Below are 72,089 nucleotides of genomic sequence, written 5' to 3' on the forward strand. Positions count from 1 at the left end.
GATGCAAGAAGTTTTTAAGTTGAGAAATGAAGAAAAAAGGCAAGTAAGTAGCCATTTCGGCTCAAAATGGCTTTTTTTTATGAATTTGACCCAAAAACTTAGAACTTGGCGATTTTTATGTAATTTGAAATGACAAACACTTATAAATATGTGATTATGAGTTGTTTTGAGATGCAAGGAGTTTATAAGTTGAGAAATGAAGAAAATAGGCAAGTGAGTAGCCATTTCGGCTCAAAATGGCTTTTTTTTATGAATTTGACCCAAAAACTTAGAACTTGGTGATTTTTATGTAATTTCAAATGACAAACACTTATAAATATGTGATTATGAGTTGTTTTGAGATGCAAGAAGTTTTTAAGTTGAGAAATGAAGAAAAAAGGCAAGTAAGTAGCCATTTCGGCTCAAAATGGCTACTTTTTGATGAAATGATGAAAATTGCTTAAATATTTTTTTTTTTTAAAAATGCAACGGCAGCCGCACCGGGAAACCCGAGGGAGGCGCCCCCGCTGTCGGAACAGCGAAGGCAGCCCGTGCCGAGGCCACAGCAGCCCCGACAGGTGGCTGCCAAGGCTGTAGCAGCCACGGCAGGTGGCTGCCAGTCTGCTGCAGCCTTGGCAGCAGCCTGCCTGGGCTGCTGCTGCCTCGACAGGCGGCTGCCATGGCTGTAGCAGCACCTGTCGAGGCTGCAGCAGCCATGGCAGCCGCCTGTCGAGGCTGCAGCAGTCTGGCAGCCACCTGCCGTGGCTGCTACAGCCTTGGCAGCCACCTGTCGGGGCTGCTGTGGCCTCGTTGGGGCTGCCTTTGCTGTTCCGGCAGCGGGGGCGGCTCCCTTGGGTCTCCCGGTGCGGCGGAAGTTGCTTATTTTTTTTTAAAAAAAAAAATGAAAAACTAGGCGATTTTTATGTAATTTGAAATGACAAACACTTATAAATATGTGATTATGAGTTGTTTTGAGATGCAAGGAGTTTATAAGTTGAGAAATGAAGAACAAAGGCAAGTAAGTAGCCATTTCGGCTCAAAATGGCTTTTTTTTATGAATTTGACCCAAAAACTTAGAACTTGGTGATTTTTATGTAATTTGAAATGACAAACACTTATAAATATGTGATTATGAGTTGTTTTGAGATGCAAGGAGTTTATAAGTTGAGAAATGAAGAAAATAGGCAAGTGAGTAGCCATTTCGGCTCAAAATGGCTTTTTTTTATGAATTTGACCCAAAAACTTAGAACTTGGTGATTTTTATGTAATTTCAAATGACAAACACTTATAAATATGTGATTATGAGTTGTTTTGAGATGCAAGGAGTTTATAAGTTGAGAAATGAAGAAAATAGGCAAGTGAGTAGCCATTTCGGCTCAAAATGGCTTTTTTTTATGAATTTGACCCAAAAACTTAGAACTTGGTGATTTTTATGTAATTTGAAATGACAAACACTTATAAATATGTGATTATGAGTTGTTTTGAGATGCAAGAAGTTTTTAAGTTGAGAAATGAAGAAAAAAGGCAAGTAAGTAGCCATTTCGGCTCAAAATGTCTACTTTTTGATGAAATGATGAAATAGTCAAGTGAGTAGCTAATTTACCTCCTTATTAATCAACTTCACCCATGCACGTGGCCAATCAACGAAGCTACCTACAGCTTGCCAAAGTGCTGTTATCTCAACCTCCTCTATCGGTACGGGTAGTGGGATGTCTTCGAACCCCGCAACCACTGAATCGATCCCAACAGAGTAATGATGTGGCCCCGCCGTAGCACCCGTCGTCGGTTGGGCACTACCATACGCCACCAAACTCAACACGGTACTATTTGCATGCCCCGGGGCTAGAAGTGCACACCGGGTGTCTTCCTACACAAGTAAATATATAAAAAGAAGATAGTTAAGTAGGACTTTTACAACAACATAGATATAACAAAATTCATTAAGGTAGAGGGTTACAAATTACCTGTAACTCTGGAAATTCATGCGGTGTTGGATTTTCAAGCTCCCTCGAGTCCGCATGTGTAGGAGTAGGAACCTACAACAGTACATCAATCATTGCACCTAAAATCTCAATTAACTCGGTATTTTAAAACTTTTAATAACCCAGTTGATTTTACCTGAGGTGACACATCTTCACCACGTATCTCATCTCCTCCATGTCTATCACCTTCTCCTTGTCCTTTTGGTTCAGAACATGAGTCAACCGGGGTACTCGTGAGGAACGGCAAAGTCGGTAAGTTCATCAGCTTCGCCCAAGCATTAAATTCACCAACTAACTCGTTGCGTACTTGTTCCTTAATTGATGCCACCTTGGCATCCAATTCCCCCGGTGAGTTAACACTGGCTCGAGATGTACCCGATTTTGTGTATTCGGGACCCATCACCTTATTCCATCCAAGCAACGACCCTCCCGAACCTACTACTCGTCCTGGATGGTATGGCCTTCCCAAAGCCATGGTGAAAGGGTCATTCTCAATACTTGGTTCAAATTTGCCCTCCACCATCTCTTGAGTGTGCTCAAGCTATAGCATAAGGAAAAATGAGGTCAGTAAAACAATTAATGGTTAGATGCAAAAGTGACTTAATTTCAACAATTCATAGGTAACTTACTAGCTTATCCGCCAGTTTTTTAGCTTCCGGACCCTTGATGAACCATTTTCCGGTTTTCTTATCAAACGAATGGAGAGAACAAAAGAAATCACCGGCACGACTCACCAAGGTAGTGATCGTGGAACTAGAGGGTTCCTTCGATGCCACTAGAAGCGCTTTAGGGTATAAACCCGAAGCGGCCCACTCAGGTCTCTTTTCAGCAAAAGTCTTAGGACCCATACGATGGACGTATTCCTTCTTTTCTGCATTCGCTTGATTTTGCTCTCGAAGTTCCTACAAAACAAAAAATGTTAGTCTCATTAATACAAAAAGTGTCAAGCTATTATTCAATTGACATCAGATTTACACAAACTTACAATGGCTTTCTTTTGACTCTTCATTCTAACGAACTCTTCCCAATCATCTTTTGACACGGTCGGCCATATTTGCCACGGGAGACGGTTATCCTCTTTGGCATTCTTCTTCTTTGTTTGCACCTTCTTCTTCTTATGGATCCACCGATTAGTCAACTTGGTCTTAAAGCCTCTGAATCTTTCCGCTAATAAAGAGACAAACACCTTTTTCTTCTCGGGATCATTAGGAATAGAAAACTGCCTCTGCAAGCACAAATTAAAACCGATTATTGGTTTCTATTTAAAAACAATCATAAGGTTAAGGTATCTTAAATTGTCTAAATGTGCCAAAAACACACTTACCCTTGTATCATCCCAAAATGCTTGAATCAAACCCGGAGGTACTTGCCGCATTACAAGTGTAATGGGGATTTTCCGCGAACATAAGCCAACTTGATTAGCATATTGTCGACGCCATTTGGGCCCGGGTTGGCCTTTGTTGTCATACTCCAAGACCATGGGACCGTCCGGTTTCTTAAAGCTTCTCGTCGGACCCCTTGTTTTTCTTTCAGCCGGTGCCTTTTCCCCCCCTCCACCACCTATGTTGTTTTCATCTTGTCCTTGGCCTTGACTTTCAGGAGTCGGGTTCTCACCAACAATCTCACGTGCTGTATTTTCAATGGCCGGTGCACGTTCAGCTAACTTTTCAAAATCGTCAAGCCTACGCTCGAACTCCTCTTGAGCCTGATCCTCTGGCTCACCCAAGTCATCCTCCTTATTCACATCATAAGGAGCATCACTATCATCGGAGTCGTCATCCTCGTACTCGTCCTCATACTCATCATCGTCAATGTCCTCTACCAAACGAGGATCATGATCGTCCGCCATGAGATATAAGCACCTGTCAAAGCAATCATAAAACAATATTAGTGTATAGTAAAGTATATGCATGATAGTTATTATGGTTATGTAGAAGCTATTTTATCCATTTTCACCTACTTATTACGGTCCTATAACCTTGTATATGCATGATAATGAGTACAAAATGCCAATTTCAATCTACATATGGAAAATAGGTTGTTAGAATGAATAAATGTTAGTTCATACACAAAACAAAGGAGTTGGGTTAAGTAGAAGCTATTTATGCCAGTTTCACCTACTTAGGGTCCTATAACCTTGTATATGCATGATAATGAGTACACTTAGGCAATTTCAAACTACAAATATATCATTTTCGCTTACTTATGCTCCTATATACATGATAACTAAACTATATTTACAATGAAACCATTACTAACTTTTAATCAAACTACCTCATTCTGAAATTCCTTCGTTGTGGTCTGATCGCATATAACCTGCTTCGTTGTCTATGTCATTTAGTACTCCAGGTCTAGGAACAGTGAAAGGTGCTGAATCATCAAACGCATCATATTCTTCCTCATCCTCAACATCTCCAATGCCTAGGATTCTTCTTTTGCCAGCTAGCACTATAGACCATTTTGAATCCATTGGGTCAGTTACGTAGAACACTTGCTTAGCTTGAGATGCAAGGATAAATGGTTCCGCACTATCATTCAAGTGGCCAAGATCTACAAGAGTAAAGTCCTCATGTTTGACGTTTCGCCTGATATTATCAACCCACTTACACTTGAAAAGAGCAACCGTGAAGTCACAATAATCAAGCTCCCATATTTCTTGAATTCGACCATAGTATGACAACTCTGCATCGACAGGTGATTTATCCTTAGAACTTGCAAACTCCCTTGACGACGCCACAAGAGTTACACCACTGTTTTGGGTGGAGGAAGATTTCAAATCACGAGCCTCGGTCCAAAAAGTGTACCCATTGATGTCATATCCCTCAAATGAACGGACATTATCCCTAGGACCGTACGCAAGCCACCGTACTGTATCGGTCACATTAGTATCATTCAATCCACTCATTACTCGTTCACGAAACCAATCAACAAATTTCTTATTATGCAACTGCATAAGTGCCCTTTCACCTTTGGATGGAAATTCGGCACGCAAACAAGCCATGTGCTCGTCTAAATATGGGTGCACATCTGAAACATGGTGCAACACATAAAGGTGTGCTTGTAAGAACTGATCTCGGTCTGGTGACATTTGTTTCGACCCAATTGTGCCATGACCATCAAGTCTACCTTCATGTCGAGAAGTAGAAAGACCAATAGGTTGAGCAAGGGCTATGTAGTCCGCCACAAAGTTACCTATCTCCTCACCCACTGTCCCTTGCATTATACTTCCTTCAGGGTGAGCTCGGTTCCGTACTTTATCTTGTAATGTACCCATGTGTCTTTCAAAAGGGTAGCACCACCTCATGAACACTGGACCGCACAACTTAATCTCACGCACCAAATGAAGAACCATATGAACCATTATGTCAAAAAATGAGGGTGGGAAATACATCTCAAATTTGCACAAAGTCACAACCACATCAGCTTGCAAAGCATCTAGTGTACAAGGATCAAGAACTTTGCTACAAATTGTATTGAAAAACGAACAAAGGCTTGTAATCGCTTCCCTCACGTGTTTCGGTAGAATTCCACGGATTGCAATCGGTAGGAATACTTGCATCATAATGTGACAATCATGGGATTTCATACTTGTCAGCTTCAATTCTCCATTTAAGGTTACAAATCTTTTCATGTTAGATGAGTACCCTGATGGAACCTTAATGCCGTACAAACATGCACAAAACATACGTTTCTCTACCCTTGACAATGTATAGCAAGCCGGGGGTAAATAATTCTTTTCATCCTTCCCTTTACCCTTATCTTTCTTCTTTGACGCATCTTTGGCCTTTCTCTTTCCCTTGTTCTTCTCCTTCCCTTTTTTCGAAACACTTTCATCTTCTATTCTCGGCTCCTTTCCCTTTCTGACCTTGAGGCCACAATTCTGGACGAATCCCCATCTCTTGCAAATCTAACCGAGCACCCTTTCCGTCCTTTGTTTTGCCTGGGATATTCATAAGCGTCCCCAAAAGAGCATCACACACATTCTTCTCTATATGCATCACATCAAGACAATGCCTAACGTCATGTTCTCTCCAGTACGGCAGCTTCCAAAAGATTGATTCTTTCTTAAACAGAGCAGCTGAGACCATAGTTTTTTCTGATTTTCCAAACACCGTTTGTATCCCTTTCACCCGAGCATTAATCTCAGCACCAGTCAATGGTCTAGGCGCAGTATCCTCTTCCACGGTTCCATCGAAAGCCTTTTTCTGCCTACGGTACGGATGATCACGCCTAAGGAACCTTCGAGTCCGTAGGTACACATCTTTGTGAGAATGAGTCAGGTATACGCTTGATGTGTCATCAATACATATGGGGCATGCTTTTTTCCCTTTGACCTTGTACCCACACAAGTTGCCATATGCAGGGAAGTCATTCATGGTCCACATAAGGGCTGCACGCAATGTGAACATCTCGTTCTGATGAGCATCGAAAACGGAAACCTCTTTGTCCCACATCTTTCTCAAGTCGTCAATAAGCGGCGCAAGGTAAACATCTATGTCGTTTCCAGGTTGCTTAGGACCAGTTATTAGCAATGAAAGCATTACATACTTACGTTTCATGCACAGCCAAGGAGGCAAATTATAAATCACTAAAAGTACCGGCCATGTGCTGTGTTGGGTACTAAGAGTGCCAAATGGATTCATCCCGTCCGTGCACAACCCAAGCCTTAAATTTCTGACTTCATTACAAAAATTCCTCAAACTTCAAATCAATGTTCTTCCACTGTGGAGAGTCAGCTGGATGCTTCAGCATTCTGTTTTTCTTTCTTCCCTCTGCATGCCACCTCAAGTTTTTAGCGTCTTTTGGTATTGAGAACAGACGCTTAAACCTTGGAATAATGGGAAGATACCACAACACCTTAGCAGGAGGTCCCTCCGTGCCAGGATTGCAACTCATGCGCTTGTACCGCGACCGCTTGCATCGTGGACACTCCTGCAGTTTTTCATACTCATTTCGATACAAAATACAGTCATTAGGACATGCATGTATCTTCTTATACTCCAAACCAAAGGGACACATGAGCTTCTTTGCGTAATAATAAGACTTAGGAATTTCATTCCCATCAGGCAACATATCACTTAATGCGGTCAACAAAGAAGTAAAACTGATGTCCGTCCACCCATGCTTCGACTTAATGTTGAAAAGTGTTAGCACGGCCGATAGTTTGGAGTATTTTTTGCACCCGGGATACAAAGGCTTTTTGGAAGCCTCCGATAATAATTCAAACACTTCACCTTCAACACCTTGCAACATCTCATCCACTTGTTCATCCTCGACCTCATCCGCCTGATCTTCATCGGCTCCATCCTCACCATTATCAACAATATACTCATCATTCTCGTATTCCTCGTCCACATGAATCTCAGTGCTTCTAACACGCACATCATTCCGATCAAGATCCCCACTGTACTCTCCACTTTCTCCGTGCCAAATCCACACATGGTAAAATTGCCTAAACCCACGACATAATACATGATCTCTAATGATTTCAACACTATCGACCACATTCACACAATTACAATCAACACAAGGACAATAAAGGCCTTTGCCTCCCAGTGTGCGTTGATAAGCTAAAGCCCTCTCGCAAAACTCTTGAACCCCATTCCAAAATTCCAATGTATCGCGTCTACCATACATCCAACCACGATCCTTCTCCATTTAGTAAATTGTCTCTAAACATATATATAGCACCATATAATTATAATGTGTAAGTGCTACATATTTTATGTAAATCAAATTCAAGTACAAAACGTGAATTTGCCATTCATATAGTGAAAAAATGCATGTTTCCAAAGGGTCCTTATCACTCCAACCTAACCCATCCTTGAATGTCTACTCTCACTAGTGAATGTATGTCAACTTTCCAATTTTAAGGAAAATCCGGCAGCATTTCCCCCTAGTTCTCCAAGTACACGATGTAGATAATTAATTACCCACATATGTACCCAGAGAACATAGTGAGGAAATGGTAAGCCGAGATGTTCCTTAAAATCGAAAAGAAAACATACATTCACCACCTAAGTGAGAGTACACATTCAAGAACAGTCCCAACCGGGGACTATTCAAGACTTTCTCCTAATGAGAAAGCCTTGAACGGGTATCTAGGCATATGATGATGCAATTCAAGTATTCTATATATTGTTGTATTTATTTGCAATTAAACAATACACAAGTTGCAATTTCATGAATAAACTTTTATTAAATGGATGAATAGAAAGAAATATAGCTAAGTAAAGTTTAGTAGTCATACCAATATAGCAAATACCCACTTGAGCTCAATATATATGTACGTAGTCCTCAAGCTAATTAAACTCTTGCTTCAATTCACATATGAATCTATATATTAAAAAAAACAAAAATTAGCAACGTCACTAATTCTCTAATATATTCACAAATCTCTAATGTATTCACAATTCTCTAATTTATTCACAACTAATTAAGTGGCAATATCACTATTTCTCTAATTTATGCACAATTCTCTAATTTAATCACAACTAATTAGAAGCAAGGTCACTAATATACACATTAAAACATACAAATTATCAATTATCAATCGAGGATCAATTATCAAAAACCAAACTGATGAACTTAAACTGATTCAGTAATAAATCCTTAAACTGATTCAATTATCAAAAACCAAACTCCCCAAAACAAGGCATCATAAACAAATTTCACAGCCAACAATGTAGCACAAACATACAACTTTTAATCCCAACAATGTAGCACAATTTTAATCTAAAATAAGATGAACCCATTAATTTTCTTTGCATTTCATATACAATCTAAGCACAATTTTAATCTAAAATAAGATGAACCCATTAACTTGAAAAGATGAACTTACCGTAAATTAGTTAGTTGGAGGTGGAAGAAGCTAAGGGGATGAGAGAATGAAAAGACCCTCGCTGGTGGAGGATGCGGTGCGCGCTGGTGGAGGTGGAGGCGGTGCGCGCTGGTGGAGGTGGAGGCGGTGCACGCTAGTGGAGGTGGAGGCGGTGCGCGCTGGTGGAGGTGGAGGCGGTGCGCGCTGGTGGAGGTGGAGGCGGTGCGCGCTGCAGCTGTACTGTTGTTGTTTGTTTCGCACAGAGAAAGGCGGTGGAGGGCAGGGCAGGGCAGGGAGATTCACGGTGGTGGTTTAGGCACCTGAAAGCGCCGGTGAAGGTGGCGGCTGTGGTGGAGGGAAAAGGTGGAGGCACGACTACTCTGAGTGAGAACGAAAGAAGGGATGAACGAATGAAGGGAAGGAAAGAGAAAGAGAGGAAGAAAAGAGGAAAAGACGCGGTTTTTTTTTTGTTTTGAATTTGGCACCGGTTCGAATGGCACCGGTTCAAACCGGTGCCTTTTTTATATTTGGCACCGGTTCAGGCTGAACCGGTGCCTTTTCTCTTTTGGTAAAAAACCGCCCAATTCTAGACCGGTTTTGGGCACCGGTTTAGGCTGAACCGGTGCCATATGGGGGGTGCCTAATGCTTTTTTTCTACTAGTGGATCTATCCAAGAAAACTTGTCATCTCATGTTTTGTCTAAAGAAGTAGAACTTATTGAGTTTTATCAACCATACTTTTGATGTATTTCCGACATTGGACGTCATTTTCATCAAATCAAGACCTTTTGTTTTGATGTCTTGAACATATTTATGGAATGACACTTTCACGTGTTTTTTTTTAGACAAATATTTGATACCAATACAAAGAAATCTAAGACTACAGAGTCTAGTCAAACTTACTTGTGGAATTGTCGCCTTGGCCACATTAACATCAAACGCATCAAGAAACTTCTACAAAAGGGTATTCTTGACTCATTTGATTTAGAATCCTTTGAGAATTGCGAAGGATGTTTATTAGGCAAGATGATAAAGCAACCATTCTCCAAGATAGGAGAAAGGGCCAGTGACTTATTGGGACTAATACACTCCGATGTATGTGGACCAATGAGTACACCCGCAAGGAGTGGTTATCGGTATTTCATAACTTTCACGGACGACTTTAGTAGATATGGTTATGTCTATCTAATGTCGCACAAATCTGAATCGTTTGATAAATTCAAAGAATTTCAGAAAGAAGTTGAAAACCAACTCGGCAAGAAAATCAAAGCACTTCGATCGGATCGAGGTGGCGAATATTTGAGCCAAGAGTTCGATGACCATCTGAAAGAATGCCACTTCAAGCTTATGTAATTAACATGACAAGGTTATTCAACCATCTGGAGCTAATTGGCAAACCAGTGGAAGACGAGCAAGCGGCTCACATGCTTCTTAGCTCTCTTCACTCGGGGTATGTGGGGCTTAAGATGCGTCTCACCGCCAATAGGGATACACTGTCCTTAAGGGAAGTCATCCAAGAACTCCAAAAGACCTATTCTTGCAAGAAGGCTAACTCTTCCCTTAGACCAAGGAAGAAGGAGTTCAAATACAAGAGGAAGATGCGCTGCTTCTATTGTGGTAATCCCGGACACTACAAAAGAGAATGCGGCATGTATCTGGATGATGAGGCGAAAGGAAAAGTAACCTCAACCTCAGGTATCATCTTATACACTTGAATATAAGCAATTTTATAAGGTATTAGATACCGGAAAATTGACTCACAACACTCCTTTTTCAGGAACTAAGTGAGTCGTGTTTTTTCAAGAGGAAATCGAGTTCACAAGTAGGATGGAAGTGATCTATCCAAGAAAACTTTTCATCTCATGTTTTGTCTAAAGAAGTAGAACTTATTGAGTTTTATCAACCATACTTTTGATGTATTTCCGACGTTGGACGTCATTTTCATCAAATCAAGACTTTTTGTTTTGATGTCTTGAACATATTTATGGAATGACACTTTCACGTGTTTTTTTTAGACAAATATTTTATACCAATACAAAGAAAGCTAAGACTACAGAATCTAGTCAAACTTACTTGTGGCATTGTCGCCTTGGCCACATTAACATCAAACGCATCAAGAAACTTCTACAAAAGGGTATTCTTGACTCATTTGATTTAGAATCCTTTGAGAATTGCGAAGGATGTTTATTAGGAAAGATGATAAAGAAACCATTCTCCAAGATAGGAGAAAGGGCCAGTGACTTATTGGGACTAATACACTCCGATGTATGTGGACCAATGAGTACACCCGCAAGGAGTGGTTATCGGTATTTCATAACTTTCACGGACGACTTTAGTAGATATGGTTATGTCTATCTAATGTCGCACAAATCTGAATCGTTTGATAAATTCAAAGAATTTCAGAAAGAAGTTGAAAACCAACTCGGCAAGAAAATCAAAGCACTTTGATCGGATCGAGGTGGCGAATATTTGAGCCAAGAGTTCGATGACCATCTGAAAGAACATGGAATACTTTCAGAATTGACGCCTCCGGGAACTCCTCAATGGAATGGAGTATCTGAAAGGAGGAATCGAACCTTGTTAGACATGGTCCGATCTACTATGGGTCTTAGTGAACTTCCAATCTCTTTCTAGGGACATGCACTTTTAACTACGACACTCACTCTAAATCGTGCTCCGTCAAAAGCAGTGGAAAAGACTCCATATGAATTATGGACAAGCAAACCACCAAGGTTGTCTTTTCTCAAGATTTGGGGATGCGAAGCATATGTCAAGAAACTCATTTCTGACAAACTTCATCCAAAATCTGACAAGGTTTACTTTGTGGGTTATCCAAAAGAAACCAAAGGGTATTACTTCTACAGCAAATCCGAGAACAAAGTGTTTGTTGCTCGTGATGGTGTCTTCTTGGAGAAGGAGCATCTCTCCAAAATGACAAGTGGGAGGAAAATCAAACTCGACGAAGTTCGAGAGGACGAGCAACAAGGAAAAGTTGACAATCAAAGTGCTTACCAAGCAGATGTTGACATTGGTCAAAGTCAAAATATGCAAAGTCAACCCGACAATGCAAATGCTCAGTCCATTACCCTACGTAGGTCGACTCGGCCAAGATCTCAACCTGACAGATATCTCGTTGTTGTATTAACCGAAGATCTGGACATCCTAGTAGTGGATGGAGATGAGCCGGCAACCTACAAGCAAGCTATGACGAGCCCGACTCTGCAAAATGGCAAGAGGCCATGATATACGAAATGGACTCCATGTTTGAAAATCAAGTATGGGACTTGGTTGATTTACCCGCAGGTTATACACCTATCGGATGTAAATGGATTTTCAAGATGAAAACCGACAAAGATGGAAATGTATTCATTTACAAAGCAAGGCTGGTAGCAAAAGGTTACAGGCAAATTCACGGCGTTGATTATGATGAAACCTTTTCTCCAGTAGCTATGCTTAAGTCCGTTCGAATTCTTCTGGCGATTGCTGCATATTACAATTATGAAGTATGGCAGATGGACGTCAAAACTGCCTTCCTCAATGGGATTTTGGAAGAAACTGTGTATATGACACAGCCTGAAGGTTTTGTCAACCAGAATAATTCTAAGAAGGTATGCAAGCTTAAGAAGTCCATTTATGGATTAAAGCAAGCAAGCAGAAGTTGGAATCTGCGATTTGATGAAGCCATCAGTGAGTTTGGCTTTATCAAGAATCCAGATGAGTCTTGTGTCTACAAGAAGGTCAGTGGGAGTGACATCACCTTCCTAGTCTTATATGTCGATGACATTTTGCTCATTGGAAATAGCATTCCATTGCTAGAGTCTGTAAAGACTTGGCTCGGGAAATGTTTTTCAATGAAAGACTTGGGAGAGGCTCAGTACATATTAGGCATCAAGATCTATAGGGATAGATAAAAAAGGATGATTGGAATGAGTCAGAGTACTTACATCGATAAGGTACTGGCTCGATTCCAAATGGAAGGAGCCAAGACAGGGCACCTACCCATGTCACATGGCATAACCTTAAGCAAGAAGTAGTGTCCAAAGACACCTGATAGAGAGAGAAAGGATGAGTCGAATTCCATATGCTTTGCTTATTGGATCGATCATGTATGCCATGATATGTACTAGGCCTGATGTATCGTATGCCTTAAGTGCTACGAGCCGATACCAATCAGATCCAGGAGAGGCGCATTGGACTGCGGCCAAGAATATTCTAAAGTACCTGAAAAGGAACAAAGATAAATTCCTGGTTTATGGTGGTAAAGATGAATTGGTTGTTGAGGGATATACCGACGCAAGCTTCCAAACAGACAGAGACGACTTTAAGTCACAATCAGGATACATATTCTGTCTCAATGGAGGAGCGTTTAGTTGGAAGAGTGCAAAGCAAAGCACAACTGCTGATTCTTCAACTGAAGCCGAATACTTGGCAGCATCTGAGGCAGCCAAGGAGGCAGTTTGGATTCGCAAGTTCATTGATGAACTTGGTGTTGTACCCTCCATCAAGGGTCTAATAGACTTCTATTGTGACAACAATGGAGCTATTGCTCAGGCTAGAGAGCCACGAGAACATCAGAAGGTCAAACATGTCCAGAGGCGATTTCACATGATTCGAGAATGGAAGTCAGAAGGTGAAATCAGAATTTGCAAAGTTGGAACGGATGACAATGTAGCCGATCCACTTACTAAACCTTTGCCTCAAGTGAAGCACAACAAACACATTGAGGCAATGGGAATCAAGCATGTCATGAACTGGCTTTGAATTCCATTTCATAGTGTTTTAATCAAATTTTGAACAATGTTGATGTAAAGCACTATGATGAACCATTCAGTTTTGGAGTAATTAAAATTTTTCATGCAATTTAAATCACTCCGTCTCTATTTAATTGTGGTTTAGAATTAAATAATGAGTCCATTCGATTTTAATAAATATTCAAAATAGGGTATCAAGTCAATGGCTTGGATAAAGAAACACCTATTAAAGTGAACATTGAATATTTTAATCGAAAATTATCCCTAATCAAGGTCATATTTTGTGGACGATTGATGACCATCAGAGATTAGTGTGTAGTATGATTTATAGCACCGTTTCTTGTGCTATGAGGATATAAATCATTGGCACAGGTATTGGTTTAGAACCATACTGGATCGACCTATGAGGATACTTTAAGAGATTTAAAATCGTCATAAGTATTTTCTCATTATTACTATTGGAACTCTTTTCCTTTGACCATGAGTAGTGGGAGATCTCTTGTTTGAGTACTGATCCGCTTTGGTATCCGCCAAACGTTCGCCGTAACTGGGGATTATAAAGACAGATATTGGGCGGGTGAGTCCTCTTAGTAAGAGAAGCTACATTACAAGACTGGAAATGTCCCCATACTAACAATAGGGAACATATCTTGTTGTTTACAAGGCCTCTCAAAGAGCGAGACTGTGAAAAATGCATGGCCGTGCTCAGATAGATTTTAGAAATCATCTGCTTATTGACAGTCAAACTCGGATTTCGAGAAACACTTCTGGACGTAACAGAGATGACTAGTAATCTTACTCTGTAGTTCATGAAGAGACATGAAGAGACATAGGATAAGGGCTATACACTAAATGCACACTTGTCCGGAAGGACAAGTGGGAGATTGAAAGGCATAGTGTCCTTCGAACAAGTGTATTATTCTGATAGCGGGTTCAGAATTATTAGAAAGCTAATATATTCAGTAAGGTCAAGTGATCGGAATGCCTGGGTGGAGGCCGCTTCCGATCAGTAATATTAATATAATTAATATTACAGCTTAATCTTGACTGAACCCTTCGGGTCACACCCAAGCAAATATATGCGAACCAACTCGACGAATTAATTCGGAAGAAATTAATTCGTCGCCCGAGTGTTAAATAATTAGACGTCGGTAATTCGAGCTTAGAGCGTCGAAACCGATCGTCGGAAGTCGAGTCTAAATAACAAAAGACGAGACGCGCAAAATAATAATAAATCAACAATATTCCCGAAAATACCCCTAGCATCGGAGTGCCCCGAGCATCCGAATGCTAGGGGCGAGACGAGCCGGGGCACCGTGCTGCAGCCACGGCTAGCCTCGGCTAGGCACAGCAGCAGCCGCGCCGCGCCACGGCAGCAGCAGGTGCGGGCTGGGCTCGGGCCAGGTGCGGGCTGGGTGCGGGCCAGGTGCGGGCTGGCTGCGGGCTGGGTGCGGGCCAGGCTCGAGCCGGGCTCGGGCTTGACTCGTGGCTTGGCTCGGGCCATAGGGCCGTGTATAAGGGGTAGGTTGGGAGCAAGTTGGTTGCCATGTGGCACAAGGTGAGGGAGAGAGTGGGGAGCAAGTTTGGTCCCCATCTCCAAGTGGTCCTCACCTACTCTCTCATGTATGCTTGACACTTGTTGATTTATTACTAGTTTGCTTAATAATTTTATTTTAGCTTTAAAATAAAATGAGAAAATATCATTGTCCCACATTGATGGGAGAGATTTTCATACTCCATCATTCCCTATAAATACCCAACTTTGGGCATAGGAAATGATGCTTGAGTGGGAGTTAAAAAGAGCATTCCATAATATTGGAAAAACTCTTAAACTCATATAACACTCGGGTATTGGTCGGACCTCGCTAACCCCTAGGTAGTAGACGTTAAAGTTGTGTTCGCCCTTTTGTGGGTGGATACCGTTGGAGGCGCGGCGCTTAACGTGCTCGTAGCTTTCAAGTAAGAGCCCCGGTTTTGGGCGAAGCTCGCTTCGAGGGTAAGATTCGTTATCTTTTCTTAGTAATTATTTATTTATGCTTTATGATTTTAATTATTGCGAGTGGTTCCTTGGGTCGGGGTTTGTTTCCGCGGTGAGTCGGACTCACCAAACCCCAACAACTATCACACACTGCACAGATACATGACCAAATATACTTTAGGAACCCTTTGTCATGAAATCTTAATACAACGCTGAAGCATGCCTTGTCATATCAAAATCGCTCATCAATCGTAATCATCATTGCATCACGAAGTATGAAGTGCTTAGCCTCCGTGCCTAAGTTACCCAAATACTTTCATCATGGAGTCAACAGTTGAGATAGCCTAGGATGAATTCATCCTTGAACCTTGAGAGATAGTATCAAACAACATTTGACTAAGCTCATTTAACATGCATCTTCAAACTTTTGATTTTCTTTTTCACGTCTTTCTTTTTCGAGAGAAAGTCGGTACCCTCCACAAAAATGACGGAAAATTTTTGCTTTTTTTCATTTTCAAGTCGCATAATCAACACTATGAATACACGGGTCATGAGTCTAACACATGTGCCATTTCACTTTGAGTCGAGTCAACCTCGAGTCAGTCATATCGAGTCAAGTTTATACCTTGAGTCGTGCCAAGTCGATGAGTCAAGCAACATTAAACCTTAGGTCAACCCTAAGATAATATAAAGCCTTAGGTCCACCCTAAGATAGTTAAAGAAATTGGAAAAGTTCTATAGTAAAAAATAAATACAGCTGCAGCAGAATAGGGAGGACCCTACTCCAATTCCTAGCGCCAAAGATATCTCAGCAACGACAGAGCTTGAAGCCTCTTAGAAAGGTGATTTCGACCTCATACAACAATTTCGGGTTCCTTGGTACGCTAGTTAGCCACTATAAGCAATTTGACATGATTAAGTAGTCAGTTTGATTACAATTGCAATAAGTGATCGACCTGATGAAAGATCGTCTCACTTAGCTTAAAGCGCCTAATCACGGAGACACCGACATACTGGTTTTAGCGAAAGCAAAGTTCAGGCGAGCTTTAGAGATCGACAAACGTTGGTCTTCGGAAATTTTTCTTCAGAACATTATCGCAACAAACATTCAAGCACCGAAGCTCTTTTGTTCAGAGACGCGTGAACATCTCCATCAAAGCTCTTTTGCTCCAGAGACGCGTGGGCATATCATCAAAGCTCTTTTGTTCAAAGACACGTGGACATTTCATTCAAGCTCTTTTGTACAGAGACGCGTGGACATTTCCTATTTTCAAGCTCTTTTGTTCAGAGACGCGCGGACATTCCCTATTTTCAAACTCTTTTGTTCAGAGACGCGTGGACATTCCCTATTTTCAAGCTCTTTTGTTCAAAGACGCGTGGACATTTCCTATTTTCAAGATCTTTTGCTCAGAGACGCGTGGGCATCCTATTATCAAGCTCTTCGTTCAGAGACGCGTGGACACATCATTCAGAAGATCATGTCAAAAATAAGCTCTTTGTTCAGAGACGAGTGAACATCGAAACAGCAAGGTGGCGTTCCCTAGATTGTGGAGAGTTATCACAAACAACTGAGGATTGTTTCTAGAGAAGCAATCTTCAATAGTATTCCCTTGGATGTGGAATATTATCAATGCAGAGGAGGATCGTTTCAGGCGAAGCAATCTTCTAATTTGGAAGTAGTTACGGGCGTAGCGGTTTTCAAGCGGGATGACATTCTCTAGCTTGTAGGAGGTCATCAAAACAGCAGCAGCAGCAAATCGGTTACTTTCAGAGACGTGTGCTCGACGGTGCAAGATACGCGTTTCTTAACTCTTTTATCTGTTTAACTAATGCTAGTTTTGCAGGTATCGGCGTTACAAGATTGATTTAGGATCGCAGAACGTTCTTAATCATTCTCCGTCCCTATCGATACTTTGGCTTTCGTTTTCGAAACTTGCGTTTCTCCAAACTCAATCAAAGTGGGGGCTTCTGTAGACACCCATTTGTGTCTCCCCAAAACTAAACCCGGTGATGAGTGCCTTTCACGTCGAATCATAATCGAATGAAACGAAAGTGTGGAAAGGTCTAGTGTTGCGGAAAGTTTTATTTCTTTTCTCTTCTCCCTGTTTTTGAAAACTTTATTTTAAGAAAACAGCCAATCCAGTTTGGTTGGTCCATGATATGGGTCCAGTAGTGGTGTAGTTGGATGGGGCTTGCAAAGACCTTTCCAACGATATATTATAAGCCTAATTCCGATGAATATTGAGGAAGTTATGGCCAATTTACTAAACTGGGCCCGGTTTGAGCTTTAAGTACGGCCTAATGATCTAGAGGAGGGCCTAATATAATTTATCATTCCTAATGTAATTAGGAATGGTTTTAGTCTTCTATAACATTCTAGAAGGTTCTTTTCATTCCTAATTCAATTAGGACTCTTCAGAGTTTTAATCGAGATCAAATAGCTTTTTCGATGGAATTATATTATTTTATCTTCCAGTACAGGAAATTTATCAGATTTTCGAAAACGCGTTGAAAACCACTTTGGCGTCAAACCCCAGGCCTTGGGGCCTGGAACCAGGATTGGCGCCTTGCGCTAGCCACTGGTGCTGGCGCCAACTAGCCAGAGCTGGCGCCAATATGGATTTTCGATCTTCAGACTCTATTTTGTTAAATTATCTTTTTTGGATGATTTTCTCTATAAATATCGTATTAAAAACTCCGTTTTCATTCACCAATTCTCTTTATTCTTAAGTTTTAATCAACTCTCTTTTCATCATCATTCATCATCTACATCTATTAATCATCAACTCTTTTCTTTCACCAACTCTCATCAAGATTTTCTTGATTATTCTCTCTCTCTCTTTTTCTAAACTAGCCTTTTCTCAAATACAAAATTCCGCATTCGCAAGAACTAGAAACACCTAGCCATATTCGAAGTTGCCTTCGCCCTAGACGTGAAAGGTTTTAATTTCTGAGGGTTTGGTCCCAAATCTCTATTTCAATTATTTAATTTAATTGTTTTGTTTATTATTTTCCTAGAAGTTACTAACGTGTGTATTTTGTTATTAGAAAGAGGTATGAGGCATCCAAGTAAGTACTTTAATTGATTAATTGATTTATGATGTAGAAATCATGTTTACATTGTTGTTATGATATTCCTAGTATCATGTCTAGGGTAACTTTAATATTAAATATGATTGCTATGATGCCTTTCATTCTCTTCCTAATATTTATGATTGTTAGTATCATGTTAGTGCTAAAACTTTGATTTTTAATGCTTAGTGACATGCTAGGGTTTGTTATTAATCTTGTTAGTATCATGCCTAGGATCTTGTTATTTTTATTATGCTTTAACATGATTATAAATATTATTATTGTTATTATGATTATTATTTTAATTATGACTTATGATTGTCATGATTATTTTATTTATGATTATTATTTTTATTCATGATTATTATTTATTATGTTGCTTGATATACATTATTTTTATTCTTTATTGCTTGATCACCTTTATTGCATGTTTAAAGGGAATTGGTATTTGCAATCACGCTTAATAAGATAATTAATAATCTTGTTAGGGTTAATTGTGATTATATTTCAAGTGATCGCAAATAATAGTTTATTTGTGCATAATATTCAACCAACATAGATTAAACAGGTTTAGGGTTAATTCTATTGATTGCATGTTAATCAGAAAGCGCACATGAATACGATCAGAATAAAGTAGACGCCTATTATTAGGGCAGGTTCAATCTCTTTTAGGTTGGATTTGTACCTTCATCCCCGAACCCTTATTTGGTTCACGACCTTATGGAGTTGACGATCTCTTGGATCGTTAAGGGGTTTAACCTTCACCTCGTGAACGGTTTACAAGTTCCTTAAAAACTTGTTGGCGACTCTTTTGCTCTATCTTCTTCCCTTTTTAACGCCACCGTACTTTAGTGTATGATCACAGTGGGGTTCAAGCTAGTGGGATTTTAAGGCTTGAAATTATTCCCTACATTTTTTGGCGACTCCACTGGGGAGGATTTCTATTTTAATTCCTGAATTTGTTTCGGCAATGATTTAGAAAAGTTCTAAGTATTTCATGTGCGTAATTTTGATTAACATTATTGTCATATGCATAAAAAGGTTATCATTGGAAAGACCATCCGTAATGAGTCAAAAACATAGGATTTTACACATAGGAAATTTGAGAAATGTCTTCCACAACTAGGACTGAAATAACACCGCGCGAAACTGGATGATTTTATTGAGCACGAAAAGCTGCTGAGGCATGTGGGAAGTAGCGTCAGGGGCCAGAGCTTGGCGCCAAACTTTTAGTCGTAGCGCCAGACGCCAGTATTGGCGCCAGGCGCTACAGTTAAAAGTTAGCGCCAGTCTCTGTTTGCTGGCGCCAATTTCCCCCAATACCGAGCCAGAAATATGCGTTCTAATTTCGACCGGTTTTTCGTATTGTTTGCTTGATCCTACTTCCTGATTGAATTTTTTCTCACTTTTCGGAAACCCATATGTGTTCTACATATGGACATAACCCTCTGGGAATTCATGCTCTATCTACCCGATTGAACGCTCTTGGCAACAAAGGGTACATCTGAGAGGTTGAATTCACCAAACCATGGAAGTGAGTTTTTCCTAAAAAACTCGCGGTGTCCCATCAACACGCGTTAACCCTTCACGATTAGGCTTCTACGCGGTGTATCCGGACAATTAACCATGGACCCTATTGACTAAACCATATCCCGAACTTTAGAGAACTAGAGCCATGGTTAGGTTGCGAACTCATTGCATCATATTGTGCCTACTTGACTAATTGTGCATTATTTGTTGTGCATATATATTCTATGTTTCTCTTAACCGTTAGTTGATATGTGTTGAGATTAAAATTAATGAGTTAAAGAACTTTTCCTAATTAATTAATTAATTAATTCGAGTCAATAAAGTCTTTTTTTTTAATTGAAATTGACCTAGTACGGCTTTAGGCATACCCCAGTTGACTAATAATACCGAAAACAGTCCCGGACCAAAGCTCCAATACTGGTGCCAAAGTCTGAGCTGTAGCGCCACAATGTAGTGTGTAGCGCCTGACATTTTCTAAATTGTATGGCGCCAACCACCATAGTGTGACGCCAGTCCTGTCGCTTGGCCGACGGTTCGGGTTATTTGTCGAGAGTCTAATTAACCAATTTGCTAATTAATTTGGTTAATTTCCGCTGTCAATAACACCTTGTCGAGTCATTAATCGAGTCTTGGTCACATAGTCTAGCCACATGGTCGTGACACGAGTCTTAACATATCACCTACACTCACTAGTCTTAGCACACACTTTGAGTATACATCACCATGGCCATGTCTTAGGTTCATGCATTAGTCGGTCTTTTCCGTCGTTTAAGTTGGGGGTACATTTTATTCCTAGTTCTTCATATCCCTCCATCTAAATCTTTCTTCACATTCTTCCATCTTTCTTCACCTCCTCCATCCATTGCATGTTGAATAAAGTTTTAGTCAAATAATAAACAATAAATATCCCCAATTTCCTTTTCCACAGTACTTGGTCGAGGAGAGAAGGGCGATTAATCAAGGACAACCTCTTTATTCAGGTCTAGCTTTTTGATAAACGGATTCGTCAAAAGAGGAAGGCTAAAAATATAATGGCAACTCAAGAAGAAGTCAATGAGCTTAGGAACCAATTGGTTACCATGACTGAAACACTGAAGCTACTCGCCCTCAAGGTTGATGATCCCGTGAAGCAACAACAAATGAACCTCATGCAAGAGAGTCTGAGCAAGTTATCTAGTGACTATAAATTTCAGGGCATGAGCTCACAAGGGGTCTCGCTGGACAAAGAACTTCTTCCGCATAAGTTCAACGCCACTAACATCCCTAAATTCAAGGCAACAGATAACCCTTACTTCCATCTAAGAGCTTTTGAAACTATAATGAGCATTAAGGGTATCGATAAGAAGATTTTCCCCTCTCTGTTCCCACTATCTCTCGAAACCGTTTGTCAACAATGGATCTTTTCCCTCGAGAAAGAAAAAACCTCTTCTTGGGAGTCGATAACAAACGCTTTCATAGATAGATATAAGTACAACATCCAAGACGAGACAGACCAAAGACAACTTGAGATGTTAAAACAAAAGGAAAACGAAGGTTTCACTTCTTTCTTCAATAAATGGAGGGAAACTTCTGCTAATATGGTCAAGGCTCCTACCGAAAAAGAATCTGTGAGGATGTTCATCAAGAATCTCCAAGGGAAGTATTCAAAGCACTTAAAGTACCAACACAACTTGAATACTTTCAAAGCTGTCTATAATATAGGCATTGACATTGAAGATGACCTTTTGAAAGATAATAGTGCTAGAGGAAAGAAAAGCGACCATCCTTCTTCTTTCTCTAATGAGGTACATACTACAAACAACTCTAAACCACGAATCCAAAGATCAAAAAGGGTGTTCACTCCACTTGGTATAAGTTATGAAACGGCTTTCGAGAAGCTACATCACAAAGGACTAGTCATGCCCATAGGGCCCATCAAAGATCCGGTTCCAGAAGCTAGACCACCTAAGTGGGATCCTAATAAGCATTGCAAATATCATAAAGGAAAGGGTCACGACACTGAAGAGTGTTGGAAACTCAAAGAAGCTATTCAAGATCTGATCGATAACAATGAAACTTCCGAGATTCTAGCCATCGAAGATGACCAAGCATCCTTTGATCCATCACTTCTTATCACACCTGTAGGAGAGCCTATGATCGAGACAACTTATATGACATCTTTCGATGAAGTGGCCATAATTGAGGAGGATGAAAGTCTTTTCTTATAAGACTCGTCAAGTCAAAAAGAGGAAATTCAAAAACTGCAAGACGTCATTGCCATGCTTTTGAATGTGGTAGAATGATTAGCAAATCGGGTGATGGCCATTGAACAAAATTCTCGCCAAGGGTTTAATGAAGAACTCAATGCTCCTAAGCCACAAGCAAACGGACCATTGAAGAATACACACCAATAGGAATGACTTACAATGAAGCTTTTGACTGTCTTCACGATCAAGGTCTTATTCACTCCATTGGTCCCAGTCAAGACCCTCCATCTAAAAAACGTTCTCCTAATTGGGATCCAAATTCCTATTGTCGATACCATAAAGGTTGCGGTCACACTACTGAAAAGTGTCTCGCCCTCAAGGATCGTGTTCAAGACTTCATTGATTCAAATCTCCTTCATGTTCCTCCGCGCGACAAGAAGGCCAAGATCAGTAACAATGGAAACAGTGGCTGTAAAGGGAAGAAGAACGATTATCCTTCTTCTTCCGAAAACACCTACTCTAGCAATAGTGTTGGTACTTTCGACCTTAGTGAGATCCTAGCCATGGGTAGTCGAAAGCAACCGAAAAGGGAATTTACCCCTATTGGAATTAGCTACGATGATGCTTTCGATTGACTCCATGCCAAGGGAATCATTACTCCCATTGGACCTACTAAAGATCCCCCACTTAAGAAAAGATCGCCTAGTTGGAATCCAGACGAACACTGCAAGTACCACCAAGGTAGGGGTCATACTACTGAGAGCTGTTGGAAGCTAAAGGAGGCCATCTAGCATTTGATTGATAACAACAAGCTTCCCATACCTCCAGTTAACAAAGCGAGTAATGATAAGGGAAACAACACAAGAGAAGAGGCGAGCTTCAACGACAAGATTTCATGACCTCTTTTTCTATTTCTTTTTCATTTTTTCCTTTCCCCAATAAGTCTAGCATAGGCACCTTTCTTTTCCCTTAGATTAATTTTTGTAGATTCTTTATTTATTTTCTTTTAATAAAAATGAGCATTTATTTCCTTGCATATGATCATCACACTGCATTGCAAAAAAAAAAAAAAAAAAAAAAAAAATCATGACGAATTAAGCACAAGGCATACCAATGATTTGAGGCACCCCTTGTAGCCACATCATATCTCATTTCACCCTTAAATTACACATCCTTTCTTCATAAATCAATTTGAGCCTCGTCTAACGACAGAACCTTCTTTTTTCAACCTACATCTACCTAACCTTAAGATGGGATGGCGTGCAACTTATGCAATTCTAAAGAAAGCTTGAGCAAATTCAAAAGAAAGCAATAGCAAAAAATAAGCAATAATAAAAAAAAATACGAAAACAAGTGTACAAAAGGGTAAGTGTTCCAATGTCTTTGATATGAAAGTATCTTCGATAAGGACACGTCTCAGATTGCGTCTCTTATCGAGTGCTCGGTACCGTGCCTGAGAAACATGAATTCCAAGTGAGTGATAGACCGCATGATCGGGATTGTCCACACTTATAAAAATAAAATAAATGCTAAAGCAAAAAAGGCTAAAAAAAAGATTAAAAATTCAAGCATAAAAATATAAAGATTCAAAAGCGAGGTTCCACACCTTGGGGGCTTATCTAGGGTCTTGAGCCTTTATCCCCTTCTTCTATAACCTTTAGCCTAACCGCGTTACAACCCTTAAAAAGACCTTTTTGAGGTATACACACTTGTGCGAGGTTTGGCTAGAGCTACGTTCCGCCTGATTCCTAACGGATACGTAGGCAACCTCACATCGAGGTGCGGTCGTAATAAACATGCATTCATATTCACATTCACACACTTACACCGTGATCATATCAAGGGATCTCCAATGCTCATCCCTATTCACTTAGAGCTAGACTTGGGGGCTTGATCCCTACATCATTATCTTACCTAGCCTAAGATATATTTTCCCACACACTTAGCTCTTGCGGCATAACTTTAGTGTCACTATCACACACTGCACAGATACATGACCAAATATACTTCCCTTAGGAACCCTTTGTCATGAAATCTTAATACAACGCTGAAGCATGCCTTGTCATATCAAAATCGCTCATCAATCGTAATCATCATTGCATCACGAAGTATGAAGTGCTTAGCCTCCGTGCCTAAGTTACCCAAATACTTTCATCATGTAGTCAACAGTTGAGATAGACTAGGATGAATTAATCCTTGAACCTTGAGAGATAGTATCAAACAACATTTGACTAAGCTCATTCAACATGCATCTTCAAACTCTTGATTTTCTTTTTCACGTCTTTCTTTTTCGGGAGAAAGTCTGTACCCTCCACAAAAATGACGGAAAATTTTTGCTTTTTTTCATTTTCAAGTCGCATAATCAACACTATGCACACACGGGTCATGAGTCTAACACATGTGTCATTTCACTTTGAGTCGAGTCAACCCCGAGTCAGTCATATCGAGTCAAGTTTATACCTTGAGTCGTGCCAAGTCGATGAGTCAAGACACATTAAACCTTAAGTCAACCCTAAGATAATATTAAGCCTTAGGTCAACCCTAAGATGGTTAAAGAAATTGGAAAAGTTCTATAGTAAAAAATAAATACAGCTGCAGCAGAATAGGGAGGACCCTACTCCAATTCCTAGCGCCAAAGATATCTCAGCAACGATAGAGCTTGAAGCCTCTCAGAAAGGTGATTTCGACCTCATACAACAATTTCGGGTTCCTTGGTACGCCAGTTAGCCCCTATAAGCAATTTGACATGATTAAGTGGTCAGTTTGATTACAATTGCAATATGTGATCGACCTGATGAAAGATCGTCTCACTTAGCTTAAAGCGCCTAATCACGGAGACACCGACATACTGGTTTTAGCGAAAGCAAAGTTCAGGCGAGCTTTAGAGATCGACAAACGTTGGTCTTCGAAAATTTTTCTTCAGAACATTATGGCAACAAACATTCAAGCACCGAAGCTCTTTTGTTCAGAGACGCGTGAACATCTCCATCAAAGCTCTTTTGCTCCAGAGACGCGTGGACATATCATCAAAGCTCTTTTGTTCAGAGACGCGTGGACATTTCATTCAAGCTCTTTTGTTTAGAGACGCGTGGACATTTCCTATTTTCAAGCTCTTTTGTTCAGAGACGCGTGGACATTCCCTATTTTCAAGCTCTTTTGTTCAGAGACGCGTGGACATTCCCTATTTTCAAGCTCTTTTGTTCAGAGACGCGTGGACATTTCCTATTTTCAAGATCTTTTGCTCAGAGACGCGTGGGCATCCTATTATCAAGCTCTTCGTTCAGAAACGCGTGGACACATCATTTAGAAGATCATGTCAAAAAGAAGCTCTTTGTTCAGAGGCGAGTGAACATCGAAACAGCAAGGTGGCGTTCCCTAGATTGTGGAGAGTTGTCACAAACAACTGAGGATTGTTTCAAGAGAAGCAATCTTCGATAGTATTCCCTTGGACGTGGAATATTATCAATGCGGAGGAGATTCGTTTTAGGCAAAGCAATCTTCTAATTTGGAAGTAGTTACGGGCGTAGCGGTTTTCAAGCGGGATGACATTCTCTAGCTTGTAGGAGGACATCAAAACAGCAGCAGCAGCAAATCGGTTACTTTCAGAGACGTGTGCTCGACGGTGCAAGATACGCGTTTCTTTACTCTTTTATCTGTTTAACTAATGCTAGTTTTGCAGGTATCGGCGTTACAAGATTGATTTAGGATCGCAGAACGTTCTTAATCATTCTCCGTCCCTATCGATACTTTGGCTTTCGTTTTCGAAACTTGCGTTTCTCCAAACTCAATCAAAGTGGGGGCTTCTGTAGACACCCATTTGTGTCTCCCCAAAACTAAACCCGGTGATGAGTGCCTTTCACGTCGAATCATAATCGAATGAAACGAAAGTATGGAAAGGTCTAGTGTTGCGGAAAGTTTTATTTCTTTTCTCTTCTCCCTGTTTTTGAAAACTTTATTTTAAGAAAACAGCCAATCCAGTTTGGTTGGTCCATGATATGGGTCCAGTAGTGGTTTAGTTGGATGGGGCTTGCAAAGACCTTTCCAACGATATATTATAAGCCTAATTCCGATGAATATTGAGGAAGTTATGGCCAATTTACTAAACTGGACCCGGTTTGAGCTTTAAGTACGGCCTAATGATCTAGGGGAGGGCCTAATATAATTTATCATTCCTAATGTAATTAGGAATGGTTTTAGTCTTCTATAACATTCTAGAAGGTTCTTTTCATTCCTAATTCAATTAGGACTCTTCAGAGTTTTAATCGAGATCAAATAGCATTTTCGATGGAATTATATTATTTTATCTTCCAGTACAAGAAATTTATCAGATTTTTGAAAACGCGTTGAAAACCACTTTGGCGTCCAACCCCAGGCCTTGGCGACTGGAACCAGGATTGGCGTCAGGCGCTAGCCATTGGCGTCAGGCGCTAGCCATTGGCGCCTGGCGCTAGCCACTGGTGCTGGCGCCAACTAGCCAGGGTTGGCGCCAATATGGATTTTCGATCTTCGAACTCTGTTTTGTTAAATTATCTTTTTTGGATGATTTTCTCTATAAATATCGTATTAAAAACTCCATTTTCATTCACCAATTCTCTTTATTCTTAAGTTTTAATCAACTCTCTTTTCATCGTCATTCATCATCTACATCTATTAATCATCAACTCTTTTCGTTCACCAACTCTCATCAAGATTTTCTTGATTATTCTCTCTCTCTCTTTTTCTAAACTAGCCTTTTCTCAAATACAAAATTCCGCATTCGCAAGATCTAGAAACACCTAGCCATATTCGAAGTTGCCTTCGCCCTAGACGTGAAAGGTTTTAATTTCTGAGGGTTTGGTCCCAAATCTCTATTTCAATTATTTAATTTAATTGTTTTGTTTATTATTTTCCTTGAAGTTACTAACGTGTGTATTTTGTTATTAGAAAGAGGTACGAGGCATCCAAGTAAGTACTTTAATTGATTAATTGATTTATGATGTAGAAATCATGTTTACATTGTTGTTATGATATTCCTAGTATCATGTCTAGGGTAACTTTAATATTAAATATGATTGCTATGATGCCTTTCATTCTCTTCCTAATATTTATGATTGTTAGTATCATGTTAGGGCTAAAGCTTTGATTTTTAATGCTTAGTGACATGCTAGGGTTTGTTATTAATCTTGTTAGTATCATGCCTAGGATCTGGCTATTTTTATTATGCTTTAACATGATTATAAATATTATTATTGTTATTATGATTATTATTTTAATTATGACTTATGATTGTCATGATTATTTTATTTATGATTATTATTTTTATTCATGATTATTATTTATTATGTTGCTTGATATACATTATTTTTATTCTTTATTGCTTGATCACCTTTATTGCATGATTAAAGGGAATTGGTATTTGCAATCACGCTTAATAAGATAATTAATAATCTTGTTAGGGTTAATTGTGATTATAATTCAAGTGATCGTTAATAATATTTTATTTGTGCATAATATTCAACCAACATAGATTAAACAGGTTTAGGGTTAATTCTATTGATTGCATGTTAATCAGAAAGCGCACATGAATACGATCAGAATAAAGTAGAGGCCTATTATTAGGGCAGGTTTAATCTCTTTTAGGTTGGATTTGTACCTTCATCCCCGAACCCTTATTTGGTTCATGACCTTATGGAGTTGACGATCTCTTAGATCGTTAAGGGGTGTAACCTTCACCTCGTGAACGGTTAACAAGTTCCTTTAAAACTTGTTGGCGACTCTTTTGCTCTATCTTCTTCCCTTTTGGACGCCCCCGTACTTTAGTGTATGATCATAGTGGGGTTCAAGCTAGTGCGATTTTAAGGCTTGAAATTATTCCCTACAGTTTTTGGCGACTCCACTGGGGAGGATTTCTATTTTAATTCCTGAATTTGTTTCGGCAATGATTTAGAATGAGTGGATGAGACTCGAAAAGTTCTAAGTATTTCATGTGCGTAATTTTGATTAACATTATTGTCATATGCATAAAAAGGTTCTCATTGGAAAGACCATCCGTAATGAGTCAAAAACATAGGATTTTACACGTAGCAAATTTGAGAATTGTCTTCCACAACTAGGACTGACATAACACCGCGCGAAACTGGATGATTTTATTGAGCACGGAAAGCTGCTGAGGCATGTGGGAAGTAGCGTCAGGGGCCAGAGCTTGGCGCCAAAATTTTAGCCGTACCGCCAGACGCCAGTATTGGCGCCAGGCGCTACAGTTAAAAGTTAGCGCCAGTCTCTGTTTGCTGGCGCCAATTTCCCCCAATACCGAGCCAGAAATATGCGTTCTAATTTCGACCGGTTTTTCGTATTGTTTGCTCGATCCTACTTCCTGATTGAATTTTTTCTCACTTTTCTGAAACCCATATGTGTTCTACATATGGACATTACCCTCTGGGAATTCATGCTCTATCTACCCGATTGAACGCTGCTGGCAACAAAGGGTACATGTGAGAGGTTGAATTCACCAAACCATGGAAGTGAGTTTTTCCTAAAAAACTCGCGGTGTCCCATCCACACGCGTTAACCCTTCACGGTTAGGCTTCTACGCGGTGCATCCGGACAATTAACCATGGACCCTATTGACTAAACCATATCCCGAACTTTAGAGAACTAGAGCCATGGTTAGGTTGCGAACTCATTGCATCATATTGTGCCTACATGACTAATTGTGCATTATTTGTTGTGCATATATATTCTATGTTTCTCTTAACCGTTTGTTGATTTGTGTTGAGATTAAAATTAATGAATTAAAGAACTTTGCCTAATTACTTAATTAATTAATTCGAGTCAATAAAGTCTTTTTTTTTTAATCGGAATTGACCTAGTACGGCTTTAGGCATACCCCAGTTGACTAATAATACCGAAAACAGTCCCGGACCGAAGCTCCAATACTGGTGCCAAAGTCTGAGCTGTAGCGCCACAATGTAGTGTGTAGCGCCAGACATTTTCTAAATTGTCTGGCGCCAACCACCATAGTGTGACGCCAGTCATGTCGCTTGCCCGACAGTTCGGGTTCTTTGTCGAGAGTCTAATTAACCAGTTTGCTAATTAATTCGGTTAATTTCCGCTGTCAATAACACCTTGTCGAGTCATTAATCGAGTCTTGGTCACATAGTCTAGCCACATGGTCGTGACACGAGTCTTAACATATCACCTACACTCACTAGTCTTAGCATACACTTTGAGTATACATCACCATGGCCATGTCTTAGGTTCATGCATTAGTCGGTCTTTTCCGTCGTTTAAGTTGGGGGTACATTTTATTCCTAGTTCTTCATATCCCTCCATCTAAATCTTTCTTCACATTCTTCCATCTTTCTTCACCTCCTCCATCCATTGCATGTTGAATAAAGTTTGAGTCAAATAATTAACAATAAATATCCCCAATTTCCTTTTCCACAGTACTTGGTCGAGGAGAGAAGGGCGATTAATCAAGGACAACCTCTTTATTCAGGTCTAGCTTTTTGACAAACGGATTCGTCAAAAGAGGAAGGCTAAAAAGATAATGGCAACTCAAGAAGAAGTCAATGAGCTTAGGAACCAATTGGTTACCATGACTGAAACACTGAAGCTACTCACCCTCAAGGTTGATGATCCCGTGAAGCAACAACAAATGAACCTCATGCAAGAGAGTCTGAGCAAGTTATCTAGTGATTATAAATTTCAGGGCATGAGCTCGCAAGGGGTCTCGCTAGACAAAGAACTTCTTCCGCATAAGTTCAACGCCACTGACATCCCTAAATTCAAGGTAACAGATAATCCTTACTTCCATCTAAGAGCTTTTGAAACTATAATGAGCATTAAGGGTATCGATAAGAAGATTTTCCCCTCTCTGTTCCCACTATCTCTCGAAACCGTTTGTCAACAATGGATCTTTTCCCTCGAGAAAGAAAAAACCTCTTCTTGGGAGTCGATAACAAACGCTTTCATAGATAGATATAAGTACAACATCCAAGACGAGACAGACCAAAGACAACTTGAGATGTTAAAACAAAAGGAAAACGAAGGTTTCACTTCTTTCTTCAATAAATGGAGGGAAACTTCTGCTAATATGGTCAAGGCTCCTACCGAAAAAGAATCTGTGAGGATGTTCATCAAGAATCTCCAAGGGAAGTATTCAAAGCACTTAAAGTACCAACACAACTTGAATACTTTCAAAGCTGTCTATAATATAGGCATTGACATTGAAGATGACCTTTTGAAAGATAATAGTGCTAGAGGAAAGAAAAGCGACCATCCTTCTTCTTTCTCTAATGAGGTACATACTACAAACAACTCTAAACCACGAATCCAAAGATCAAAAAGGGTGTTCACTCCACTTGGTATAAGTTATGAAACGGCTTTCGAGAAGCTACATCACAAAGGACTAGTCATGCCCATAGGGCCCATCAAAGATCCGGTTCCAGAAGCTAGACCACCTAAGTGGGATCCTAATAAGCATTGCAAATATCATCAAGGAAAGGGTCACGACACTGAAGAGTGTTGGAAACTCAAAGAAGCTATTCAAGATCTGATCGATAACAATGAAACTTCCGAGATTCTAGCCATTGAAGATGACCAAGCATCCTTTGATCCATCACTTCTTATCACACCTGTAGGAGAGCCTATGATCGAGACAGCTTATATGACCTCTCTCGATAAAGTGGCCATAAATGAGGAGGATGAAAGTCTTTTCTTAGAAGACTTGTCAAGTCTAAAAGAGGAAATTCGAAAACTGCAAGACGTCATTGCCATGCTTTTTAATGTGGTAGAAGGATTAGCAAATCGGGTGATGGCCATTGAACAAAATTCTCGCCAAGGGTTTAATGAAGAACTCAATGCTCCTAAGCAACAAGCAAAACGGACCATTGAAGAATACACACCAATAGGAATGACTTACAATGAAGCTTTTGACTGTCTTCACGATCAAGGTCTTATTCACTCCATTGGTCCCAGTCAAGGCCCTCCATCTGAAAAACGTTCTCCTAATTGGGATCCAAATTCCTATTGTCGATACCATAAAGGTCGCGGTCACACTACTGAAAAGTGTCTCGCCCTCAAGGATCGTGTTCAAGACTTCATTGATTCAAATCTCCTTCATGTTCCTCCGCGCGACAAGAAGGCCAAGATCAGTAACAATGGAAACAGTGGCTGTAAAGGGAAGAAGAACGGCTATCCTTCTTCTTCAGAAAACACCTACTCTAGCAATAGTGTTGGTACTTTCGACCTTAGTGAGATCCTAGCCATGGGTAGTCGAAAGAAATCGAAAAGGGAATTTACCCCTATTGGAATTAGCTACGATGATGCTTTCGATCGACTCCATGCCAAGGGAATCATTACTCCCATTGGACCTACTAAAGATCCCCCACTTAAGAAAATATCGCTTAGTTGGAATCCAGACAAACACTGCAAGTACCACCAAGGTAGGGGTCATACTACTGAGAGCTGTTGGAAGCTAAAGGAGGCCATCCAGCATTTGATTGATAACAACAAGCTTCCCATACCTCCAGTTAACAAAGCGAGTAATGATAAGGGAAACAACACAAGAGAAGAGGCGAGCTTCAACGACAAGATTTCATGACCTCTTTTTCTATTTCTTTTTCATTTTTTCCTTTCCCCAATAAGTCTAGCATAGGCACCTTTCTTTTCCCTTAGATTAATTTTTGTAGATTCTTTATTTATTTTCTTTTAATAAAAATGAGCATTTATTTCCTTGCATATGATCATCACATTACATTGCAAAAAAAAAAAATAAAAAAAAAAAAATCATGACGAATTAAGCACAAGGCATACCAATGATTTGAGGCACCCCTTGTAGCCACATCATATCTCATTTCACCCTTCAATTACACATCCTTTCTTCATAAACCAATTTGAGCCTCGTCTAACGACAGACCCTTCTTTTTTCAACCTACATCTACCTAACCTTAAGATGGGATGGCGTGCAACTTATGCAATTCTAAAGAAAGCTTGAGAAAATAAAAAAGAAAGCAATAGCAAAAAATAAGCAATAATAAAAAAAAAACGAAAACAAGTGTACAAAAGGGTAAGTGTTCCAATGTCTTTGATATGAAAGTATCTTCGATAAGAACACGTCTCAGATTGCGTCTCTTATCGAGTGCTCGGTACCGTGCCTGAGAAACATGAATGCCAAGTAAGTGATAGATTGCATGATCGGGATTGTCCACACTTATAAAAATAAAATAAATGCTAAAGCAAAAAAGGCTAAAAACAAGAATAGAAATTCAAGCATAAAAATATAAAGATTCAAAAGCGAGGTTGCACACCTTGGGGGCTTATCTAGGGTCTTGAGCCTTTATCCCCTTCTTCTATAACCTTTAGCCTAACCGTGTTACAACCCTTAAAAAGACCTTTTTGAGGTATACACACTTGTGCGAGGTTTGGCTAGAGCTACGTTCGGCCTGATTCCTAACGGATACGTAGGCAACCTCACATCGAGGTGCGGCCGTAATAAACATGCATTCATATTCACATTCACACACTTACACCGTGATCATATCAAGGGATCTCCAATGCTCATCCCTATTCACTTAGAGCTAGACTTGGGGGCTTGATCCCTACATCATTATCTTACCTAGCCTAAGATATATTTTCCCACACACTTAGCTCTTGCGGCATAACTTTAGTGTCACTATCACACACTGCACAGATACATGACCAAATATACTTCCCTTAGGAACCCTTTGTCATGAAATCTTAATACAACGCTGAAGCATGCCTTGTCATATCAAAATCGCTCATCAATCGTAATCATCATTGCATCACGAAGTATGAAGTGCTTAGCCTCCGTGCCTAAGTTACCCAAATACTTTCATCATGGAGTCAACAGTTGAGATAGCCTAGGATGAATTAATCCTTGAACCTTGAGAGATAGTATCAAACAACATTTGACTAAGCTCATTCAACATGCATCTTCAAACTTTTGATTTTCTTTTTCACGTCTTTCTTTTTCGGGAGAAAGTCGGTACCCTCCACAAAAATGACGGAAAATTTTTGCTTTTTTTCATTTTCAAGTCGCATAATCAACACTATGCACACACGGGTCATGAGTCTAACACATGTGTCATTTCACTTTGAGTCGAGTCAACCTCGAGTCAGTCATATCGAGTCAAGCTTATACCTTGAGTCGTGCCAAGTCGATGAGTCAAGCAACATTAAACCTTAGGTCAACCCTAAGATAATATTAAGCCTTAGGTCAACCCTAAGATGGTTAAAGAAATTGGCAAAGTTCTATAGTCAAAAATAAATACAGCTGCAGCACTAGGGAGGACCCTACTCCAATTCCTAGCGCCAAAGATATCTCAACAACGACAGAGCTTGAAGCCTCTCAGAAAGGTGATTTCGACCTCATACAACAATTAGCCCCTATAAGCAATTTAACATGATTAAGTAGTTAGTTTGATTACAATTGCAATAAGTGATCGACCTGATGAAAGATCGTCTAACTTAGCTTAAAGCGCCTAATCACGGAGACACTGACATACTGGTTTTAGCGAAAGCAAAGTTCAGGCGAGCTTTAGAGATCGACAAACGTTGGTCTTCGAAAATTTTTCTTCAGAACATTATCGCAACAAACATTCAAGCACCGAAGCTCTTTTGTTCAGAGACGCGTGATCATCTCCATCAAAGCTCTTTTGCTCCAGAGACGCGTGGGCATATCATCAAAGCTCTTTTGTTCAGAGATGCGTGGACATTTCATTCAAGCTCTTTTGTTCAGAGACGCGTGGACATTTCCTATTTTCAAGCTCTTTTGTTCAGAGACACGTGGACATTCCCTATTTTCAAGCTCTTTTGTTCAGAGACGCGTAGACATTCCCTATTTTCAAGCTATTTTGTTCAGAGACGCGTGGACATTTCCTATTTTCAAGATCTTTTGCTCAGAGACGCGTGGGCATCCTATTATCAAGCTCTTCGTTCAGAGACGCGTGGACATATCATTTAGAAGATCATGTCAAAAAGAAGCTCTTTGTTCAGAGACGAGTGAACATCGAAACAGCAAGGTGGCGTTCGCTAGATTGTGGAGAGTTGTCACAAACAACTGAGGATTGTTTCAAGAGAAGCAATCTTCGATAGTATTCCCTTGGACGTGGAATATTATCAATGCGGAGGAGGATTATTTCAGGAGAAGCAATCTTCTAATTTGGAAGCAGTTACGGGTGTAGTTGTTTTCAAGCGGGATGGCATTCTCTAGCTTGTAGGAGGTCATCAAAACAGCTGCAGCAGCAAATCGGTTACTTTCAGAGACGTGTGCTCGACGGTGCAAGATACGCGTTTCTTAACTCTTTTATTTGTTTCACTAATGCTAGTTTTGCAGGTATCGGCGTTACAAGATTAATTTAGGATCGCAGAACGTTCTGAATCATTCTCCGTCCCTATCAATACTTTGGCTTTCGTTTTCGAAACTTGCGTTTCTCCAAACTCAGTCAAAGTGGGGGCTTCTGTAGACACCCATTTGTGTCTCCCCAAAACCAAACCCGGTGATGACTGCCTTTCACGTCGAATCATAATCGAATGAAACGAAAGTGTGGAAAGGTATAGTGTTGCGGAAAGTTTTATTTCTTTTCTCTTCTCCCTGTTTTTGAAAACTTTATTTTAAGAAAACAGCCAATCCAGTTTGGTTGGTCCATGATATGGGTCCAAAAGTTATGTAGTTGGATGGGGCTTGCAAAGACCTTTCCAACGATATATTATCAGCCCAATTCCGATGAATATTGAGGAAGTTATGGCAAATTTACTAAACTGGGCCCGGTTTGAGCTTTAAGTACGGCCTAATGATCTAGGGGAGGGCCTAATATAATTTATCATTCCTAATGTAATTAGGAATGGTTTTAGTCTTCTATAACATTCTAGAAGGTTCTTTTCATTCCTAATTCAATTAGGACTCTTCAGAGTTTTAATCGAGATCAAATAGCATTTTCGATGGAATTATATTATTTTATCTTCTAGTACAGGAAATTTATCAGATTTTCGAAAACGCGTTGAAAACCACTTTGGCGTCCAACCCCAGGCCTTGGCGCCTCGAACCAGGATTTGCGCCAAGCGCTAGCCACTGGTGCTAGCGCCAACTAGCCAGGGCTGGCGCCAATATGGATTTTCGATCTTCAGACTCTGTTTTGTTAAATTATCTTTTTTGGATGATTTTCTCTATAAATATCGTATTCAAAACTCCGTTTTCATTCACCAATTCTCTTTATTCTTAAGTTTTAATCAACTCTCTTTTCATCGTCATTCATCATCTACATCTATTAATCATCAACTCTTTTCGTTCACCAACTCTCATCAAGATTTTCATGATTATTCTCTCTCTCTCTTTTTCTAAACTAGCCTTTTCTCAAATACAAAATTCCGCATTCGCAAGATCTAGAAACACCTAGCCATATTCGAAGTTGCCTTCGCCCTAGACGTGAAAGGTTTTAATTTCTGAGGGTTTGGTCCCAAATCTCTATTTCAATTATTTAATTTAATTGTTTTGTTTATTATTTTCCTTGAAGTTACTAACGTGTGTATTTTGTTATTAGAAAGAGGTACGAGGCATCTAAGTAAGTACTTTAATTGATTAATTGATTTATGATGTAGAAATCATGTTTACATTGTTGTTATGATATTCCTAGTATCATGTCTAGGGTAACTTTAATATTAAATATGATTGCTATGATGCCTTTCATTCTCTTCCTAATATTTATGATTGTTAGTATCATGTTAGGGCTAAATCTTTGATTTTTAATGCTTAGTGACATGCTAGGGTTTGTTATTAATCTTGTTAGTATCATGCCTAGGATCTTGCTATTTTTATTATGCTTTAACATGATTATAAATATTATTATTGTTATTATGATTATTATTTTAATTATGACTTATGATTGTCATGATTATTTTATTTATGATTATTATTTTTATTCATGATTATTATTTATTATGTTGCTTGATGTACATTATTTTTATTCTTTATTGCTTGATCTCCTTTATTGCATGTTTAAAGGGAATTGGTATTTATAATCACGCTTAATAAGATAATTAATAATCTTGTTAGGGTTAATTGTGATTATAATTCAAGTGATCGTCAATAATAGTTTATTTGTGCATAATATTCAACCAACATAGATTAAATAGGTTTAGGGTTAATTCTATTGATTGCATGTTAATCAGAAAGCGCACATGAATACGATCAGAATAAAGTAGAGGCCTATTATTAGGGCAGGTTCAATCTCTTTTAGGTTGGATTTGTACCTTTATCCCCGAACCCTTATTTGGTTCATGACCTTATGGAGTTGACGATCTCTTGGATCGTTAAGGGGTGTAACCTTCACCTCGTGAACGGTTTACAAGTTCCTTAAAAACTTGTTGGCGACTCTTTTGCTCTATCTTAGTGTATGATCACGGTGGGGTTCAAGCTAGTGGGGTTTTAAGGCTTGAAATTATTCCCTACAATGTGGAACACACATGAATGCAAAGATGTTAGTCCAAAAGATTCAATGACAAGGTTACTATTGGACTACTATGGGGAGAGATTGTCACGAATACATCAAGAAATGTATGAAGTGTCAAGTCTACGCAAATTTACAGCATGTTCCACCTTCGCTTCTCTACACATATACTTCTCCATGGCCTTTCTCCACTTGGGGCATCGACATCATTGGAAAAATAACACCACCAGGACAAGGAGGGCATGAATTCATTCTCGTAGCAATCGACTATTTTACCAAATGGGTCGAAGCGGCCTCATATGCTAAGCTGACGGCGAAACATGTAGCTCAATTCGTTGAGAAAAATATCATATGCCGCTACGGGGTACCACATGAGATGATCAATGATAATGGAACACATTTCCAAGCCGAATGCGCGAAATTATTACAGAAATATCATATCAAGCATCACAGGTCATCACCTTACAGACCACAAACAAATGGTGCAGTCGAATCAGCCAACAAAAATGTGAAAACTATCATCGAAAAGATGACAGAAAATTACAAGGATTAGCCAAGTAAGCTACATTTCGCCCTTTGGGGTTATCGAACCTATGTTCGTACATCAACGGGGGCTACACCTTTCTCTTTGGTCTATGGAGTTGAAGCTGTACAACCAATCGAACTCGAAATCCTTTCTCTTCGAATCGCATTGGAAAGCCAACTAGATGAAGTCGACTGGATTAGAGCAAGATATGATGAACTGGTCTTACTTGATGAAAAACGCTTGGCAACTTTGCATCATGTCCAAACCTACCAACAGCGTATGGCGCGACATTTTAATAAAAAAAGTCAAGACCAGGAATATCAAATAGGGTGACCTAGTGCTTAAGGCACTTCGTAAAAATGTGTTAGATCCAAGAGGAAAATTCAGACCGAATTGGTCAGGCCCGTACATTGTTAAAGCCATCTTGTCTGGCGGAGCGACACAATTGGTAGACATGGACTGTAATGGTTTCCACAATTTAACCAACTTGGATCAACTCAAGAAATTCTATGCCTAGTCGCATGGGTTCATGACCCAATAGAGCTACGTTTGGCCTAATTCCTTTTTAGGATACGTAGGGAACCCCTCAAGGGGGCCCGACCACTTTAAAAAAAAGGGGGTTTTGCCGCGACACGGGACATTCCACCGTGTCACGGTACAATTCACAGTGGCACGGTGGCCCTGAGCGCAAAAAAAAAAAAGGGGAAATTGCCGCGACACGGGACATTCCACCGTGTCACGGTACTGTTCACCGTGGCACAGTGGCCCTGAGCGCAAAAAAAAATAAATAAATAAAAAAGGGGAAATTGCCGTGACGCGGGAATTTGTAACGTGTCACGGGATTTTTCACCGTGACACGGTGGAATTTCAGGTTTTCCGTTTTTTTTAGTGACGCATTCGTTGCGAATTCATTGTTTGTTCGAGGTTTTTTTAATTTTCGTTCTACCATTGCGTCCGACTTCTTGACTCGGATAAATAAAAAATAAAAGTCATTGTATTTTTTTATTTTTAAGGCTGAAATAAATGTGCTATTATTATTAAAATAAATGCGACTACAATTATTGGTATCATATGCCTTATTTTAAATAAAAATTATAAATCATAAAAAAGCAAAGCACTATTGATCTAATCTCTCTTCACTTTAGGAACATCCTTCTCTTGGTCAATTAGGTCGGCCTTCACCATTAATGTGTCTTTCGTAGCCCGAACCATCACACCCCTAGTCGAACTTTCACCCCTTTCACCTTTCTTGATTTTTTTTCGGTTGTTTCTCCCTATAGACCATCTTTTCTTTACCCTTCCCTTTCGCATAATTCTTCTTTCTTGGCATTATAGGAGTCTTAAACTCAATCCCTTATGTTCTCGGACCTAGACGATCTTTAGGAGGGGCTTTCTTATTTCCAAGACGAATCTTCACATCAGACTTGCGTGATCCGAATCGTTCCCTCCTACTTCTAGGGTTCAACCATGCCTTGTATGCACTAGATAAAGGAGGAGGAGCTTGGTCACTTGCATAAACGGTCCACAAATGTCTTCCAATCCAATAAGTCTCGTACTTATGAACGTTACTTTCATGCAACGATACTTCACGAGGACTATCGTTATAGCGTGGAACTACTTGTTCAAGTCCATACTGCCACATCAGTAGAGAAGGGCAATAAAGGTCAGTTTTGAGATTCTAGGAACACTGCAATATGGAGTATCATTCGTGCCAACCATCCTAGTAAGCCTCCACCAAGGCACCACCCAACGAATGGAAAATTCCCTCTTTGCAAAGAAATTTTTCCAATCTTCATACGACATGTTCGCAGAGTAATTCTTTTTCCTGCGGACTAGGTCGTTAGGGCCATATTTTTCAACATCGTCGGGGGCTTCAAATAATTCTAAACGCTCCATCAACCAAATCTGCAAAGAAAAAAATCAGTCGTAAAAATAATAATAATAAAAAAAAATGCAGGTTTCACCGTGTCATGGCAGACACCCTCCGTGACACGGTTAATGTTTTGTGTCACGGGGGCTACTCGGAGCGTATTTTTACCTGCAGCAGTACCAGAGAGCCCTTCCTTATGGCTTTCCGGTCAGCTTTTGCTTCGTCAAGGCCACGAAATGTTTCTCCAAAGCACGTCGGCATAGGAGATCTTCCAGATTCGACATGTTCAAGCACAGACGCTAGACAAGCATGTCCTACCCTACCGTTTGCAAATAAAAGCTTGCTAAACATGCAAAAAATATATGCCCTTCTACGATATACATGATAAGACTCGGAAATAGGGCGATTAAAATATAAATTTGCAAGTTTTTCTAAGTCTACCTCATTACCACAAACAATTCTATTTAAATCTGGATCTGTTATATTCAGATGGCGTTCAAAATCTTGGTAATAATATTCATGTAGGGTAGGCATGGCAATAAGATTTCTAGCAGGAAATCCAAATATTGCACCGAATTCCTCCGGCAGGGGACAGATTTCATCATAATCAAATTTAAAACAGTGTGTTTCTGGACTCCAATAATCTAATGCTGCCCTAAGAAAATCATGTTCAATAGATACATGTCACAGGGCTAGCAAACCCCTGACATGAAATAAATCTAACTCTCTTTTTTCAGCATTGGTCAAAGAATAAGACCAGTCGCGCAATGTATTATCAAAATTCTGAGACATTATTATTGAAATATGAAATTCTAAATTATTTTGTGTTTCGTAATTATGCATATCATGAATAAACTGGACTTTTTTAATAGCAAAAGCGCTCGAAACTGCCCAGAAATTATCTTTTCATACGCGTAAAACACACCGCTGAGTAATACGCGTACCGTGACACCGGAAGTTCCACCGTGTCACGGGAACTTTTGCCGCGACACGGCAAGTTCTGCCGTGACACGGTGCACAGTGCCGCGTCACGGCACCTCACGCGTTTTCTTTTTTCATCTTTTCCCGTATCTATCCGGATTTTTTTTATAGTATTTTATCTTCACCGTTTATTTTTTAGTTTTCTGAGAGTTTTATTTCTAATAAAATTCTCAACTTTTTTATCTCTATTATTTTTTTTTTATTATCTTTATTTTATTTATTTATTCATCACTTTAATATCTTATTTCTTTATTTATTTTTGCTTGTCTTTTTAGTTCTTTTTCTTTTGGGAAAGGTAATTTTTTTTATTTATTTATTCATCACTTTAATATTTTATTTCTTTATCATTTTTTTTTGCTTGTCTTTTTATTTCTTTTTCTTTTGGGGAAGGTCGGTACCCTCCATTACTCCACTTGTGTTTTTTGTCGCGCCATTAATAAATACACGATCACACACAATGAGTCTCAAGCACACACTAACACACAATAATAAATACATAAACTATGAATAATGTACAAAAGAGTCATAATAAATAAAAATGTCAAGTGTCATCATAGTATATACAAATAAAAACCCTCGGTCAAAAGTCTCTAGAGCCAAAATCAGTATCATATCCACCCTGCGAATATGGGAACGGTGAGCCAAAGAGTCCCTCCATCATCCGAGTACGGGGAGTAGTGTCCCTACTAGTCCCTGTTACCCCAGCAGTAGTCAAACTCAAGGCAGGACCCGTCCAGCCGGAAAACGGTGTAGACTCGCTCAAAGACACAGGAATCGTCGGTGAAGGCATCGTCCCATACATCGGAACTGTGAACAAGCCCGACACTGGTGTAGGAATCCCAGACAATGGAGCTGAAAATGAACCAGGATCCAAGGGAGTCAAAACAGACCCAAGATCAGGCTGTGGAGGCTGTGAAAACGACTGACGCTGCCCCTGACTCTGGCCCGGAAAGCGCTGAGAAGACTGAGGCTGCTGCCACTGAGCCAGCTGAAACGGCTGAGTAACCTGAGGCTCTCGCTGAGAATGAGAACGCCGGTGAATCTCAGGAGATCGTCTAACACGACCAAGCTCCTCCTCGTCCGAGCCTCTATGCCTCGAGCGCGAGCGGGACCTCCGTTGCTCCTGAAAGATACAAAATCAAAAGGTGTCAACAATGCAAAATAAAACAAATGGTAGAAGTACAAAAAAATGAATGATACCTCAAGAACGTCGCTAGAGCTCCGACAACTCGCACCACGCCGAAGCTTGATGATGCAATACTTCAGGGCGTCAACCAGCTTCATGAGTCCCATCATCTCCGGGCAGCTAGGCTGAGGATAAAACAAAGAAAAGTTAGTAACAAGCAGTGTTAAAAGATGAATAATGCATCAAAAAACTTACCGGTTCAAAAACCTCGGGCAGAGACTCCTGCGCCTGTCTGTAACCCTCTGGCGCGTCAGCAATATGGTCCTCGGTGATACCAATCGGCCCTAGATAGCGGACAGACTGAGGAGGAATCTCGATCCTCCCCACAGGGCGAATAGTCGTCTGAAAATATGATCGAATAATCAAGTTAATCGACTATTTAAAACAGAGACTATAGTAACGAAGATCCTCAAAAGAAATCATACCTCAGGAAGACGGGGTGGAGGATCTAGAGAGGGAAGCAAGTCCCGCGCATAGTCACTCTCCATGTGTACAAGCTCCTGCCATGGAAAAGTATATCGCTCTCCCCTGTTTATCAACTCTCTGATCAAGCGTGAGTCCAGCATCGACTCTGGTGGAGATGAGGGCACCACAAAGCGATCGCCGCTATGCTGACGAACGACTCGCTCCCCCAAATACCAGACAAAGCGTCCGGTACCAACCAAAATGGTGCGGTGCGCTGAAAGACGCAAGGCCTCAGGTAGATCAGTCATCCCGGCCCAAGGACGATACTGGACATCAATGGCAACCTAAAAACCATAAAAAGTTAGCGTGAAACAACAGAAACAACGTCAGAGGGAAAATAACAGGCAACAAAACTAATCCTTACGCCAACAGAAGAGGTGCCTCGACGTAGTAGTCCACGCAGTGCAGGGACGGACTCCACCCGCGACTCTCCTCGATCACGCCAGCTGGCCCCGACAGGGAAATCATGGACCGCTCCACGAAAGCCTGGGAAGTACTCGTAGAACTATTTCTGTAATGAAAAGTAATCTTTAGCACATGAGTCGAACAACTTAAAGTGAAACAAAAAGGGGAAAAGATCATCACCTCTACGACTCTCCACAGACCATAGACGGTGATGGGAGACTCGTCATTCAGCTGCCGACAGCCATGACGTAGCGATAAGAGAAGATCGGCGTATCCAAGGCTGGCCCAGCTATAGGATCCTATCTCATGGATCCTGACCAAAGAGGGGAGGTAGCAAAGGAGTACGCGTGAACTCCTATCAGGAGAAAAGGTCATGGAGACCAGAATCAGGATGAAGATCCGCACCCGCTGCTCAGCCGATGTATCCTCCATGTCGAAGCCACGAGCTAAAACTGAAGCCAGCTCCAATCGTCCGCTCCTAGGACCACCTCGAGACACTGGTCGGGTCCTGATTTGCTGAACGATCGGACCTAACAAATCAGCTGCCTTAGCCGATCCCCAAGACAGATCAGACATCTGAGCTACAGCTCGGTCGATGAAGCGCAGCCCGCTAATCATACTGAATTCTAGAGGGGTCACCGTCATCTCCCCCCAAGAAAAATGAAAAGTGTTGGTAGTATCCCAAAAATACTCCAACAATGCGTGAACGACAGTCGCGCCACAACCCCGGGGGCTGCTAAACCCTACAACTGCCGTATAGAAATCTACTAAACCAGTCGATTCCCACAGGGCATTCGTAGCAGGATCCCTCGTAATGATCTGGTGAAGTCGAGGAATCAAATCGCCGTCTCCAGAACCGTGGTGGCGAAGCGTGCCATCAACAATGCCGGAGAGTGGGCGATGAGAAACATGGTTTTCACGGAAGAAAACCAACTGGTCTGGAGTCCACGGAGGTGGAACCCACCTACCTCTACTCGTAGAAGCCCGAGGCTCGGACTCTAAGGCATCGTCGTCCATACTCTCAGGAATAGTGGGAGTGTCCTCCCTAAAAGCTCGACGGCGGCCATGGGTAGAAAGATCGCAATCCCGTCGCCTAGGCATGCTATTAAAAAGATCTAAATGCTTAGCATCATTTCCTAAGACATTTAATTCAAGTTGCATTTTTATAAAAATAAAGATCTTAATACTTAGCATCATTTCCTAAGTTATTTAGTTATTTATCGAATTATACACTAAATTTTTACCTCAAGGCTAAAAATTGGCAAAATTATGGTATTTAGTTTCTTCATGACAAACTAATACTACAGTTCTCCTAGTCGCATGATACCATGTTCTCCATGACAATATAGTACATACGCAAAATATATTTCGAAGTTGCACAAAAACAATGAATCAACACATCATTAAATATTTCACAAAGTTTACCGCCATTTTTTCACCATTTCAAGTACAAAGAAGTAACATGAACATCATTTCACAAAAGTAGTACCCAAAAAATGGTGATTTGCTCAATTCTCCATCAAATCATACAATTTTTGTCTCAAATTTCTCACAAACACACATACATACATATACAAGTAAAATCATGGCAAGAATTTCAACATAAAACCTCAAAATCAAAAATCCTCAAATTGATTTTTAAGGGTTTTTCATGAAATTACTTATTTTAAGAAAATTTGAGATAAAAAGTAAGAGGAACTTACATAGATCCTTGTAGAGAGTCGAAAATGAGGAAAGTAGCAAGAAATTTTTAGCAAAATTGGTGAAAATTTGAGCTCCAAAAGCTCGAAAAACTTAGAAGATCTGCGCAGCCGCCGTGACACGGTTGAGCTTGGCCGCGGCTCGGTGGAAGATCGTCGTGTCACGGGAATTTAGTCCCGTGTCACGAGAAGAACGGAGGTCGCCGGAGCCCTGATGTGCAGCAACAGCACCGACGAACAACAGCAAGATGAACAGCAGGAACTCGCAGCAAAAGCGAAAAATAAAAAGCAAAGAGAGAGAGGATGCAGGAGCGCCGTGACACGGTTAGGAACGCCGGCCGACGGGAAATAAATCCGAGCGCCGGTGAGAGTCGCCGAGACACGGCAAACCGAGCAAAAAAAATTTTGAGCTTTTTGGTTGAGAATTGGACGAGAAAGAGAATAAGCAAAATGAGGAAAATGTGTGATATTTAAAACATAAAAATCCCGTGCAACGGACCCCGTTCCCACGTAACGGTCAGATTTTTGTGTGGTGCACAAGCTTTGACCGTGTCACGGGAAGCAGCTCCGCGTGACGGGGGATCCTTGTCGTGTCACGAGAATGTTTTTTGTGACACGGTGGTTTTTGTACAGTTATTTGCGAATATTCCTGACATTTTGACTAAGGTTGCACGATTTTTTCAGTTATTTTTCGCTGGAATTACGCGGAAAATTGTAATTGATACTAAAAGGCGACTAAAATTACCATTTTACCCCTAGCAAGCATCAAAGTCTATTTTTCAGCATGGTCGGATAATCGACTTAAAGGTGTGAATCATCTGCGGCCCACATTCGGGGATAATCGAACCATCATACACTTACAAATTTCAGCAATCGTCGGCTTTCCTCAGGCTTGGAAAGCGTTATCAGTGGATTTTTCTTCAAGTATAGAAAAACCGCCAAGTCGGCTTTCCTCGGGCTTGGAAAGCATTATCGGTGGATTTTTCTTCAAGTATAGAAAACCGCCAAGTCGGCTTTCCTCAGGCATGGAAAGCGTTATCGGTGGATTTTTCTTCAAGTATAGAAAACCACCTAATTCCTTTGTCGGCTTTCCTCAAGCATGGAAGGCATTATCGGTAGGTTTCTTGAGGCTTAGAAAACTACCAAACTCTTCAATCGGCTTTCCTCAAGCATGGAAAGCATTTCAACAAATGTCATCCGGTGGATTCCTTCAAGCATAGGAAGCTGCCAAATTCATTTGTCACCGATACACTGGTGGCAGATACGTATTCTATCCTTTTACTCTTTTATCTGTGGAATTAATATTTTTCTGCAGGTATCGGCGTATACAGAGTGATTTAAGATCGCAGAACGTCTTAAATCATTCTCCGTCCCTATCGGCTACTTTGACTATCGTTTTCGAAACTGACGTTTCTACAAACTCAGTCAAAGTGGGGGCTTCTGTAGACACCTAAAAATGTCTCCCCAAAACCAAACCCGATGATGAACAACCTTTCACCGCCACTATTGGTCGGGTTCAGTATTTAATCCCGAGAGTGCTTAAAAAATATTGTATTTGATTAAATTCATATTTTTGAACAGTCCATGGATTAGTCTTGATGTTTGGTAAAAGCATAGTTTTAATTTCAGCCCAAACTTATTATTTAATTTTAGCCCAAACCTTTTTTATTTTATTGTTTTATTATTTATTTTTTGCCTAAACCTTTTATTTATTTTTATTTAATTATTTTCTTATTTTAGCCCAAAAAATAATAAGTCAGAAAAGACCCGAAATTATAAATCGGCACTTAAAATGCCGAATGAAATTAGGGTTAATAATGTATTTGGACGGAAAAACAGGCTGGAAATTCCCGCGCCACGGCAGGTACCCACCGTGTCACGGGAATCCTTCCCGTCTGACGGTGGGATTTCCCGTGACACGGGATGTCTGCCGTGACACGGGACATTCCGTGTCTTTTCCGCGTAAACCTTTAACGCGTTTTCTATCCCGTTTTCTGAAAATTTCCCGCGTCACACTAAAAACGTACCGTGACACGGGAAAGTGTGCCGTCTGACGGTGGGACTTCCCGTGTCACGGTACAGTTTGCCATGTCACGGGATACTTTTTTAGGGTTTTTATTATTTTAGGGTTCCGTGTGCTCCCTCAGCACATTTTCCCTATAAATACCCCCTCATTTCTGATGTACGGGGCACCGAGTAATTCTCTGATTTATTTTTCTCTCTTCTATGCTTTAACCTAAACACTAGCCTACCCCTTTTCTACTTTAAAATTCCTTCTTCAAGTACTCAAAGGAGTCCATACTTTACTAGTGGTTTTGTCCTTAAGCCAAGGCGTGAAAGATAGAACTGTTTGAGGGTTTGGCCCCAAAATCAACTTTACTTTATTTAATTTAATTTAATCATTGTTTTATTATTTCCTTGAAGTTACTAACTCGTTTATTATTTTGTAGTTGCAAACCAACAGAATCAAAGTAAGGATCATGTTCCTTTTATTTCTATTATTTTTTCTAACGATTTTATGTTGTTGGAATTGTGATTAAATTGCTTTCAATATTAATGTTAATTCTTTTATTATTTTTATGATCACCATATTGCATGTTTAAAGGGAATATGTAATTAAAAATCACGCCTAATAAGATAATTTGGACAACCGGTTTAGGATCCTTTTTAATCTTCTTATTAATTGAAGTGATCACCAATATTTTAGAATTATGTGTGCATTAATATTCAACCAATTTAGTTAAATAATAGTTTGGAGCGAATTAAATATTTTGTTTGTATGCCTTTGAGATAACAGGAATGCTTTTCAATAATAGAATCGAGTAGAGGCCAATACGGGCGAATGTGACTCCATGACTCACTTCGTACCATCATCCCCGATCCTCCTTTCGTGGTTCCGAACCATATGGAGTTAGTAATATCATGGATTATGAATGGGGTGTAACCTTCACGGGTCAATCGTTGTTGCCTATCGTTGTCCCTTAATCGTGGTTGCCTTTTATGATCCGTGAACGGTTTACAAGTTCCTTAAAACTTGTTGGCGGCTCCCTACTTTATTTGTCCCTAACCGTTGTCCCTAATCGTAATGTCAATTCCCACTTCCTATGAGTGCCAAGCATATTCACCACATGCTTTTTACGTGGGCGCACTTCGAACGACGCCTACAATTTGGCGACTCCACTGGGGAGGATTCTTGATTATTTATCGATTTGAGTGATCGGTATTTAATTAAGATGAGTGGATGAGACTTGAAAGATTCTTAAAAAAATATTCCTGTGATTAATTTGGCTTTTTTGCACCTGCATAGACGTTTTAACGTCGCATTCAGGTCTGTCCCGTAGGAAAAATTGGATAACTTGGTTGCGCGCGAAGGAAAACAGGGCACCAGTCAGATCTTCTGACTGTCGTGCCACGGCAAAATCTGCCGTGTCACGGTACAGTGCACTGTCTGACGGTGCACAGTACCGTGACATGGGAATTTTTGCCGTGTCACGGCAGTCCTAAAATCAGTCTGGTGGCTTATTTTCTTTCCTCACAGTCAACTTCCTTCGATTTTTCTGAAAAAACATATGTGTTTTACATGCGTCTTAGCCCCGGGGGATTTAAGCTCTATCGACCCAAAAACGCTCATGGCAATAAGGGTTCATCCGAGTTATTAAATCCACCCAAACCATGGAGTCGAGTTCGATTTCATCACGAACTCGCGGAGCCGCCCTTTGGCATACACCCTTAAGGGAGGCTGCCTTGCTAACGCATCCAAACTCTTAACCAAAGCTTGACCAATAGTTGAACATAGATCTTGACTCTAGGTTGCGAACTTCTTTTTACATCATCGTGCCTAAATGCTAATTGGTTGTTTGGTGCTAACCTTCATGTGTTTGCTCTTTTGTTTAACTCATGACCGAGGGTTTTTATTCTCACATAGTAATTAGTACGGACTTAAAATCGGTTAAAATCTAGAAAAATCACAAAACTGACTTGGAACTGCGCACCGTGTCACGGCATGTTCTGCCGCGCCACGGTGAACAGTACTACTTTTTTATAAACCGATCAGTCAAAAGAGAAAGGCTAAGAGGGTAATGGAAACTCAAGAAGAAGTCAATGAACTTAGGAAGGATTTGGCTAACATGACTGAAATGATGAAGGCTATGTCACTTCAAATCAATGACCCTATGAAACAACAACAAATGGAGCAAATGAAGGAAAGCTTGAGCAAACTCTCCAATGACTATAGTATCTAGGGCATCAGCTCACAAGGGGTCTTAGTGGACAAGGAGCTTCTTCCGTATAAGTTCAATGCCGATGACATCCCTAGGTTCAAACCTACTGACAATCCTTATTTCCACTTAAGAGCTTTTGAAACCATAATGAACATTAAGAGGATTGATAGGAAAGTCTTTCATTCTTTGTTTTCTTTATCTCTTAAAACTGTTGCCAACAATGGATCTTTTCTCACGATAAAGAGAAGATCTATACATGGTATGGAATAGTGTAGACACCTACTTTTGGCCTCTTGTCCCGAAAGGAAGTGTGATGATGTTACAAAAACCCGTTCTTCATGCTAGATCAAAATTAAAGTGTTTATGGACTACGAAATGCATTATGAAGTAAGTCGAAACCCATATTTGAGACAAATTTATATTTGACCCTCTTTTGATTATTAATTAGGACTAAAACATGCTCATACATGTTTTAACTTGATTAATAACGGACCCAAATGTGCCAAATGCAATGATTGGATCCAACGGATGTTACATTGTTGAAAACCGAGCCAAACAGATAAACCAACCATAAAATTTCCATTCATGGACTATACATATGGATATAAATTTCAAAGAGATTTCCAACGTATATTATAAGCCCAATTTTGAGCTAAAACGAAGAAGTTATGATTAAAACACTAAACAAGGCCTTAAAACCGACACCCTTGCATTCCAACGGCCATATATTTTTATCCATAACATATTTTAACCTAATTTTAATGGCATTGGAAAGTAGACATTTAGAGATTTCCAATGATATCTCAAACATCTAAATCCGACTTTGCAATCAAAAGTTATGGAAGTTTTAAAAATGCGTTTTTGTATAAGGCTAACGGCATTCCAGCGCATCTCAATAAGTTGCGCGCGACTCATTGAGATGCACGCGACACCCAACGCGACGCGGAGAGTTGCGTGTGCCACCTGAAGGCGCGGCTCTAAAACCCTAAACTTAGATTCCTACGCCTTTTGTTCAACCCGAAAGAGGATTGAAAATTCAGAATTCTAAACCCTAAATTCTGAAAACCCTAATCTCTCTCAAACCCTCTTACCATCACACTAATTTTTCCTCTTTCTTCCCAACTACTCTTCTACCATAATCCATCCATTGAAGCTCTTGGAGGTACGAAGAATAAAGAAAATCCATAAACGCATAAGACGGAGATTTAGCATAAAAGAAGAACGGTTAGTTTCCTGAGCACTTAGATAAATCACTTTTCTTTTATTGTTTAAATAAATTTAATTGACTAATTAGTGTTATTTGATCACTTAAACAAAATTTTAATTAATTAATTAACATAGTATTCTTTCGTTTATCAAGACTAGAATTTGATAATTAATTGTTGTTATATCACGAATATTGATTAAACAAAGAATAACGACTTTTGTAATGTAATTCCAACATGATTAATGCTTGTAAATAAAATCAACTAACTTAGTTTTAGGTACCACGTTGCATATATTGTTTGGTGATGAAAGTGTGAAAAAGGAAGAGCTAGTAGAGGCCATACTAGGGCTAGGATAGCGATTCCCCTCTAAAGGGAACGTTATCTTAGTACCCTTGCTTCCGAACTCATTTCTGGTTTATGTAGACCAATTAGAGCATGGGTAAACTTACGATTTGTGCTAATTATCCCTTGAACTCTACTTGGGAGAAAGGCATGAACGATGTTTATGAGTTTTCCTAAAACTCATTAGCGATTCCTACATATTTCTTACAAAAAAGCGTGATGAGAGGATCATTTCTAATTCAAGGTCTCCCAAACAGTCAGGAATTCAAATCCTAATACACCCTAACAAGTGTAAATTCCTAGGCTTTTCAAAGGCCATGGGTATTTAAGGAAAAGGATCTCCTACGATGGGAACACCCTCCTTACAAATAGTAAACGCTTTCATTGATAGATTCAAATATAACATTCAAGTTGAAACTGACCATAGAAAACTTGAAATGCTAAAGCAAAAAGAAAACGAAGGGTTCACCTCTTTCTTCAACAAGTAGAGGGAAATTTCTGCGAATATGGTCGATGTCCCTACTGAAAAGGAGTCTGTAAGGATATTCATCAAGAACCTTCAAGAAAATTATTCAAAGAACTTGAAATATCAACATAACTTGAATACTTCAAGGATGTCTATGATATAGGCATTGAGATCGAAGACGATCTTTTGAAAGTTGATAGTGCGAAAAGAAAGAAGAACGACCATCATTTTTCTTCCTCTCCCACTAATGAAATACATGCTATGAACACTTCCAAACAACAAAACCAAAGGTCGAAAAGAGTGTTCATTCCACTTGGTATGAGTTACAAGACAGCCTTTGACAAGCTACACTACAAAGGACTAGTCATGCCCATAGGACCCATCAAAGACCCAGTTCCAGAATCCAGGCCACCTAAGTGGGATCCTAATAAACATTGTAAATATCACCAAGGGAAGGATCACGAAACTAAGGAGCATTGGAAACTCAAAGAAGCTATATAAGACTTGATCGATAACAATAATACTTCCGAGATTCTAGCCATTGCAGAAGATCTTCGATCCTTCGCTCCTTATCACATGTGTAGGAGAGCCCATGTTCAAGACAATCTATATAACCTCTATTGATGAAGTGACCATGATTGAGTAAGATGAAGGGGTTTTCTTAAATGATGCCGAGGAAAATTTGTCAAGTCTAAGAGAAGACGTTTGAAAACTACAAGATGTCATTTCCATGCTCTTGAACGTGGTAGAAGGACTAGCAACTCGGGTAATGGTTATCGAAAAAAATTCTCACCAAGGATTTATTGAAGAACTCAATGCTCCTAAGCCACGGGCAAACCGGAACATTGAAGAATATACACCAATCGGAATGACTTATAATGAAGCTTTGAATATTTTCACGATCGAAAACTTATCCATCCCTCTGGTCCAATTCAAGACCCATCACCTAAGAAACGGCTTCCCAGCTGGGATCCAAACTCTTATTGCAAATATCATAGAGGCCATGGTCACACAACTGAAGAATGCTTCACCCTCAAAGGCCGAATTCAAGATCTTGTTGATTCAAAATACCTTCGTATTCCTCCGAGCAACAAGAAGGTCAAAATCTATAACCATGGTGGCAAGAGAAAGAAGAACGACAACCCTTCTTTTGTTTCTTCCTATCAGAGTGGAAGTTGCATCGATAAAAAGATTTTGAAGACTAAAGAACAAGAAAAGAAGTTCACCCCAATTGGAATGAGCTATAATATCACCTTTGATCGACTCCTTGCCAATGGACTCATCACACCAATTGGACCTATGCAAGATCCTCCTCTTAAAAGGAGATTATCTGAATGGAATCCGGATTCCTATTGCAATTACCATCAAAGTAATGGTCATACTACAAATCATTGTTATAAGTTTCAAAATCTAAATCAAGACCTCATCGATACAAACAAGCTCCTATTCCCTCCAGCTGGCCTGAAGACCGAGTGATGATAATGCACAAGACACGAGGCGAGCTTCAACGATAAGATTTCATGACCTCTCTTTCTATTTATTTTTCATTATTCCTTTCCCCAATAAGTCTAGCATAGGCACCTTTCCTTAGATTTTAAATTTTATGATTTTTCTTTTTCTTTCCTTTAAATAAAATGAGCATTTATTTTCTTGCATATGATTATTGCATTGCATTAAAAAATAAAATAAAAAATTCATGTTGAATTAAGCACAAGGTATACCAACGATTCGAGGCACCCTTGTGGCCTATCATATCACCTTCACCATTTGAACATATAAATCCTTCCTTGGAAAGCCACTTTGAGCCCCTCATCTAACGATAGACCTTTCTTTCTTCAACCCACATCTATCTAACCTTGGGATGGGATGGTGTGTAACTTATGCAATTTCAAAAGCTTGAGTGATTTTAAAAGATTAAAATAGCAAAAGGCAAAAATAATATAAAAGTGTGCAAAAGGGAAAGTGTTCCAATGTCTTTGAAATGAATATGTCTTTGATATGAACACGTCTCATATTGCGTTTCTTATCGAGTGCTCGGTAGCGTGCCTAAGAGGCATGAATTCCAAGTGAGTGATAGACCGCATGATGTGGATTTCCCACACTTAGCAAAAAAGGTTCAAATATAAAAAACACAAAAGCAAAAAAAAAAGAGCAAAAATATAAAAGAAAAAGGATTAAAAAGAGAATAACTCAAGCATAAAAATACAAAGATTTCAAAAGCAAGGTTGTACACCTTGGGGGCTTATCTAGGGTCTTGAGCCTTTATCCCTTTCATCTACAAACCTTTAGCCTAACCACCTTTGAGGTATACATACACTTGTGTGAGGTTCAGCTAGAGCTAAGTTCAGCCTGATTCCTAACGAATACGTAGGCAACCTCACAATGAGGTGCAGCCGTAATTTTAAATGCATTCATATTTACATTCATAATTGATCATATCAAGGGATCTCTGATGCTCATCTCTATCCATTTAGAGCTAGACTTGGGGGCTTGATCTCTACATCATTAGCTTACCTAGCCTAAGAGTCACCATCATTTGACTCTTCTCGAAATAATATTTTTCCACACACCTTTGCCTTTGCAGCCTAACTTAGTGTCACTTTCACACACTGTAAAGACACATAGACGAAATAGCATTTCCTATAGGAACCCTTTTGTCATGAAATCTTAACATAATGTTGAAGCATATCTTGGCATATTAAAGTCATAATCATCATTGTGTCACAAAGTATGAAGTGCTTAGCCTCCGTGCCTAAGTTACCTAAATACTTTCATCTAAATCCAACAATTGAGATAACTTAGGATACCCTAGGATACATCGTTGATGCATACACTTGACTAAGCTCATTCAACATACCATCCAACACTTCACTTCTTCCTTTTTGTATCTTTCTTTTTCGGGAGAAAATCCGTACCCTCCACAAAATGACTGAAATTTTTTGCATTTTTCTAGTCGCACAATCACATTATAATGTACACAGGAGTCATGTACGTTTAGTCATGTCACCTCGAATTGAGTCTAATGCATGTGTCAAAACAAATTAAGTCACGCAAGAGTCACGCATGTGTCAAAACACACTGAGTCAACCTCAAGTCAGTTAATCACCTTAGGTCAACCCTAAGAAAAACACAAGCAAAGTCTTTTGGCAATCTTTTGATTTTTATAAGATACAATCATTCAGCAAAGCTCCTGTTCGCAGCCAGCCGAACGATCTCAACAAACATTCAAGTATCAAAGCTTTTTTGTTCAGAGACGCGTGGACATATCATAAAGCTCTTTTTCTTAGAGACGCGTGGGCACATCATTCAAAGCTCCATTGTTCAGAGACGAGTGAACAATCCTCAAAAAAGCTCCATTGTTCAATGACGAATGAACATCCCTAATCAAGCTCTTTTGTTCAGAGACGCGTGGTGTAGGGAATATTTCAAGCCATCCCACAATTGAGCCCCACTATGATCATACACTTAAGCATGGTGGCGTCCAAAGGGAAGGAAGCTAGAGTAAAAGAGTCGCCAACAAGTTTTAGGAACCTGTAAATCGTTCACAGGGTCAAGGTAACACTCCTTAATGATCCCGGAGATCGATAACTCCAATTGATCTGGAACCATGACTGGAAGTTTGGGGATTAAGTTACAAATCCAACCAAAAAGAGATTGAACCTTCCCTAATAATAGGACTCTAATTTATTATTCTCGTATTCATGTGTGCTTTCTGACTAACATACAATCAATAGGTTAACCCTAAACCTGTTTAATCTATGTTGGTTTAATATTAATGCACAAACGAATCTATTATTGGCGATCACTTGAATTATAATCAAATTAACCTAAACAAAATTATTAATTATCTTATTAAGCATGATTACAAGTACCAATTCCCTTTCAACATGCATAAAAGGTGTGATCAAGCAATAACAATAATAATATATCATATCAAGCAACATAATAAATAACCATAATAATAATAATTATAATCATGACAATAATCACAATTAAAAAATCATGTTAAAGTATAATATTAATAGCAAGATCCTAAGCATGGTACTAACAAGATTAATAACAAACCCTAGCATGTCACTAATCAATAAAGATCAAAGCCCTAACATGACACTAACATGACATTAGGAAAAAATAGGAAGCATCATAATAAACATACTTGTATTAGGAATATTAATTAACCCTAAACATGATATTCGGAAGGAATAAAACATCCTAACATGGTACTAGGAATCAAAATAATAATCTAAGCATGATTTCTATATTAAAAGATCAATAAAGCAATTAAAGTACTTACTTCGATGCCTCGTACCTCTTTCTAATAACAAAATACACGCGTTAGTAACTTCAAGGAAAATATTTAAACAAACAATTTAATTAAATAATTGAAATAGGGATTTGGGGCCAAACCATCAGAAATATCAAACCTTTCACGTCTAGGGCGAAGGTAACTTCGAACTTGGCTAGATGTTTCTAGATCTTATGAGTGAGGAATTTTGAGAGAGGGAAGGTTTATAAAAAGAAGAGAGAGAAGGAAAGCTTCTAGCTTTTAGAGAGAGAGAATAGACAGAGATTGTGAATCATTAAAAACGGGGAGATACGACCCCTATTTATAAAAAAAATAGCACGGAATCAAATCAAGTCCTATTCAGAATAAAATACCTACGGTCGCCAACGATACGAGTCAGCGCCAGACAACAAGCTCGTCGCCAGGCGACAAACCTATCGTTTGGCGTTGGGACAGTTTTTTTGCGGATTTTGTTTTTATCATATCTTTTGATCCAGATGTTTAAATAAGTCATATAATATGTCATTGGAAAGATATTGAAGTCTACTTTCCAAACCAATAAAAATAAGATTAAAATATTCTATAGATAAAAATATATGACCGAAATAGTGGAAGGGTGTCAGTTTTGGATAGAGTTTCGTATTCCATTCATATCTTTTTCTTTATAGCTCGGAATCAATATTATAATATATCATTGGAATGATAATTTCAAGATCTATCCAACCATATAAGATTTGGATAAATATTATGAGGCACAAAAATAATATCTAACCGTGTTTGAACATCTTTAAGTTCGAATAGAATTAGGATTTTAAAAAAGGAAAGTTTTATTCAATTTCAAACTCTTTGATTTTATCTTTTCAAAAAGGATAATCTAGATCTTTTAGAAACTCATAGAAGCTTCTAATAAATTCTAATTAGTTTATTAATAGGTTTAAACCTTTGGACCCTCTACATGATCATTGGACCGTAGGTAAAATCCGATTCGAGCCCTGTTTAGTATTTTGGCCATAACTTTCTCATTATTCATCGAAATTGGGATTATAATATATCGTTGGATCGGAAAGGTTTTTTCAATCCCCATCAAACTACACTATTATTGGACTCATATCTTGGAAAATCTAAACTGGAATGCACAATTTTCATAAATAGGGTAAGAAAAGAAATATTTTCAAAAATCGAAAGAAGAGGTATTTTAATAAAAAACATCCTCATCACTAGAATTTTTTCACACTTTTGCTTTGTTCGATAATAAAATGACATGAAAGGTATTTATTACTGGGTTTGGTTTTGGGGAGACACATTTGGGTGTCTACACATGGACATATCATTCGACGCTCCATTGTTCAGAGACGAGTGGACAGTCCTATAAAAAAAGCTCCATTACTCAGAGACGAGTGAACATTCCTAAAAACAGAATCTCTTTTGTTCATAGACGAGTGAACATCAACATCAGCGAAACTAAGGATGGCTACAAGCAGTCACCTTCGACGATGTACCCTAGGATGTGGAGAATTATCACAATCAGTTGAAGATGGTTACAAGCAACAGTCTTTGACGATGGCGTTTACGAGGCATTATGGAGGTCGTCACAACAAATGTAGCAACAAAATCGGTTACTTTAGAGAAGTGTACTCGACGGTGAAAGATACGCGTTTCTTAACTCTCTTATCTGTTTAACTAATGCTAGTTTGCATGTATCGGAGTTTCAAAAATGATTTAGGATTGCAGAACGTTCTGAATAATTCTTCGTCCCTATCGCTACTTTGACTTTTGTTTTCGAAACATTTATTTCTCATAACTCAGTCAAAGTTTGGGCTTCTGTAGACACCCAAATGTGTCTCCCCAAAAACTAAACCCAATGATAAGTACTTTTCACGTCGCTTGATTATCAAACAAAGTGAAAATGTGATAAGTCATGTGATGCGTTAGTTCTAATAGAAATATTTCTTTTTATTTTTTAAAATCTACTTTATTTATAAAAATAGCCATTCAAATTCATTAGGGTCCATGATAAGTGTCCATTAATAGTGTAGTTGGGTTGGGTTTGTAAAGAGCTTTCCAATGATATATTATAATCCCAATTTAGATGAATAATTTGGATGTTATGGTCCAAATACTAATTTGGGTCTGAAATGGTTTTATGGCCCAATGATCTAGTGGATGGCCCATTAATTATTATTCCTAAAATTATTAGGATTGATTATAACTTCTAGAATAGTCTAAAAGGTTATTTTGAGTTCAAATAGCATTAGGATTGATAATTAATATTTTCGAAAAATAATGAATTTGATTTGAAATAAAACAAGTGTTTTATTATAATAAAATCTAATTTAAAATCGGCAAATTCATATTTATCACCGTGAGAGATTAAATTTGTTACTCACGGGGTAAAAGCGGGGGCAAAAGCGTCTTTTTACTTGTTTAATTGGACATGTCATGTGTATGACTCATTTGGTTGACTGACAATGCTAACAGTCTCCCATTCTTCCTGAACGAAACCCTAAGAGTGAGAAAATCTCAAACATTGAGGGAGGGCTTTTGAAATCGTTTGAAATCTTGAAGTTGTTCGAAGATTGGAGCTCCCTAGTTGGTAAGTATATTATAGAGCCTAAATTTTTGTCACCTGGTTGAATTTCAATATGTTGGTGATGTTTGATTTTCAATTCGAACTTGTTAGATTTTCAATTCGAACTTGTTTGATTTTCAATTCGAACTTGTTAGAATTATTCCAGTTTTCGTAGTTGAAGTTGAATTTCAGGTAACGTTTGATGCGTAATTTAATTTCTTAGCTTAGCATTGTTTGAGTTGAGTTCCTGAAATGAGCTTAGCATTACAGTAAAATGTATTTATTGCATTTAATCGCCTTTGTGTCTATTTAGGAAATTGAAATTTTATATTTTTGTGCTAATTAGGTTTGTTTGTTATGTGCAATTGAATTCCTACCTGAGAAACTAGTGCTGCATCAAATGGACCATATTTGTATATGCAGTGTAGATTATAGGAAATTAGTAATTTGTTTGAATATTGTCAATATGCAGATTGTAGGCCTTGTAGCAATTAATTAGGATAATTTCTTCGGTGGTTGGAGGGTGACTATTGGAAAGGATGGTAAGTGTCATCGTTATCTAACGCTCTAGTTGAACCTTACATTGATAACTTGAAATGTGTGAGTTTGTGTAGTTGTGATATGGGGATTTTGTTTATTTTGAACAGGGCAATATCAATGTATTAAATCATACGAAGAGGAAAGTCTTAAGCAAGGAAGTCTTTATGGTATTTTAAGCTTTTAAGTTTGTCTGAAATGTAATATTCAGTCAATTGTAATAATGCATTGCTTGGTGGTCTGTAGGATGATACTTTAAGCATTGGTGGTATAGTGAAAGCAAAGGGTGAAGTTATAAAGCAACAATGTAATATTTTCCGTCGGGTATGTGATTAACTCGGTTGTATTGATAACGAATAAGAGAACCACATTTGTTAATGTCCTAAAAGTAACTAGTGTTCTGTAATGTGATTGCAGCCACCAAACATGAACTGTCGAGTTGAGACTTTTTCTAGGATATGCAATACATTTGATGAGTGGAGGACACGATGGGTAAATGAAATGGGCTTAGGTGGGCTGTTGAAAGTCCCAACTGACATTCATTTGCCCCGACAAATGGGTTATTGGCTAATGAGTCGTATTGATCCGTTGAATAAGTTGCTAGTTGCTCCGGAAGGAAAGCAATTTAGGTTATCGGCTAATCAGGTACACTGGGTTCTAGGTATCCCAAATGGTGGGTTAACTGTTCCCACTGGGAAATCCATGTCAGGTGATCTGCAAAAGAATGTGAATGAAATTCAGCTAAAATATGGCCAATCTTCAAAGACCAGATCGCGCAAGGATGGAGGGCGTGTTTATACTTATGTTGGAATACCTGTGAATTCCAGGTTGATGGAAAGGTTGGAGGGTGAATGGGATGTAGATGAGGAAGAGGAGTTTAAGACTATTTTCCTGTTGATATCATTAGAGATGGTTTTATGTCCTACGCAGTCTCCTAGGCTGGCTTGTGATTTATTTCCCGCCCTTACGTGTGCTATGAATGCTGCCTCGTACAATTGGTGTGAGCTTGTTCTGAATAAGTTGATGGAAAGCGTTGCTAGTTTTGCGCGTCGTTTTTATTCGACGGGAGTAGCAGGAGGATGTGGTGGCTGTACCATTTTTGCTGTGGTAGGTTTGTGTGCATCTCTATATTACTATATGCCTTTACATTGTACCGCCTTATGCCCTTATTACAAAGTTCTTGCATTTGTTGCTTGTAGGTATTCTATTTGGATAAGCTGGATAGGTTTCCCGTTCAGTTGGGTGAATTCCCTAGGATTAAGGTTTGGAACCTAAATAAGATTAGCTTAGCTACTAAAGAAGATCGTATTGCTTGCGGTGGTGACTATGGTGTGATAGGGGTTAGTAATACTATCAATTTTGTTGCATTGTTTGTTGCCAATCATATGAATGAGTGTTTATCGGTAGATTAACCCCGTGTTGCTTCTTTGTTTTACATTTTATAGACGATGGATGTAGCTTACGGTGAGAGCCACCCAAAGGAAGCACGAGACACCGATGTGTTGGGGTTTAGTGAGTCCGACTTACCGCGGAAACAAACCCCGACCCAAGGAACCACTCGCAATAATTAAAATCATAAAGCATAAATAAATAATCACAAAGAAAAGATAACGAATCTTACCCTCGAAGCGAGCTTCGCCCAAAAACCGGGGCTCTTACTTGAAAGCTACGAGCACGTCAAGCGCCGTGCCTCCGACAGTATCCACCCACAAAAGGCGAACACAACTTTAAGGTCCGCTACCTTGGGGTTAGCAAGGTCTGACCAAAACCCGAGTGTTATATGAGTTTAAGAGTTTTCCCAAAAATTATGGAATGCTCTTTTTAACTCCCACTCAAGCAAAGAATTCTCAAGTCATGCCATGACTATTTATAAGGAACTATGCCTTGTGAATTTCACTCATCTTTTAATGTGGGACTTTTCATAAAAAGATCCCACATGGAAAGATTGGTGAATTCAACCCTTAGTTAAATAAACAAAGGAACAAGTAACTAGTGTCACATGGTTAGGTGTGGACCACTTTCTCACTTGGTCCCCAAGGCATTTCACATGCAATGTGAACTAACCATGTGTCACCCAACCTTGAGCCCCAAGTTGGGTTCGGTTGGCCCATTTTATTTTGGCCCGTGTCCATGACCCATCAACCCGGGTCCACGGCCATTGCCACATGTGTCGCCACCGTGGCGCGCCGCCACCATGGCGATGCCACGTGGCACGCTGCCAACGTGGCATGCTGCCACTTGGCACGCTGCCACTTGGTGGCTGCCAATGTGGCGGCTGCCAACGTGGCGGCCACGTGTGCTGCCACGTGGCATGCTCCTATTGGGCATGCATTCCTAGCCTTTCGCGTGGCTAGGATTTTACTTGTTACTTGATGCATTTTCCCGTCTTGCGAAATCCTAAATTTTGGCTTGACATTTGAGATTCTCCGACGCTCGGTTTCGACGCTCCAAGCTCGAATTTCCGACGTCTAAATGTTTAACACTCGGGCGACGAATTAATTTACTCCGAATTAATTCGTCGAGTTGGTTCGTATATTTTGCTTGGGTGTGACCCGAAGGGTTCAGTCAAGATTAAGCTGTAATATTAATTATATTAATATTACTGATCGGAAGCGGCCTCCACCCAGGCATTCCGATCACTTGACCTTACTGAATATATTAGCTTTCTAATAATTCTAAACCCGCTATCAGAATAATACACTTGTTCGAAGGACACCATTCCTTTCAATCTCCCACTTGTCCTTCCGCACAAGTGTGCATTTAGTGTATAGCCCTTATCCTATGTCTCTTCATGTCTCTTCATGAACTACAGAGTAAGATTACCAGTCATCTCTGTTACGTCCAGAAGTGTTTCTCGAAATCCGAGTTTGACTGTTAATAAGCAGATGATTTATAAAATCCATCTGATCACGGCCATGCATTTTTCACAGTCTCGCTCTTCGAGAGGCCTTGTAAACAACAAGACATGTTCCCTATTGTTAGTAGGGGGACATTTCCAGTCTTGTAATGTAGCTTCTCTTATTAAGAGGACTCACCCGCCCGATATCTTTCTTTATAATCCCCAGTTACGGCAGACGTTTGGCGGATACCAAAGCAGACCAGTACTCAAACAAGAGATCTCCCACTACTCATGGTCAAAGGAAAAAAGTTCCGATAGTAATAATGAGAAAATACTTATGACGATTTTTAAATCTCTTAAAGTATCCTCATAGGTCGATCCAGTATGATTCTAAACCAATACCTGTGCAAATGATTTATATCCTCATAGCACAAGAAACGGTGCTACAAATCATACTACACACTAATCTCTGATGGTCATCAATCGTCCACAAAATATGACCTTGATTAGGGATAATTTTCGATTAAAATATTCAATGTTCACTTAATAGGTGTTTCTTTATCCAAGCCATTGACTTGATACCCTATTTTGAATATTTATTAAAATCGAATGGACTCATTATTTAATTCTAAACCACAATTAAATAGTTTTGTGGAATATTTAGAAATATTTTATTCCACTATGAAACTTCACAATGTTTCATCTTATGATAAATGGTTTTTCCCAAATGTTTTAAGAGTAGTACTCTTCATAAAACATTCATAAAAATCACACTCATATTTGATATGCTTGATTTCTTTCATGCAATTATGAATGTTGTCGTTCACTTATTGCATAGGTTTAGTCATAATTACTTTGCAAACCTTAGCATCTTCATTATCCACCATTTCCATAATAAGATGATAAAATTTTGAGAGTGTTAATGGATTACATGTGATTCAGGATTTATTGTCCAAGCAATGGCTCCCACTCATTTTTATGATTCGAGACCTTCTACTTGACAACCTACAATCATCAACGTTCAACAACGAACTTTTCCATTTAACATCTTTCCTTATTATTGCCTTTAAGGCAACAATAATCTCAACATATATTTTAGTAAACTCCCTGATGATGCCTTGCTTGGGTTTCACTCCATGCGACTCACAACGATTTGGGATACCCTAATCACTTGTGAGCATGGAAATTTTCCTTAAATTCCCGCACATTATACATGGATGCACATCCATGTTACCATTCTCAAGCCACGACACTTCTTGCCTCGTGCTTATAAATGGCTTCCTTGCTAAGGATCTAATCCTTGTTAAGGTTTGTGCTTGCAACATCAAAACTCAAATTATATTTGTTTCCATGCGTCAAGAACTCATCCAACTACTTATCTAAGTTCTTTGGATGTTCTTGACTATAATCTAATGACTTAGATTAATGTCGATTGGTATTATATACGTACTTCACATGCTCTAAGCATTTAAGTCATCTGACGATTCCATATCATAGCTTTACATGATGGATTTAATTATAGAATTATTCTCAATTTTATTCCATCCATGTAACATTTAGCTCATACAGTTACACTGAGTCTTGCCAAATTGTTCGCTATATGATGTGGTTGAAAGTCTCCTACTAGAGTCTTTCTCGTTTGACTTAGTACTTAGCCTAGCTTATACATAGGTCAAACATTTACTTAGCTTCATACATATGGGTCGAAATCCTTTCAAAGTCCTTCATGTTTAACATGGTAATTTCTTTTACTCATTTAAACATTTAATTAAGTCTATACCATAGAACTTAATTCCCAACATGTACTAAGTATCGTCTTTAGCTCGGTCCATTGTCGAAAATACTTTCAAATCTAAACATTTAGCATTTGATGGTTGTTTCACAATAGAGTTCATAAACTTCTTGTTGGACCATTACTTTTGCTCCCACTAAACTTCTTGTTCATCAGAATTTCTATGTTTCTCCATAAGTCAATCCTCTTATTAAATTTATGAGAAAACACGTTCCAATTCCTTCATGCAATGCTTCCTTTAATCCTATGACGGATTCCATGTGCTTGCTTTCAAATCTAGCATTATTTAGATTTTCAAAACCCTAAGACTATTCCATAGTCACTTCAAAAATCCTATTTTGGGTAGGCGGTTTTTGTATCTATTTTGCCATATTTCATATGTGCAATTTTGCTAGATCAATCACGAAAAGACTTGAGCATTCCGATTGGTGAATGGGATTTTAAAATCAACTCTTTGATATTAATTATATCCTTTACAACCAATCTAGCTATGTATGCATATACATTTCCACATTTGTTAGTTTTCTCCTTGAAAACTTATTTGCAATCGATGAGTCTTTCACCTTTCATGCAAATTAATCAAGTTTCAAACATGATTTTCAACATGGAGTCTATTTCGGATTTTCATGGTCTTTAACCATTATTCGGAATTTGGATTTGTCGTAGCTATCTTACAAGACATTATTCCTTTACTATCTAATAGTAAATAGTATGCTTGTAAGTCTTAGGTTTGTTTCTAACTTAATAGAAAATTTATAGGATTCAATCCAAGCCTTTGGTGAATTCTATACCTATACGGGGCAATTGCATCAAACACTGAGTTTTAAGGCGCTTTCAAAGCCCTTTTATTATGTTGATCTTACTCCAACATTTTTAATGTTTTGTGAGTAATGAATTCTCTTTTAAGGCACTTGTAAAGTCCTTTTGAGTATTCTTGATCAAGCATTCTCATGAAGTCCTTTAAGGTCTTCCAAGATTCTCAGTTCTAGTTTGTTGCTAAGTTCGATGGTCATCGAGTTCATTTGTCTCCCACTTGTCGTTTTGGAAACGTGTTACTTTCCAGAAGGACACTACTTAGAGCAACAAACAATTTTTGTTCTCAATTAGGATGTGGAGGTAATACCCGTAGTCTCACTTGAATGCTTACAAAGAGACATGTATATTGTCTTTGGGTAAAAGTTCGTTGTGAAACAAACAGTTAGCTCCTACTTGAGCTATCTTAGTCTTTATTGAGCCATTCAGCTCCCACTGAGTCACCTAGCTCCCACTGAGCCACTTTGCTCCCACTGAGCTAGTGAACTCCCACTGAGACTAAGAGCCTTAGACATATACTTGAAAAGACTTTTAGAAGTTATTTCTATCCATAACTGAATATGGCGTCCTTTCTTAGCTTGTGCAAATCTTTAAGAACTTTATAGGAAGGGTTGTGAACCATCATTGTTCGAGTCATTTTCAAATGACACCGAGGTCTCCATGAAGACACACTATATTCTTTGTGGAGTTATTTATGAAAATTTCCATTCATAACTTTGAGATAGTCACGCTTGGCTCAAGCAAACATCGCTCGATCTAATCTAGACGTTTAGATATCTTGCCAAGTCGATTATGTACTTCACTGAACTCTTGAGCTACTCAAGTCAAGTTTGTTCACATTTGATGAATATAGCCATATCCTTTCAAATTCTTTGTGAAACGTTGAAGTAATTGAATCCTCTTTAGCCTTCGGAGTCAACTGTCTATACCAAGAACAATAGCTCTCTATTTTGTCGGTTTCAACAAGTAAGACTTGCTTGTCTTAGAACGATTCCAAATCGAGCAACTATCAAGAGTCTATCTAATAGAGCTTTTGAGTACGTTCTTTTCGATGTGACATTGTTAAAGATGTTCGGAATGCAAATCAAGCCCATGACTTGAACTTAGTGAGTTTATCATGTTTAGGGAAATGTTTGTTTATAATCAGGCATTCTTGACCCAATGCTTGGATAACCATGCCATTCAAATAAATCTCGCAACTATTGCTCATTATTTTGAAAGTGAGTCTTTCCGTGTGTAAACGGATCATTTGCTGATTATGGAACATAATAACCATTACTTGTTCCAGCCTTTGGCTTAAAAGGTCTTTAAACAAAACATACGACCTTACAACTGATGTAGCTCTTCTTGCTTCATTCTAAGCTTGTAAGTCGATAACTTAGCTTAACTTCAATAGTTTGAGGTCACTATCATAGTGGAACACTCAAGCAGTATCCGATACTTGTGAAGGTAACGAATTGCTAAGTAAACTACAATAACATGAACTCATGAGTTGAAATGAAACCTAATTCCTTTTCTTCGTTCCTTCTTTCCTATATTTCTTATCATACAATATCTCATAATCTTACTTTAAGAATCATTTCTTTAAGTACCTTGACTCTTATACTTTGTTAGGCATAATCAAGCACCTAGTGCGCCGTAAAACAAAGTTCCATCTTTTCCATTAATTCTTACTCGAATTACTACATCAATGAGTCCTACTCAATTGTGATGCGAAAAGATACGTTGGTTGTCAAACATTGACAATCTTGAGTTTGCAACTCAATACCTCATGTTTTATCAAAACTACCTAGTATTTTGAATACATGATGTCCAAGCGTTCTTTCGGACTTAATTATAAAATTCATTTATGAGAATTGTATTTTAGAAATGCTTTTCCTTTCTTTGAGAACTATTCTCAAGGATTTCCTTTACCAATCATGGAAACAATATTATTTGATTTAGAATACTATAAATATAAGTGCAAAGTATAACCATTTATCAAGAACATAATAAGTTTGAAATTTAATAGCATTCATGCAAACTTCAATCTTATTAAACGTCTTATTTACGCATAATAATTGTCCCTATTTGGCGAAAATAAGGCGATTCCAAGATCCGAAGAAACAAAGAGTGGTTAAGCATGCTTTGGCTTGTCTTAAACACTCAATCTTCTAGGGTAAGCATTGCCTTGCTAATGGCTCTAAGCCACTCTTGGTTAGACAATCGTCGCATCTAATGCATCTTTGACGATGTATCTCTTTTGCCACGGTATGTGAGGACTCCTCACTCATACCGATGAGTTAAACCAAAACCAACGTGCACACCCGGTGTGCCTTATGCCCCTTGGAGAAGTGATGGCACCTCGCTTTGGCGTAGCCTACCATCACTCTCGTTCGGTTAGTAAGTGTTGTTTTGGAAAGGCAAGTTTGACTCAATATTATTAGGGACCTAGGATTTCTATGTTGGTTGATTTAAGTGAACTTAACTAATCATCGCAACATCAAGAAAACCTAAACATGCATCTAACGAATAATTCACACACATATATATATATATATATATATATATATATATATATATATATATATAAGCATAAAATATAAAGCGAAATTATAGATGCATATTGGCAACTAGCATGACCCCTTGAGATCTTCATATCTTCAAAAGGTCTTCATTTGCAATTCAAGGCTTTGTCTTCCAAGATACGCCGTCTTCAAGACTTAACAAAACTATGCAAAAACTAGTGTCTACAACTAGGAATAATCTAAATATTAAAGTACAAAAATACTTAACGGTGCGTAGACCGTATTTAGATTTACAAAAATACATAACGGCACGTAGTCCGTATTTTCTATCCTAGTCGGGTCCCACTAGTTGCCATTTCATAAAACCTGTGAGAGAGAATGTATATATTCCATTCATCCATTCACTATTTGTGAATGGCCCATGCAATTTACAAATTTAAAACAAAGTAAAATGCATTTAAACAACGCGCGCACTAGTAACTAATCTAGGTGGTTAATCCGATTAACACGCCTAATTAAAACTAGTCAAAGTTGTTTAACCGATTATATAATTTATGTCATTAATAATTGAAGCTCCCACTAAATTTCGCATTTCCTTAATTAATCTAATTAATTAAGTCGGTAGTACCCAAACTTGTCAAAATGAAATTTGCCAATGCCGCTCAAAACCGAGGCCTAGCCTCCCAAAATTTTAATTAAAATAAACAAAATTAATTAAAATAAGTAAAACGGCAAAATAATTAACATCAAGCCTTACTACGGCTAGTCACCTCACCGCACCAAACATACGCACATGCCAAAAAACGAACACACGACCCACGGCACACGGCCGCGAGCTGCTGCCACGGCACAGCCGCGCATGGCTGCTGCAGCCCGCGTGCTGCTGTCGCGCGTGTGCTGCTGCCGTGCGTGGCTACTGCCGCGCGTGTGGCCGTAAGCAAGGCGGCGCTGCCACCTTGGCAGCCACATATGGGCTGCTATGCAGCCCGGCTCGCCAAGGTGATGCATTGCCTCGTTTTGCGTGCCACGGCCTCGGGATTTGATCCCTTTTCGCGAGACAACAATAATTAATTCTAAATTAATTTTAGAACTAATTTAGAGAGCAAAATAAAATTTTAAACAAGTCTAACTTAATAAAATTTTCAAAGTGCAGATAACCAAAATAATTCCAAGAACCATTCTTAATTAAATTGGTTTAGCTTGGTGCAACATAAAATTGAGGCAATTTCTCACTTTCAATTTAATCAATTTAAATTAAACTTGAGAATTTGACAAAGTAAAGGGAAGTTGGAAAAATTTGAACTTTAATGCTCATAATGAAAATTCCAACATCTAAATTTTTTGTGAATCCTTGAAAATTATATCTTCCAACATGAAGATAACCAAATTTCTATCACAAAAATCGAAACTTTATGTTTCCAATCAACTCAAAATGATTAAAACATCAAAGTTTAACACAAAATAACATGGAATTTAGTGGTTTTTAAAGTTTCAATCACTTATCACAAATAAAGATTGAATCTTTAACACTTAGGAAGCCTCAAAAATAACACTTTCACACTAAAAAGCAATTAGTTTGCAATTATGTAAAAATAAATCAACCTTTAAGCATCAAATACTACCAAGTAAGTGTGCTTTAAGGGGACATAAAAATGCAGAAAATAATGCAAATAATCAACCATATAATCAACAATTTATGCCATTAATTTCAAGGTTAGAAAAGACTTAAAATTTTTCGTCAAAAACGAAAAACCCCTCGAAAAAGGCATTTCTGGTCAGAATTTGGCTAAAATCACAGGCCCCTTGGGGATTAAAAACCTTTCCAGAACACGTTTTTCACCCAAAATTCACTAGTCTTGGGCGAAAATCTGGGTTCTGGGCCAAAATCGACATTAAAAACGGGATTAAAATAAATAAAACCGAGCTACTAATCTAATTAGCAACTTAAACCAGAAAATTAGGCCAAAATAAACCTTGAAAAACATGATTATAAAAATAAACGAGCGGGGCTCCGATACCGCTGTTGGGGTTTGGTGAGATCGACTCACCACGGAAACAAACCCCGACTCGAGGAACCACTCGCAATAATTAAAATCATAAAGCATAAATAAATAATCGCAAAGAAAAGATAACGAATCTTACCCTCGAAGCGAGTTTCGCCCAAAAACCAGGGCTCTTACTTGAAAGCTACGAGCACGTCAAGCGTCGTGCCTCCGACAGTATCCACCCACAAAAGGCGAACACGACTTTAAGGTCTGCTACCTTGGGGTTAGCAAGGTCCGACCAAAACCCGAGTGTTATATGAGTTTAAGAGTTTTCCCAAAAATTATGGAATGCTCTTTTTAACTCCCACTCAAGCAAAGAATTCTCAAGCCATGCCATGACTATTTATAAGGAACTATGCCTTGTGAATTTCACTCATCTTTTAATGTGGGACTTTTCATAAAAAGATCCCACATGGAAAGATTGGTGAATTCAACCCTTAGTTAAAAAATAAACAAAGGAACAAGTAACAAGTGTCACATGGTTAGGTGTGGACCACTTTCTTACTTGGTCCCCAAGCCATTTCACATGCAATGTGAACTAACCATGTGTCACCCAACCTTGAGCCCCAAGTTGGGTTCGGTTGGCCCATTTTATTTTGGCCCGTGTCCATGACCCATCAACCTGGGTCCACGACCATTGCCACATGTGTCGCCACCGTGGCGCGCCGCCACCATGGCGCTGCCACGTGGCACGCTGCCACTAGGTGGCTGCAAATGTGGCGGCTGCCAACGTGGCTACTGCCACTTGGCGGCGGCCACGTGTGCTGCCACGCGTGCTGCCACATGGCGTTTTGCCATGTGTGCTGCCACGTGGCATGCTCCTATTGGGCATGCATTCCTAGCCTTTCGCGTGGCTAGGATTTTACTTGTTACTTGATGCATTTTCCCGTCTCGCGAAATCCTAAATTTTGGCTCGACATTTGAGATTCTCCGACGCTCGGTTTCGACGCTCCAAGCTCGAATTTCCGACGTCTAAATGTTTAACACTCGGGCGACGAATTAATTTCTTCCGAATTAATTCGTCGAGTTGGTTCGTATATTTTGCTTGGGTGTGACCCGAAGGGTTCAGTCAAGATTAAGCTGTAATATTAATTATATTAATATTACTGATCGGAAGCGGCCTCCACCCAGGCATTCCGATCACTTGACCTTACTGAATATATTAGCTTTCTAATAATTCTGAACCCGCTATCAGAATAATACACTTGTTCGAAGGACACCATTCCTTTCACGATGGACCTTGCAGGGTAAATGAATATTTTCATACTCCTCAACGTGGCTGTAAAGCAAAGAAGAGGAGGGGTGCACCACCAAACTCCTTTCCACATCAAAGTGAAAGCTCGAACCCTTTGTATCATGGAAGCACGCTATTTATTTCCGATCAATTGGTTTCTGTACCCCCTGCCGCTACAAGTCAAGAGTTTTATGAATTTCTCCCAATGGTGGCAACATTAAGATGATGGTTGTGTTGTTGATCAACCCAAATAACTTGTATTCTATGCATTGTTTTTACTTTTATTTTAGCTTGTAAATCCTGATTGTTTAATTATCTGTTAGAACTAACTAATAATAGGGAATAGCTAATAATCATATTGAGTATTTGGATGCATAAACCTGAACATCAGTAATTGGGCTGATTGATGTGAGTGATTGGGCTGGACTGCGTAATAGAATAGGTGTATGCTTTATAATACATTTGGCCCCCGATAGTCTTATAAGCGTTAGGCCCAGCATGTACATAAGCATTATTAGTTTTAACTGGTTAACATACTCACACTCAAACCATACTAACATCTTAATTAGCATGATTAAACTAATTGCTTTAAAAAGATAATCTAGTTACAAATGGTGAAGATACGATTTAATTGTTCATAAAATCAACATATATGACCCCATATCAGTAGAGCTGTTCATAGACAGGTCAACTCGCTAAACCCGTCCAATCTGGCCCCTTTATATCAAAGAGTAATAGGTTAATGATTTTTAAGTTAGTTGAATATGTAGTATATGTTATAAAATAAATACAAATAGACTATATTGGACTCTAACCTATTATTAGCTACAACTGCGCCTTTTTCAATTTCATATACTTGTATGAAATAAGTTCACTCTTTCCTGTTTTTTTTTTCACAAACATATGTCACAAGTTAAATATGTTTTTGTCTAGTATCATAACTGTTCAAGAAATTTTTAAATAACTATATCGAAATAATATTAACATATGTAAATGATTGTAGGCCCGTGAGCCCGTGGGCAATTAGTGTTAGATATATGGGAAACAAAGATTGTAGGCCCGTGAGCCCGTGGGCAAGCCCGGCCCGTGAATAGATGGGTCTTGGACATTTTATGAAGTCCGCATAATAGGGCTCGGGTTAGTTAAAATTAGCTCTACATAACAGATAATCTAATTACATGTCCAAAACACGATTACATTGATCTCATAATTACCGAAATACCAAACTGCATCATCTAACTAATGTTCCATTGCTAGTTAATAAACTAAACATGTCCAAAATATGATATAATTGATCTACATTATCAAATATGATCCCATAACAGCTAATCTAATTACATGTCCCAAATACCATTAAATTGATCTCAAAATGACCAGAATACCAAACTGCATCAATATACGGAAGTACCATAAACATGTCCAACATGCGATTTCAATGTAAAATACATAAGCAAATATATTCCCATAACACATTGAGTATTTCACTATAAAAGTACGGCTTAATTGATCAGATAAGTACCAAAATACCGAAATGCATCAAATTAAACATGTCCAAACCACGATTTAATTGTTCATTACATCAGAAAAACCCAAGAAAAAACACTGTTAAAAATCAACAAGATGAAAATGTACTATCAAACCAAACAGAAATTTAAATGTAAGCCAACTAAATCATATTATATGAAATCATTAATCAAATGTAATTAGCTTAGTTTACTTAACCTCCTTCAGTCAAACTTTTCAATGGTGGAAGCCGAGTGACCGTAGTCGCCGGTTTCTTGGTCAGAAACCTCGGGGGACCACCGGTCTCGGACATGGTACGGAGCGGGTGATGCGATATCCCTGTGGCTGTCCGGACTCCGCTGCCTCACCTGCCACTGCCTTGGCCTTGGCCTCACTGGTGCCGCCACCGGTGCCGCGACTGGTGCCGCCACCTCTGGTTCTGCCACGGCTGGTGCTGCAACGGCTTCCTCACCTTCCCCCTTTGCTCCGGCTGCAGATTTGTCTCCTTTCCCGTCACCAACTGGTGCTTGCGCTGCTGCACCACCCCGACCAGTTGCCCTCTTCATTGTCGTTTTCTTCGCTGCCTTGGTGGGTCTTGTTGTAGGCCCCAACCTTAGGGGAGTATCCACCGCCTTCTTGCTCTGTCGCTTTTGCTTTGGGGCCTGAATGGACTGTGCCTGTGGACGGAGAATGTTAGAAATGGCTGAAGTAACTTGATTCAATTGGGTCTGCAGGCTTTGGCAAATGAACTGATGGTCGTTCAATTGCTCACTGAACATTTTCTCCTTCATCTCAAGGAATTGAAGTTCTGTGTATTTTGGCTCATCTAAGGGCTCCATTGGCTGTTTTCCTTTGTTCTGCTTCACCATTTTTGCAGGTTTGGAAACTTTGTAAATTTTGGAAAAGACAGTTGCAAAATACAGAGAGGGGAAGTTTGGAATAAGCAAAATGAAGTCCGGATAGAAATACAGAGTGTGGAAGTTGATATAAAGATAATGGGAGGAGAATTTATGTGATCAAGGGGTGATGTCATACGTAACTCCTCAACTCCCTAAATTCTTCGCGCCAAACTATGTGTAGGAATTAGAAATGGAAGTAAATAATGCCACGTGGACCAATTGTCAATTCATTATATATATATATATATTTTTTTACACAATTCAAATTTTGGTACATTATGATTATTTATGTGACACAATTAGCAAGTTTAATTTCTCCATAATTTTGCAATTCGTATGGAATTGTCCGAGATACTGCGACCAAAATTCACGATTCAAATATTAACTAGATTCAATCGGGTATGTGTTTCCGCAAAGAACAAGCAAGATAAGTATCAATGTGCGGTCGGAATGCTGAATGACCCCCACCATATACGTCATCCGTTTCTATTCAGTTGACGCATGTTTGATTTAGGCGTATATATTAAGGAGATGGGATAGAGTGAGAGAGACTCACGAAAAATTCGTGTGCGTGAATCTATCAAATTCAATTCTATATTTTTTTCTAATGGCATATTTTTTTAAAAATTTGATTATGACTTTTTAATTTTAGAGGTTAGTTACTTTTTAGATGGTAGCCGGTTTTTTTAAAGGATGGTATTATTTTCTTTAAAAAAAAGGAAAGACAAAAATGAGAGGGGTATTTTGGGAAAGTAAAATTTATCACCCAAAACCCCCTCTCAACTTATACATAGGATTTGGTAGTTTTTTTATTTTATGTGGTAGACTATCCTTTACATGTGAATAATAGGGGTCCTTACAGTGCGAGTCTAGATCGGGAATGGGGTACTGCTACTAGCCTCCCTATCATATTAGATCGCGCTTTATATAGTCGAGTTTTGACCGATCGTTGA

The 72,089-nt window shown here is 39.1% G+C and overlaps 1 protein-coding gene and 1 long non-coding RNA gene across 2 annotated transcripts; both read right to left on the reverse strand.

The window, feature by feature from the left end:
- Positions 1-1,741: 1,741 nt before the first annotated feature.
- On the reverse strand, positions 1,742-2,134 carry LOC145555983 (uncharacterized). The gene is made up of 3 exons (XR_014091653.1): positions 2,098-2,134; positions 1,944-2,015; positions 1,742-1,846 (listed from the first exon to the last, which is right to left on the reverse strand). It is a non-coding gene; the product is annotated as an uncharacterized LOC145555983 (long non-coding RNA).
- Positions 2,135-2,360: 226 nt separating this feature from the next.
- LOC145642869 (uncharacterized) lies at positions 2,361-53,722 on the reverse strand. Its single transcript, XM_081694032.1, has 5 exons — positions 53,645-53,722; positions 2,947-3,186; positions 2,591-2,863; positions 2,423-2,502; positions 2,361-2,364 (listed from the first exon to the last, which is right to left on the reverse strand). Exons 1-5 carry the CDS (start codon positions 53,720-53,722, stop codon positions 2,361-2,363), a joined length of 675 nt encoding a protein of 224 aa, XP_081550158.1.
- Positions 53,723-72,089: the final 18,367 nt, after the last annotated feature.

Source organism: Chenopodium album, chromosome 8, assembly GCF_948465745.1.
Source record: "Chenopodium album chromosome 8, dcCheAlbu1.1, whole genome shotgun sequence".
Lineage (NCBI taxonomy): Eukaryota > Viridiplantae > Streptophyta > Magnoliopsida > Caryophyllales > Amaranthaceae > Chenopodium > Chenopodium album.

Coding starts and splice junctions, on each gene's coding strand:
- LOC145642869 (XM_081694032.1), bottom strand. CDS start 53,722: ATGGTTCCAGATCAATTGGAGTTATCGATCTCCGGGATCATTAAGGAG. Junction 2,864..2,946: donor AGAGTCAAAAGAAAGCCATT/GTAAGTTTGTGT, acceptor TTTGTTTTGTAG/GAACTTCGAGAGCAAAATCA. Junction 2,503..2,590: donor AAAAACTGGCGGATAAGCTA/GTAAGTTACCTA, acceptor CTTATGCTATAG/CTTGAGCACACTCAAGAGAT.